Source organism: Physella acuta, unplaced genomic scaffold (genome assembly GCF_028476545.2).
Source record: "Physella acuta isolate Inbredline_101_S28 unplaced genomic scaffold, ASM2847654v3 ptg001473l, whole genome shotgun sequence".
Lineage (NCBI taxonomy): Eukaryota > Metazoa > Mollusca > Gastropoda > Physidae > Physella > Physella acuta.
In genome coordinates this window covers 39,523-111,611 of record NW_026732988.1, presented here as the reverse complement: position 1 = coordinate 111,611, position 72,089 = coordinate 39,523, and the positions used below count along the sequence as shown (strand labels likewise).

Here is a 72,089-nt window from a genome sequence, read left to right as displayed (position 1 = left end):
TAGTGACCAACCTAGTGACCAACTAAGTGACCAACTTAGTGACCAGCTTAGTGACCAACCCAGTGACCGACCTAGTGACCAGCTTAGTGACCAACCTAGTGACCAACCTAGTGACCAACCTAGTGAACAACCTAGTGACCAACCTAGTGACCAACCTAGTGACCAGCTTAGTGACCAACCTAGTGACCAGCTTAGTGACCAACCTAGTGACCAGCTTAGCGACCAACCTAGTGACCAACCTAGTGACCAACTTAGTGACCAACCTAGTGACCAACCTAGTGACCAACCTAATGACCAACCTAGTGACCAACCTAGTGACCAACCTAGTGACCAAACTAGTGACCAACCTAGTGACCAACCTAGTGACCAACCTAGTGACCAGCTTAGTGACCAGCTTAGTGACCAACCTAGTGACCAACCTAGTGACCAACCTAGTGACCAACCTAGAGACCAACCTAGTGACCAACCTAGTGAACAACCTAGTGACCAACCTAGTGACCAACCTAGTGACCAACCTAGTGACCAACCTAGTGGTCAACCTAGTGATCTCCAGAGTTATTGCAAAATAAAATATCGACCCAGTTAATCAAATGGAATGAACAATATTACCATAAATACATTAACTTTAATGCTACCTTTGTCTTGATGTTATTTCTGAATCTTTAAAAATAAAATTCTGTAATGATTTAAGGGGATATGCGCGGAAAAAAATCACAAAATTTCTTGTTTTTTGTCATGATGGGTTTCTTGCACTTTTTGATACTTTGTCCATTTGTGTATATAGAAAATAATAACTTTAAAGAGAAAAAAATATTTTATGTGTTTGAATTACGATTTTTATGACCCTATTAATTAAAAAATAATCAATTTTTCCCAATCTTACAAGCTCTCTATGAAAAGTTTTATATCCGTCATTATATTGTATTTGACATCATTGGAAAGCTGGATTTCTCATGTATTTAATAAACTTAATTTCCTACATCTCGGAAACACCCAAAGCTTACAATCGGCTTTGCAGTTTAAGAAGATATGGTAATTTCCTGACCTGATTTTCCTTACTTTTGGCTGTTTTTCTCAGTTCGCAGGTTTTTAACACTAAAAAGCCTACTACTTTTTTATTTATTAAACAATGCCAACCATATTTTCAGTAAATGTTCTTGATGCAAAAATACAACTTTTGTCACGAGGGAATTGTGATTGCTTTCATAGAAAAAAAGTATTTGGTAATTAATATGCACATTTTGAAACTTTTGAATACTAAAAAGGGTACGATTATTTAGACCTTGTAAAATTCTTACTTGGAATTATTTCAAAAAGTTGTCGTGACAAAAGTTTTAATATATACTGAAATATAAGCAGTTTAAATTTGATTGCTATAGATGCATAAATAAAAAAAGCCTTAGCATTTTTAAATGTACCGAAAAATTCAAAATGGCGGAGGTTTTTTGGTTTCCATGACAACCAAAATTGTTTTCGACCCTTTTCTTTTGCTGTTTAATACTTACTTTTATATGCCAAATATGATAAAAGTATTCAAAAGGCTTTAGATCTTAAACTGTAAAAAATAGAAAAAATCATAGCGTATCCCCTTAAACAAATAGATTCAAAAGAGTATCAACAGAAGTTGTTCTGTCCAGTTCGAGGTAATCGTTTGAATGAAAATGCTGCGGTAGCAGTGCTGACCAGTGCACGTTCATGTGAGTACTGGTCAAAGTATTATACATTGTATGAACATATTTAAATTTAATGTTCTTGTATATAAATGTCTGTACATTTATTTATTTTTAATCTATATAATGCGTCTTTTTTTTTCAAATTATTTTTGATAAATATATAGCCACTCTTATATTAAATTTACATACCCTGAGACAAATAATAAACGATAAAAGTCTACTTTGTACTACTTAAAAGTGATTATTTTGTATTTCATTTCTTATTCAAAAGTGAATCCAGGAACAACTAACCGTACAAACTCAAGCAGAACACAAAGACATCAACAGAAATACAGATTTTTTGCTGTGTAAGTGCATTCGTTTAATGTAAAAGACGTTGTTATTGTTAGGTCTATTAAGAATTTTCATATATATATATATATATAAATATATATATATATATATATATATATATATATATATATATATATATATATATATATATATATATATATATATATATATATTGTTATTTTTTAGAATCTAAATTTTTTGTTTTTAATTTAATCTAGTATTAATAATATGGAGAATGGTTATATTATGGTTATTTTTAAAGTTAAAAGATTGAATATGAATATGTCAACGTTCGCACCATTAGATGATAATGTAAAACGGTATATTGAAAGTATGTGAAATTCACACTATTAAGTTTCATCAGTAATTAAAATTGTGATGGCCATGTTTGTTTTAAACATTGCTTTTTACCGGACCCAAATTAAAAATAAAACAATTTAAAAAATTAAAGATTGAAAATCGGCATATGACATTTTTTAACAAACTACTTAAATGTTAGAATATTATGAATTCATACTTTGTTGGACTGCTGCCTTGTAGTTTGTTCCTGGTTGGACAAATGCTATGGAAGCAAATCCAAAAAGAAAAGCAGGCTGAAATCGGAGTCAATGGCATCAATGGCGCATAACTAGTTGACACGTAATCCTTAATTGTGTTGGATCCCTTCCAACAAAGAATAAGAAGAATACTTTGTTGGGTTTTAAAAATAACACTTTATAAATTATTTCATTGCTACAAACAGTTTTTTTTTTCAAAATCGTAGCTTTTTTCATAGTTACTAAGACCCCCCTGCCCCAACAATTGTATTTAATTTAAGCACATATGCTGGTGTATCTTATCAAATCTGTAAAGAAATAATTGTTTTTATTTCAAGTATTAAAACTACATAGTTTCCCTACAGACCACTCCCTTAAAAATAGAATCAACTAATGTATTCAATTGACGTCTTTTAGGCGTTCCAGATACAAGTACGGCATACGATGGCGATGTGTTAAAGTCCGCCGATTGAAGACAAAAAAAGGTCAGCTAAAAATTAAAACACTCTTTAATTAATTAAAATTCCTGTTAAATATATTCACAGTATTAATATATATATATTTAATTAGTTAAAATAAAATATTAGTTAGCAAAACGTATTTTAATAATTTGCCGACAACACATTTAAATCGTTTAAACAAGGACTAATAATTATTTTTCAGTTCGCCACAACAACGATCCTAATGGATTATATGTCAGCGTGACAACTGGCTAAGCGAAAATCCTGTAACTATCTGGTTAGGAGGAGAACACACGTGTTAAATTGATTTTTTACGCTTGATCATACCTAACCCACAATTATTAGTTGATAACTGAGACGTATTTAGACAAACTCCTCATATTACATGTTTACATTACTATATACATTACTAAAGCAGTTAATTAAAACATAAAAATAAATTGATTTTAATTTACCCGGGTAATAGAATAAGCATTGCATTATTGAGGTGAATGCAATTTACATGTGTTAATGTCAAAAGTGAAGTTTGATTGTTAATATTAAAAAAGTGAAGGTTGACTGGCTATTTAGAATGTAAAGAGGATTTTAAACATCAATAAGATTTGTTGTCTACTCTATAATAATTATTATTTCTGTTAGCTACCTTGGAATTCAAAGTGTTCGAAATAAGTTCTAAAACTGATCTTCTAACGACAATGTTTAAAGTTATGTTTAGATTAATATTCCATTCAGTCTTGATATGCTGACTATATAAATTCTTATTGTATTTGCCTTCTCGTAGGTCAATCACAAAACTCATTTACTCTCATCTGGGTTGTCCATAGCTCCATTATGAATGTGTGTTTTACTGCTGACCACCAGCTTTATAATATTCATACCTTTTACATAATTTTTTTTTCTCTAGAATATGATACAAAAAATTATATAAATTCTATGAAAGTTAAAACAATGCCATTCTTGACACACTTTTCTTTCCAAACCACATGACACCCAAAACATTACAACACATCACCAAATCCCAGATACCATTTAGACACCTCCAGGCACCAGCCTTCCATTTAGACACACCTAGTTATCTATGCACTGTATGAAAACGAATTATTTATTTTAGATTTTTTTTTATTTGGTCATTTTGGAAGTCTGCTTAGCAGCGTATATTTTAATTAGTCCTACTGATATGTTATTAATCTCTGAAATATATACGGTATATATTACATAACGGTTGTGTTTTATTACGTTTAATTGCTTTCTCTTAATTATGTTAAAAATTGTACTTTTTTTATACTGAAGCTTATCTATCTTTCCTTATTCTAAAATTATGTTATTGTTTAATCAAATATAAATCAATTAATTTAGTAGCAGTATAAATATAAGAGTGTACATTAATACTAAAATAGATTAGTTTTTATCACATTATTTATCTTTTGCAACACAAAAATAAAAATTATATACACAATTTTTGGCGTTAGATCATTTTTGCGTAAACTGCTCAAAAACTGCCTAAAAACTATACTTTTTTATATTGAAGCTATTCTATCTTTCTTTATTCTAAAATTATGTTATTTTTTATCAAATGTAAAACATAATTTTTTAATAATATAATTTAGTGGTAATATAATTATAATTGTGTGCATTAATAATAATTAATATTAACATAATTTAGTTTTCATTCTTTTTTAACTGATATCGTTTTATCACATTATTTATCTTTTGCAGCACAAAAATAAAAATTATATACACAATTTATGGCGTTAGATCATTTTTCTCTAAACTGCTCAATAGTGTTAGTGTTCAGCAAAAAGCAATGGTAATTTCATTTTATTTATTAAAAGATATATATATATATATTCTTGGTGCGCGGACCTTAGATCAAAGGGGTTTTGACCATAGGTGGTTTGACCACATAAGGGTTTTGACCACATGGGCTTTGACCATAGGGGCTTTGACCACAGAGGGGCTTTGACCACAGAGGGGCTTTAACCATAACGGAGATTTGACCATAGAGGTTTGACCACAGGTGTTTTCTCAGCAGGTGGTTTGTCAACGGGTGTTTGATCTTCAGCGATGTGTCCGGCTTTGACCGCAGGTCTCTGCCAACAGTTGACAACATCGACGAGGTGGTGTCGTACTCCAAACACACCTACATCCGAGGTCGTGGCGAAAAGTACAAAATGTCTTTGTTTCCTTTTGAAACTTTGAATCAAATGCACACGATTGTTGATGGTGTAGCACGAACAAAAAACATTTCTAAAGGATGGCATTACTGTGTTAAGTGTCTCCTCCAATGTAGTCACCCAACAATGTGGTGTTTCCTTTTGAAGGTCTACATATGGACTGTACACGACAAAAACAACTTTCTTGCAAGGTGTTGCAGGAGCAAGCTACCCTGCTGAGAAGCGATACAGAATGCTGCACGGAAAATTACAATGGGCTGTTCAGAAATACGGTCAAACAGATGTACTGACATATGGTCAAACAGATGTACTGACATTTGGTCAAACAGATGTACTGCCATATGGTCAAACAGATGTACTGACATATGGTCAAACAGATAAACTGACATGTGGTCAAACAAATGTACTGACATATTTGCGTGCTAAAGCACATCTGTCATTTAGTTAACCATACACGTATTACGTCTTTGACTATACTGTTGGCATGCTTTTTTTTAGCCTTTTTTATCCTTTATATATGCTATGTATTTTCAAGTAAATCTAAATTATTCATTTGTGAAACTTGTTATATGTCGCATTATTTTTGTTCCATTTATATTTAAAATAAATCTATGAAGCTTAGCACCAACTTTTATGTGGAAACTAAAATATCGTTATTGACTTTTTTTAGTACACGTTAATTTCAATAAATGGACTCCCAGGAAACATGTATAAAATCGTATTAATTGTATCAAAAATTTAAATCAAATAATTTATAATTTCTATTATAAAATCTATGTATTATGGTTAACCCCCCTCTGTGCTCAAAACCCCGCTGTGGTCGAACCCCCTATGGTTAAACCCCCTATGGATAAACCCTGTGGCGGAACTAGAAAAAAAGGGCCACCCCGCAAAAAAATATTTTTGGGCCCCATATATATATATATATATATATATATATATATATATATATATATATATATATATATATATATATATATATATATATATATATATATATATATATATATATATATATATATATATATATATATATATATATATATATATATATATATATATATATATATATATATATATATATATATATGAAAATACGTAGGCCTACATAGAATACTCAATTCGGGCTTGTTTGAAATTTGAATTTTTTATTTTTAAATTAAAACATGTTACAACAACACTTCATTTGTGTGAGTGCTATTAGTCTGTTTTGAAATGCTCTGTTTTAATGGCTGGCATAATGATTCTTAAACTTTAAGTTGGTCAAAAGAATATTAAGTGTTAAATTTTTATATTTGTAATTGTTTCTCTCCTTATGTTTATTTTTATGTTTTTTGTATTTATATTATTAGTTTTAAATACATTTCCTGTTTATGCTATACCATTCTTTATTATGTATTTTAAAAAATAATAATAATTAAGAAAAGTAATTGCTTTTTAATTTGTTTAGTGCAAATCTATTAAAAGTTTCTTAAGAACACACATATTTGGCAATTTAAAAAAGGGAAATAAGTCATGGAAGTGGTTTGGACTCATGTAGCATTTATATTTTTTTCCTTTACGAAACAGCGTGTGTTGGCTATTGTAGAACATCACTACTGTAGTAGATCTGTTTGTTTTTTTTTACAAGAAAATAATTTTTTTAATCTATAAAAAAATTTATTACGGTCGGCTTTGGGCCCCTAAACTAACTTTAGCTTTAAGAAGTATTATAAATAAGCTGGTCAAAAATATATAAAGACGTTAGCTTGATTCGTGAATGGTTTCTCGCGTTATGTTTATTTTTTTCATTTTTGGCTTTATAATATCAATTTTGAAAACATTGATTTTTATAGCTATACTATTATTTACTATTATTTACGTAACAATTCATAGAATCAATTGCTTTTTAATATAGATAGTACAAAACTATTTAAATGAGCTTCATGGGCATCCCTATTTTAAAGAAGGACAGTAAGTCATGGAAGTAGTGTGAATGTTTACCTACCTTTCAAACTATAGCTCTTGTAGATTTTAAAATATTTTTCTACGCAACAATCTCTGCTATAGTAGACCTGTTGTTTTTTTTTTTGTTTTTTTTTTACAAAACCAATTTCAAGATGCATGAAAAACATAATTTTTGAAAAAAATAATCATTGTTTTTTGGTCGGAACTGGGCCCCTAAACGTCCTGGCCCCCCCCCCCCCCGCATTGCGGGGTCTGGCGGTATGGTAGTTCCGCCCCTGGATAAACCCCTATGGTCAAACCCCCTATGGTCAAACCCTCAAAGGTCAAACCCCTATGGTAAAAAAATATGGTTAAACCCCCGATGGTCAAAGCAGCTAGAACCATATTCTTAAGTGTGCTTCCATTTATTTAGAATTGCAATCCCTCTCACAACACAAAACTTCACACACACACACACACACACACACACACATACACACACACACACACATACATCGATAATCCACAAGCGTAAACTCTTTGTCGATAGCACTCATTTAAAGGTTCACAATTTTTTTTTAATCTTAACGAATCAATACATTAATGACTGTTAAAATATCTCTACTGAGTACGTCATCTCTCCCCACCCGACATACACTGACGTTACGTCTCGCAATTCTTCCCGTCTGGCTTTACTTCTAAAGTGCCACGCCAATATCAAGAGATTAAAAGACATACGAGATACGAGACACACGCTTCAGTGAACAGTTAATACACGCTGTATCCGATGAACCGTGACTCGATCACGTGACAGATTTGTTACGTACGATCTGCCGGCACTGGTCGTGGCTGTGTGCCATAAATTTCATAACTCGAGGACACACATTTTCTCAATGCCAACCTTACGCTATGGTTTTTCGAGAAAATGTATAATACACTGGCTTCACCGGTCGATATCAAATATCAAGCACGCTTGCACTTTCCTGAACATACTAAATACTGCTGAGCTGGAAAAGTATATATATATATATATATATATATATATATATATATATATATATATATATATATATATATATATATATATATATATATATATATATATATATATATATATATATATATATATATATATATATATATATATATATGTGTGTGTGTGTGTGTGCGTGCATGTGTGTGTGTGTGCGTGCGTGCGTGCGTGCGTGTGTGTGTGTGTGTCTGTGTGTCTGTGTGTGCCCAATAGACAAAACTATCGTCCATAAGATGCTAGATAAAACAGTCGTCACGTAACTTACACGACTGTTAACTTTAACATTCGTATGTGCTTTAAATTTAATCACAAATTCTCCTCAGACACCCAACCCCCCCCCCCCCCACCACATCCCCATCAGAATTTCCATTGAAAATATTTACTTTTACAATTATCTGCCCCCCTTCCTGGAAATATTAGTCCGCCCCCCTCCCCCACCCCAGAAAATCTCAAGTGCCTCCCCCCCCCCCCTCCCGGAGTAAAATGTCTGGAAGAAACATAGCTTAGGCAACCTTCCATTCGAACATTAAAATAATTCTTTAAATTCGTTAACAACTCTAAATTGTGTTGATGTGTATACAACTATGTCTTGCTTCAGGTACCCTTTAATATCTAAATGATTTTACAATCAAGTCCTGTCAGAACCAGAGTGTTTATAGTTTGAACTATTTAATAACTTCACGACGCGCGGGAACTCGCATACACTTATTTACATGTTCGCTGCTACAGACTTACTTTCATTCAATGAACTAACACACATAACAAACCACGAGGCATGACATAAGGAAAATACGTATTGATCGTAACCTTCAATGTATGGTGATTTTAAGTTTCATTTTCGGCCGTCAAATGTAGTTTAGGTGTTGATATAAGAGTAATGGCGGTTTTAATGTAACGTAAGTAAAGTTTAGTTTTCCAATTGCAAATTTAAATGAGTTTTATCACAACTATATATATATATATATATATATATATATATATATATATATATATATATATATATATATATATATATATATTGCAGCAATGCTGAAATGAGTGTGAATCAAATTTCACCCGAGCAGATATACATTGGGTCTAAGAGATATGCAAATGGCAGTAAAACAAAGTTTTCTAAGGTATTTTTTATCTATTGTGTATTCTCTTCTAATAACGCTATTGTAATATTAAAATGCAAGATGTAAAATTTTAAAAACGTAATCAGTAATCAAATTCAGTTTTAAATTATAATTGTTAATTTTGTAAATCTTCTGTTAGCCTACCAGCTTTGACCTCATGCATCGAATGACTACGAAAGTTTGTTGCATTAATATGTTAAGAAAATATAACTACAACATGAATAGAACAGTGTAGTCAATATCCCAAAATATTCTCATTCCTAATTCATGCTTCACAATTAGCGTACACATAAATATGATGAGATTCAAAAAAAGAGTAGACCCCTATATAAGTGATGTATACAATGTCTAAATTGAAATTAAAAGGTCGATATATATATATATATATATATATATATATATATATATATATATATATATATATATATATATATATATATATATATATATATAATGTTGTTCTATAAGGTAGCGCTGTACTGATTCAGACTTCACGGTGTACGATTTTCCGAGGATTTCTTCAATGCCGTTTCATGTCACGTATTCATGAGTTCCAATGTTGTATATATTCACACTTGAATGAAAACCCAATCTATATATAGGCTAACACTTTACCTGAGCTGTATCGCCAATAGAGCTATGTTTGTTAACGTGATTTAACACGTTTTGACCTTCTCTATGAAAGTTAACATAGACATTTCGCACTGAGTTGGAATTTTACTTCATTGATTATTCTATGATAGTAGAGCAAGGTTTTTTTTTTATAAAAGTTTAAAACCAAAAGGAAGAATGATTACTTTTTATACATTTAAATCTTTTATGAATGCAAATATTTAAAATTCGCTTAGTTTAAATGTAACATTGTATTTGTTAGACTTATAACAAGGAATATGATAAAAGATAAGAAATATTTATTACACAGAATCGTAGTTGTGTGCTCTACCACTAGACTGCTCTACCAAAATTCTCGAGCTTGAATCCAGATTCAAGTCAGTAGAACTTCTCTGAGTCAAACCAACTCTAATGAGTACCCAACTTACGTAAGAGAAAGTAAAAGTCGCTGGGCATCGTGCTGGCCACACTATCTCTTCACATGCCGAGGTCACAGGAACTGGTGAACTACTTCACTTGCCCCATAGACCGTCGGTCTCAAAAAAGGAACTTCCCTTTATTTAATAGCGGATACAATTCTTTACAAAAAACAACTACAATTCATATCACAAATACATGAACACGAGCCGACCCGCGGCATATTATACGCCGCTATTTAGTTGTTTTATTTTCTACTTTTCATTAATTCATAATTTGTGAATTCGACAGTACCAATGCTTTTCCACTGAAAATATTTGCTTTAAAACACTAAAATCCTCCTTTCCCCAACCCCTACCCCCCCCCACCCCACCCACGTGAAAGCAGCCTCCACTTACTTACTTCCCCTAAGTATAAAATAGTTTTAAACTAAATTATCTGCCCCTAATAGCCGTCACTAAACCTGGGTCTACTATGTAAACATTTAGCGTGAACTACAGCTCATCAGACCATGTGGGTGTGGGGGTGGTTGAGATATGCCTAGAGAGGAAAAGAGGGGACTGCTCGGCGCGCTTACAGCTTGTTTTTTAACGTCTCCCAGAAGAGAATTATATATATAGATAATGAAGTATTATATCGTTTCCTACAGACATCCAGGTCCAGTTACTACATGACAAAAACTCCAAGAAACGAAAATGGCTTTACACACCTACAACTGGTACGTGACATAGATCACTATGTCCAAACTTAGATAAACAATTTTGCAATGGCATGCGTCATTTAATATAGGCGTTAATTAAAATTGCAGTTCAGTGATATTAAACTAAAATAGATATAATGTACTTTTAAGAGCAGTCACAACTTTACTAAACAATGATATGTGCTGAGAAATTGCATAGGCCTACATTTACTCCAGACTAATAATATAGCAATGGATAAATCTAAAACCAATTTGATGCTTTCGGTTGAAAAAATATTTGTTATAAGTTTCAGGAGAAAAAGGCACCGAAACAAACACCACCCATAAGTGCTAAAAAAACGGAGGAGATAACGATGCCGTGGGAGTTTCATAAAATTCCAAAGGTTGATTTATTTATTTGGTATATTTGTATAAATAAATAAATAAATAAATAAATAAATAAATAAATATATATATATATATATATATATATATATATATATATATATATATATATATATATATATATATAATATATATATATATATATATATATATATATATATATATATATATATATATATATATATATATATATATATAAGGCAGCAGTTGTTTGATTCTGGAGTTGTCTCTCCTAGAAGAGTGGCTATCCCCAAAATAACGAACCTCATCTGCCCGGTTTAGCAACAATAAGCTTTACTCGACCACGCCGAACCCTTCCTGTATTCTAATTTTTGTTTTAATTGTCTCTCTCCTATAGCTTGCAGTGTGGTTATTTGGGGAAATGGGAGACAGAAACAATCTAACGCTGAATCACAACGCAATTCTAAAACATCTGTTGAAGTTCATCGTTAACAACGGTAAAATGTATTATATTTTTGTTTTTCTCTAGTGGAAAATATTGAAAATAATAAATATAGGAATTTCTCATATATATGTATATATATGTGCAGCAAATGTTTAGGCAAAAATCTATTTGAGAGTTGCCGAGTATAAACGATTTTTTTAATTGTTACGTTAGAAACTAGTTTGTCGATTTTATTATAAAATATTAGCACGCAGTAACTTGTTCTCTTTTATTTAAGTATTTATCATTGGTGTAATCTATCAATGTGTTAAAGTGGAAGAAAATTAATAAATATTTGAATTGAAATTCAAATGTTAAAGTGAATTTTAAAAACATGTATGTTTTTTTATCTTTTGCTGTTAGACTTCTGGTTGATTGTAGAAAGTGAAAATGATAAATTTTTGAAAGAGGTCCACACAACAATGAAGCACACCATATTTGACATGAAAACGCACGATCCGGCCATTTTCGGACGCTGCACAGAAAACCAACACTTGAGTCTCCAACCTGAAAACACGGTAAACATTCTCTCATTTGCCAAAACAAAAGATGCTCTTGTAATCATTAGCTTTTCCACGCGTCACAAATCGTTCGCATTAACTAAACGCATGTTTAATTTTAGATTTCTTTCATGTGAATGCTAATTACTCATGATTGCAGTTCAGAAAAACGATTGAGAGCAATTATTTGCGATTAACATTTGAAGGGGATATGTGTAAAGTTGGTCCGCCACCAAGTTCCGAAAACGGAAGTACAACTTCAGGTACTTGTATAGACCTATCAAAACAATTAGGATAAGAATGATATCGATCAATGTGCATTGTAAATTAGTTACTAATGCCAACTAGTTTTCCGATAAGATACTAAGCACGATCAAAATAAACTAATGGCATGTAATACATATAAGCTTCGTTATGTTTAGACTTCTGAACTAATAAACTCAACTGTTTTGAATAACATGCGTTGTCGCTCATATGTCTCTCGACAGCTAATATAGTGGGGAAAGGTACAGAAAAACTTAACGCGCACACTAAAACTGGTAAGAGCATAGTAATTATAATAAATGTTAATTATGTACCACGTCAGAATACTCAGCACAATTTGTCACACAAAAAACTAATTTCCCTGTTGGAATGGGATTAACATTTGCTTTAACGATCAATTGCTTTAGTTGTTGTTTTTTTTAAATGTATTTAAACACAATGCAACTCTAAATTTGTTTTACGTCACAGACACCTTCGACAATCCGTACTTCCATTGTGTTTTTGTTGTCAACGGAAACCTGCGAACAAAAGAGTCCGTAAACAGGAAGTTGTTAGAGGGGACACCGGTCATTGTACTGAAGGTAACTCGGTGTTTGTCTAACATCGTATTCAGTTCATGTGTAATCAGTGTTCGTCTAACATCGTATTCAGTTCACGTGTAATCAGTGTTCGTCTAACATCGTATTCAGTTCACGTGTAATCAGTGTTCGTCTAACATCGTATTCAGTTCATGTGTAATCAGTGTTTGTCTAACATCGTATTCAGTTCACGTGTAATTAGTGTTCGTCTAACATCGTATCCGTTCATGTGTAATCAGTGTTCGTCTAACGTCGCATTCAGTTCATGTGTAATCAGTGTTCGTCTAACGTCGCATTCAGTTCATGTGTAATTAGTGTTCGTCTAACATCGTATCCGTTCATGTGTAATCAGTGTTCGTCTAACGTCGCATTCAGTTCATGTGTAATCAGTGTTCGTCTAACATCGCATTCAGTTCACGTGTAATCCCATACACCGTGCAGTGATACTTACTTAGTACATCAGACATGGGACCGTGTAGTCAGGGGGTACAGAGCTCGACTGCTAGCCTGAAGGTCTTGTGTTTGGATCACGTTGGGACTCGTGACTGCATAACTTTACTGAGTCGACCCAGCTCTATTTGGTACCTGTCTCACTTTAAAGCAACAATAGTCGGTTAGGCATAATGCTGATCACTCTATCTCTTCATATTTCGAAGTCAAAAACATGTGAATTGTACTTCATCTGCCCCTATGGATATTTAGGTCTGAAAGGAAACTTTAAAAAAAGGATCATGTGTTTTTTTTGTTATTCGTTAAACTCAATATAGTGATAGATTGTATTTATCTTGACGAATGTGTATTGATTAAGTAAATTTCAAGCGTTGTGTACTATTTATTTCAATCTACAGGGCACTGGAGGCATCGCCGATGAGTTAGCCGATGAAATGTAATTATAATACAACGTGGTTTCTTGTTTATAGAATAGTAGAATACCATCCAGTGTCTATCTAACTTTAAGATTACAGTTTAAATTTTTTGTTTTGTTAAATTTGTTGTCCTAAGTTAACAAAAGTTTTAGAAATCGGATGCGTAAATTTAACGTGTTCTTTAAAGAGCTAGGAAAGACTTGTCAAAGGATTCGACCAATGAGGACCCCAGCAAAAATTTGATATTCGTCATGAACTTTAGGGATTTATCACCAAACACGAAAGATGAGATTCCAGACATAATTTTGAATGCTATCAAAGGTTAGATGTTTATTTTAAACATTAATATTTAGCATAAATGCCTGAACGATTTTTTTTAAATTTAACAATCCGATAAACGTACATTTCGGTTGTTTATTGTGATTAAAACGACGATAATCAACTAAATGTATTCCCAATTCATTCTGTATTGATCTCTTGTTTTTATAGAAACTATTCCAGAATGGAACACTTCTGTTGCTGTGCCACCATCTCTTACAACATCAGTGACCAGCACTGGACAACCCAACGACTACACTTACAGATTTAAACAACCCAATGGTTACACACCTAGATCTAAACAACCCAATGGTTACACACCTAGATCTAAACAATCCAACGACTACACAGCTAGAACTACTGGGAGCCAGAATGGATACACACCCAGAAACGTCACAAGTAAAGGGTCCATGACGTCACTCAGGCCGACCAGCTCACACCTGTCTGACAGTTTGAGTGGAGAGAAAGGTCAAGGTCAAGCTGGACCTAAGAATCAAAAGACGGGGACGCCCAACGGAACACCAGAAAGTCAGACGAACCTCAATCAACAGAAACAAAGTTTGATAGATCAACTTGGATCAGACAGAGATAGATGGAAGTTTTACGTCTTGTGTCTGAAGCTGAACAGAATACATTTCGTCTATGATCTCTGTGAACACAGGCTACATGTAAGTCTACCGTGGATCTAGACTTGCTGAGTTTAGTCTTTTGCTTGTCTCAGCTTTCAGATTATATTTTAATCTATTGCATGGTTAAGGCTTCATGTTTACACATTTAAATTGTAGTGTATTTAATGCCTAAACCTTAAATTTATAGACTATTACATGTCCTCTTCTTCTTCTTCGTTCTTAATTTTAAAGTTGTAAGGGATTTCCTTAAATACAATTAAGTATTACATGTCAACTGATAATGCGCCATGTAGCCGTTAAATTAGCTTTCACCCCCTTTTTTTTGGATTTTTTCCATAGCATTTGCCAAACCAAGAACAAACTACAAAGCAGTTATTGAGCCTCATATTCCCAGCGGGGGGGGGGGGGGGGCGGGGAGAGGGTCGAACTCGACTCTCTTTAGCAACCATGAGCGTAACCGACTCGACCACGCCGACCCTTTATACATGTCTAATGCTGCATATTTTACTTCATAATCTATTGCATGACTCGACGTTGTCTAAGCCTTACATTTCTAAGCATTTAGATTTTACTTAATAACATGTCATAACGTTATGATTTTAGTCCAAATGATCATCGATAACAATCTATTGTACTTGTAATTTTTTATAAACATTTTTGTGTTTTGTATTATTGGTAATTTACTGTGCATATATTGTTTACTTCAATCTAACCAATTTAAATGAGTTAAACGTTGTAAACATATTGTTTTCGTTCACACATAGCATCCCATACTGACCAAGTTAGTGCTGGTAGAAGCTATCAAGCGCAACAGAGCGGAGCTGATCGCCTATATGTTAGACCAGGACATCGCGATATTGGAGGAAATAGATGAGACATTCATTGTTGAGGTAAAGTTTGGTAAATCTGATTAAAACAATAGAAATAGATGAGACATTCATTGTTGAGGTAAAGTTTGGTAAATCTGATTAAAACAATAGAAATAGATGAGACATTCATTGTTGAGGTAAAGTTTGGTAAATCTGATTAAAACAATAGAAATAGATGAGACATTCATTGTTGAGGTAAAGTTTGGTAAATCTGATTAAAACAATAGAAATAGATGAGACATTCATTGTTGAGGTAAAGTTTGGTAAATCTGATTAAAACAATAGAAATAGATGAGACATTCATTGTTGAGGTTAAGTTAGTTAACTGATTAAAACAATAGAAATAGATGAGACATTCATTGTTGAGGTAAAGTTTGGTAACTCTGACTAAAACATGGACGTAGTGAAGACGTAGATCAACTCTGTAATTGTAGAAGGTATGCATACAATAAACTTTCAATTTTGTTGACTTTTGTTAAAAGTATTGATTAATTATTTTTTTCAAAAACAGAACCAATGCATGTTTACTAATTTTTTGTTTTTGTTTTCATAACTTAAAAATATCCTCTATCCTATTTTTAAAAAAAATTATAATTGTGTGTCTTTTACAGAAAAACAAACACATATGTTGTGTCACTAATCCCAAAGAAATAGACACACCCTACCATTATACAACATGGAAGTGTGTTACCTGCTTCCTTCCCGTAAGTTGTTTTTTTTTTTAAATCTGAATTTAAATAATAAACGATAAGTGTACCAGAGGCGTAGCGACCCTTCCCGGCGCCCGGGGACAAACTTTTCGATTTGCACCCCCCCCCCCCTCCCTCAAGATTTCGATTTGCACCCCCCTCAAGATTTCGATTTGCACCCCCCTCAAGATTTCGATTTGCACCCCCCCCCCCTCAAACTTTCGATTTGCATCCCCCTCAACCTTTCAATTTATTTTTCCAACCGATTTTGGCGCCCCCTAAGGTCAGCGCCCGGGGACATATGTACCCCCCCCCGCCCCCCCCCCCCCCTCTCGCTACGCTACTGAAGCGTACACATACATTGTCTCAAATAACATTTTTATTGTATTTTAGAAAAACAACAAGTGTAAAGCTGAGCACAAAACTAGACACTGTAAACGACCATCCGGACTAAAAACCAAAGTGTACAGTTGGTTTACAAACGTAAGTTTTTTTTTATTTTAGCAAATTTCTCTTATGTAGAGCTTACTTTGTCTCATGTGGTGTTTTTTCTGTCTTATTGGAAATGCTTTATCCGAAATGGACAAGTTGTCTCGAACGCGTTATCCATGAACCAGAAGTCTCAACCCAATCCAAATATTTAGGAGATTACCAGACATTTTTAAAAGGAAAACTTTTAACAGCACTTATGCTAAGTGGTGCATACGGATCATCATCATCATCATCATTCCTTTATGGCCCCTAGGGAGCAAAGGGCTGCAACCACACATCTCCAGCGGACTCGGTTTTGGGCTGCTCCTCCAATCTGTGCCCATGAGAGCCCAGCTGTTTTTGCCTCTTCCTCAACTGTTCTCTTCCATGTTTTCTTTGGCCGGCCCACCCTCCTTTTCCCCTGGGGATTCCAGTCCAATGCATGTTTTGCGATGTTTTCTTTTTCTTTTCTTTTCCGTGCATACGGATACTTAAAGCAAATATCTTCTTATGACGTGATAATTTTGCTTAATTGGTCATAAAAAATTGGCCGAACAATATTGCATTTGGTAATTGATAAAAGTTAATAATAATATAATATTAAGAATTTCTTGGTCACCTTTGATGTTATGGTTAATACACGACTTTGTTTGCTATTTATTTGTTGCCCCTGTTCAAAACATATTATTATGAGCGTTAGTCCTTTGTTAATTATGTATCGGTTACTCCCCTTGCCAACAGGTACCTAGGTACAGGTGCAGCCAGGAGAATTTAAACCACAGGATACAGCGTGAGATAGACAAGTTTGACTTCTCGCAGGAATGTCCTCATCAAACTGACGGAAGCAGCTTCAGTTCTGATGAAAGCAATTTGGATTATTTGTGCCACCTAGGTAAGGGCTAAACCTTGTAGATATCTAAGATCAGAGTTTCTTTCAGGCATCTCTTCGGGGGTGGGAGAAGGAGCCCCTCCCCCCCCCACCCAAGAACGAAATGTAATTTATATGGAAATGTATATTTTAACAGTCCGCCACCCACCCACCAACCCCCGGAAATTTTAGTCCCCCCCCCCCCCCGGAGAAAAAAGTCCTGGAAGAAAATTTGTCTAGGATATTGGGATATTGATGTGCTGAGTAGGAACGGGTAGCTGGGGAAGGGGAAAACTATAGGGTTAAAGAAAAGCTAGAAGTTAAGTGAAAGGTTAGGCCTACACCTCGAGGTGAAATATCCAGGACGGTGCGGGCCTTGTTATGTAGTCGGAGATAGCTATAGTGTTGTGATAAGCAAACAAAACACCTTTAAAATCTGCTTTCATTTTTGATATATCTGTTAAAATTCTTCGCTGTTCGGGTAAACAATATATCGAATCCATAAAACTTACAAGAATTAAAAAGTTCCTCTTAGCTTATTTTTCATTACTATTATCGACTAAAAGATGTGAACGAAATATAAGCACGTGATTTGATTTAATAAATAATACGTGTATAAGTAAAATGAATTAATGACAAACGTCTGTCGTAATTAATTTTCAGCAGTCACAGCTCATTTTTTTAAAATCACGTGTAAAAAGTTGCAATTTATTTAATGTTGGAAAAAATGTAGCTACTGGTTTATAACTATTTTTTTCTATTCTCATCTAATTGATGCATTATATATATATATACGAGAAAAATGGCCCGTTGAGGAAGGATACAGCGGGCGCTAGGTTGATAGTGCTGTCTATTTTCTCGGTACTTTAATTTATACAAAATATAGTCATAGGCATATCCCTAAACCATGCACCTAATCTCATTCATGACAAAAGTCGCATTTAGAGTTTATCTCAGGCAACTCTACTTGGGAGGAGGGGGCTCCGCCCCCCCCCCCCCCCACACACACACCCCAAAACATGTCTACCGTCCCATTCAACGATATATAATTATATACTTTTTCCAGTGTCCGCCCCCTCCCAGAAAATTCTACTCCCGCCCCCCCCCCCCCCCAAAAAAAAAAATTTCAAGTACCCCCACCCCTAACGGGGGAGGAAAAAGTCTGAAAGAAACACTGGTCGCATTTGTAGATCATACAAACTAAAGGAAGAACCTGGCCGGGGAAGAGATGCATGAAAAAAAAACTGTGCACACTAAACTTTTTAGATTAGAAAAAATTTCCCCATCCGGGGAGGAAAAAGTCTGAAAGAAACACTGGTGTCGCGCTTAGCCACTACGCGAAGAATTGCATTAAAGAAATTGCGAGAAACCACTTTTTAGATTAGACACATTAATTAGGCGGTAATTTTATTATAGAGTATCGATGAAGAAATTTCTTTTGAGTTGTGGGGGGGGGGCGGCTTAGACGTTCTTTCTCGAGGGTGGGGCTTCGCCCCTACCCGAAGAATTGTATGACAGAAACTCTTCACGCAAACCACTTAGATTATACCAAATTGCCTTTTTATTCAATGTTTACTCGAGAATCAATGTCTTCACATTACTGTGTGCACTCTCCGGCTTGATATTATTTTCTACTATATGACGTCATACTTCGTTTTCGTTTCACTGTGAGAGTTTTTAAATTGCTTGTGTTTTCTCTATAGCGTTCTTGTCAGATAGATACATAGATAGATAGATACATAGATACATAGATACACAGACAGCGAAACTATTATATACGAGAAAAATGGCCCGTTGAGGAAGGATACACCGGGCGCTAGGTTGATAGTGCTGTCTCTTTTCTCTAAACTAAAACCAACCCACCCCCCCACACACACACACCACCCCCCACCCCCGCACCCCACACCCACCCCACACAACACCCCCCCCCCCACCCCCACCCACCCCCACCCCACCCCCACCCCCACCCCCCAAAAAAACATGTCTACCGTCCCATTCAACGAAATATAATTATATACTTTTTCCAGTGTCCGCCCCCTCCCCGAAAATTTTACCCCCGCCCCCGAAAATTTCAAGTACCCCCACCGCTCTCCGGGGAGGAAAAAGTCTGAAAGAAACACTGGTGTCGCGCTTAGCCACTACGCGAAGAATTGCATTAAAGAAATTGCGAGAAAACCACTTTTTAGATTAGACACATTAATTAGGCGGTAATTTTATTATAGAGTATCGATGAAGAAATTTCTTTTGAGTTGGGGAGGGGGGGGGGCTCAGACGTTCTTACGCGGGGGGTGGAGCTTCGCCCCTACACGAAGAACTGTATGCAAGAAACTCTTCACGCAAACCATTTAGATTAGACAACATTTCCTTTTTATTCAATGTTAGCGCGAAAATCAATGACGTCATCTAACTGTGAGCACTCTCTGGGTTTGAGATTATTTTCTACTCTATGCTAAATGTGTCGACGTCATACTTCGTTTTTCGAATTACTATGCATGTTTTTAAATTGCTTGTCTTTTTTCTAGAGCGTTCTTGTCAGACAGATAGATAGATAGATAGATAGATAGATAGACAGACAGCGAAACTATTATATAGAATATATATATATATATATATATATATATTTATATATATATATATATATATATATATATATATATATATATATATATATATATATATATATATATATATATATATATATATATATATATATATATAGATATAGTTACAAATATGTGTATGTGTGTATCGAAGCTATTTCAATCCTTTAACAAAAAATTTCAGCCAATCAACTGTTCAAACGAGCTGTGAGGCTGAGGAAAACCAAACTTGCTGAGGTCCTGTGGCGTCATGTTTCTGTGAGTCGAACCACAGCCAGGTGTCTCTACAAAATCTTCCGCACCTGGCTGATTTTACAGTTTTACCTAACGTGGGATGGACTGGGATCTCAATGACATATTCTGTCAAACCATGTTTTTAATATATATATATATATATATATATATATATATATATATATATATATATATATATATATATATATATATATATATATATATATATATATATATATATATATATATATATATATTGCAGTTTCAATATTCTGTATTTTAGTTATTATAATTCATTTGTCGTTTCAAATGTTAAAAAGAAATATTTAATTTAATATTTATAATTTTTAAAAGGCGGAAAGGTAGACTACTAATGTCAATTTTAGGGTCGCGCAGTTTAAATGTTATTCCACTTTGTTAATATCTCAAACGACACAACTGGTGTGCAATTAACTTTTCATGCGCTACTGAAACAATAGAACTTTGATAGAACGTTTTGAAATCTTTTTTGTGATACGTTTTAAATTAAAACAAATAATACTGTTGTTTCATTCTATTGGTTGCTTACTGTTTGCGATACTTCCCTAACATATTATTTACGTTTGACAATTAACGATTGTTGGAACCTCTTGTTTCAGTACCCCATATCAGCAGCTTTGTACGCTTGTGGTGTGTTGAAAGTGTTGAAAATGTTTGAAAACAACGCGGACAAGCAGAAAAAACTTCGGGACAGTATTACGTAAGTACTGTATATCTTACATTAAGTAGTGATTATATCTAGGTAAATGTATGTTTATATTCGATATCCGTGTTGTTGTGTAAGTTGTACGTCGATTCCAAAAGGATTTTTTTATCATTAATTTAATGCATATATATGAGAGCGTCTCTTAGTCAGTGTTTCTTCCAGACTTTTCTCTCCGGGGGGGCACTTGAAATCTTCGGGGGGGCGGTAAACTTTCTTCGGGGGGGCGGACACTGTTAAAAGTATATATTTTCTATATAAATGATATAAATTTCATTTCGTTCGGGGGGGGCGGTAAAAAATTCTCGGGGGGGCTTCGCCCCCCCGAAGAGATGCCTGGAAGAAACTCTGCTCTTAGTCATGTTTTCTATTATACATATTTGAATAAGTAATATATTTTAACGTTTTTAGGATATTTACTTTAGTAGAAGTCTGATAAAATATAGTAGACAAGAACTTATCTTGACATACATTTGTTGCTATCTTAAAACGTATTGTTGAACGATTTGTCATTACATCTGAGTACTTTGCCAATGTCTCATTTTATCACATTTAAGTGTCTAGTCTATGATCGCATCTATGATTAAAGTACATTTGAATATCCAGCTTGTGATCATCTTTCAGCATATTTGAGTACCTAGTCTATGGTTATCTTTTAGCCTTTAATTAACTTTCAACACATTTGAGTAACTAGCTAGCCTACCTATGAAAAATGCATCCTTCAGCCAATTTATGTACCTAGCCTATGATCATCTTTCAGCAGATTTGCGTGGCTAGCCTATGATAATATAATTTTTCAGTATATTTAAGTACCCAGCCTATGAACATCTTTCAGCATATATTAGTACCCAGCCTATGATCACCTTTCAGCAAATATTAGTACCCAGCCTATGATCATCTTTCAGCATAAATTAGTACCCAGCCTATAATCACCTTTCAGCATATATTAGTACCCAGCCTATAATCATCTTTCAGCATATTTAAGTATCCAGCCTATGATTATCTTTCAGCATATGCTAGTACCTAGCCTATGATAAACTTTCAGCACATTTTAGTACCCAGCCTATGATCATCTTTCAGCATATGTTAGTACCCAGCCTATGATCATCTTTCAGCATATTTAAGTACCCAGCCTATGATCACCTTTCAGCATATTTTAGTACCCAGCATATGATCATCTTTCAGCATATTTTAGTACCCAGCCTATGACCATCTTTCAGCACATTTGAGGGTCTAGCCTGCGACACTATCAACAGAACGTACACCGTTTACCCTGAGTACATCTTTGACCTGTTAATGGGGGTAGTACCAGAGTGGGGCCACACTAGCTGCATCTACCTGGCCATAACCAACTACAACCTGTCCTTCGTCAGCACGGAGCCGTGTCTGGAACTCAACAACAGGCTGTGGTACTGGGGGACCACGGACACTGACGAGTGTATGTGGCACATGGACGACGATACCGACACCCAGGGGACGAGCGAGGGTCAGGGGAGAATTGGTCAAGTGGAACCTGTCAAGAGATTCCATGAGGCTTCACATTGTCGGGTTAGCGTTAGTTTATGTTCAACTCTCAAATAATTGAATTATAAACTTTTAGTTAGAAAGCTTTCAAAAGCTTTTCAAAAAATTAAGATTAATTCACATTTAATAATGTCAAATTAAATAGAAATACAATGATTAAAAAAACCAACACTAATTTGTTTATTACTTTTTCGAGAGTAGCAAGCATTCGCCAGTTTTCATTCATAAAGCAATACAATTTAAAATCGTTGCACGTTAAGACTCTGATTAGCCTTTTTGGCCTATTATGTTAATTATGTTCGTGACTTAACTAACCCAATGTATCTAACACACGTAATGTGGTTTTACTTTCAAATAGGTTTGTGATGAATGCGATGAAGAAACGCCTCTTGTGAAAATCATGCTGTAAGTTCACCTTTATTATCCCGTTATTTCTAAAAATGACTTTCACGCCGAGAAAATATCTATATATATAATTCTCTTCTGTGAGACGCTAGAAAACAAGCTGTAAACGCGCTCCCTACCACCCCCACCCCTACATGGTCTTAGTGAGCTGTGTTCACTCTAAATGTTTACAAGCAGAGCTGGGTTTAGTGACGACTATTAGGGGCAGATAATTTAGTTTGAAACGATTTTAAACGTGGGGGGAGGGGATGAAAGGGGGGGGGAGGAAGGGGGGGGGGTTATTGTCCTTAACGTGCTACTTATAGTGTTTTAAATAAATATTTTCAGTGGCAGCGTTGGTACCGTCGAATTAACAAATTATGAATTACTGAAAAGTAGAAAAAACAACAACTAAATAGCGGCGTATGTTATGCCGCGGGCCGGCTCGTATTCATTATTTTTTAAACTTTTCAAATAAACGCTTAGCTCTAATACATGGTTAGTGCGAAAATACCAAACATAAAAATTACGATTATCATGGAACGAAGAGAAGAATTATGTCATTTTTTAACCTATTATAACCAAACTACAGATTGAGGAAAGATACGTTTGACATCCATCCTTTAAATTGATACAGGTCAACTGTGTTCTGTTTCTGCCACACGAAGAAATATGTCCCGATTTTGAGAAAACTGCTCGCTCCGTCAGTTATGGTACTCATTCATCTCGTAAGTGGATCGATAGGTTTTTTTATTTACAAGTTGGTACATAGACTATTTGGCAGTAAATTTAAAAACTAAATAAATATAAAAATTGTCTTACATTCTCAATAATTTGATATACATTATTAAAATGTGTATATATTGTTGAAAGGAGTGAATAATATCATTGTACTAGCTTATCAGCTTGAGAAAATTGTATTTAAATATTTTTTTTGTAATAATATCGAATAATAATAAATAATTTATGTTTAACACTGAAATAAGTATCTTGAAACGAATTGATTTGTCCAATGTAAGACAAAACGTTAAATACTAGGACAGTGAACAATAGTATGGGCTTAAACATATTTTAATACGTCGTAGATGTGTTTCTATTTAGTAAGTGAAAGTAAAATACATGATACTAATGTAACAAAACGAAAATTAATATGTGATTGTAAATTAAAGAATTTTCGATTCTCTTATGATTGTCTAAGATTTCAACAATATTTCTGATGTTTCGTGTTGACTATCAAATCTTTATCAAAACTCCTTCAGCTCGGGCAGGTAGTGTTTCTGATGCTCTATGCCATTTTACTGGCATCAGTACTGCAAGCAGGTGAATTTCATTGGCTCGAACTGCTGGTGCTGATATGGATAGTTACCTTTATTCTGGAGGACGGTAACCAGGTATGTGTGTAGATAGTTACCTTTATTCTAGAGGACGTTAATCAGGTATGTATGAAGATAGTTACCTTTATTCTGGAGGACGTTAACCAGGTATGTGTGTAGATATTTACCTTTATTTTGGAGGAATCAACAAGGTATGTATGTAGATAGTTACCTTTATTCTGGAGGACGTTAACCAGGTATGTATGTAGATAGTTACCTTTATTTTGGAGGAATCAACAAGGTATGTATGTATATAGTTACCTTTATTCTAAAGGCACTTAACCTGCAATATCTGGGCATAGTTACCTTTATTCTGGAGAACGTTAATCAGCTATATTAAAATTAACGGAAAACGGAGAAATCCAGCTTTCCAATCATGCCGGATGGCGGATGTCAAACATTTCGTATCGAACGTGTAATATTGGAAAATTATAATTATTTTTTCACATACAGGGTAATAAACAAATTTTAAACTTTAAATTTTTTTCTCATTTAAGTTTTCTTTTTTATCTGAATTAAGAAATGAACAAACAATCCAAGAGTGCAAGAAAAGTTGCATGAGTGTGCCCTTGCTCTCAGTTTTAAATGTTTACCATACTTTAATACAAATTAAGATGCAAATTTTTACCATACTTTAATTCAACTTAAAATACACGTTAAAAAAGTTTATTTTACCAATATGCATATGTACATACTTTACTAACTTTACTGTCGTATTTCGTTTCATGCTAGTGGTGGAACAATCCAGTCTTTAAATGGAATGAACTGTTTTTCGTCGTGGAACTGATATCCTTAGGCTTGTACTGTGTTGGGGCTGGACTCCGTATAGCTGCCTTCAACAACCCTACTAGTGAGACGCTGATCAACTACACCCACGTCGCTTTGGGCCTTTCTTACATCGGGTTCTCCATACAGCTACTGCAGATTTGTTACTCTAATGAATTTTTCGGACCACTCATGGCGATGTTTAAAAATATGGTTAGTCACATCCACATGCTCAACCCAATTTGTGATATATATATATATATATATATATATATATATATATATATATATATATATATATATATATATATATATATATATATATATATATATATAATATGTATACACGTATTTATTTTTTATTTATTTTTAGTGTGTGTAATGTATGTATGCTAATATCTTTACTGATGGAATGATCTTACCTAATAGACTATTTTTTTTATCCACCAACAGCTTCTAAAGCTCCTCAAGTTCCTTGTGATCATCTTCGTCTTTTTCATCTCCTACGCCGTGGCCTCCGAGTCGGTCCTCTACCCCCGGGCTCCCCTCAACCCCCAGCTTGCTTACTACCTCACACGCAGGGCATTCTGGGGAATGTTTGGTGAATTTCTGCTGGACGAGCTGGAAAGTCAGGAGGGGGACATTGGTAAATACGTCTATATGACTTGATTTTGTGTAAGGAAAATTGACATTTTAGCACGTCTCAACTGTGAGATTTTAATATTACTCTCAGATTAATTAAGTATTTAGTTGATTTAGTAAACGGGACGACGTGGCCTAGCTGTAGAGCGCTAGACTGCTAACCCGAAAATCTCGAGTTCGAATCTGGGTTTAAGTCAATATAATGTATCTGAGTTCACCCAGCTCTGATGGGTAAATCGGGAAAGGAAAGGCGGCTTAGCATAGTGCTGACCCCACTATCCCTTCATATGCACCGGTCACAGAAACAGGTGAACTCTACTTCTCTATCGCCATGGACCGTTTGGTAAAAAAAAAAAAGCAAAATTTAGTTTATCGTATACCATATATTATTATATTGGTTGAAATACTATTCCAATATTAAGAAATGGCACGAACATAGTTTAGTGTCACTGTATATTATTCAAAGGTATTTTCTTCTTCCCTCTGTCTCCTTAGCTCTCTCTGTGTGTCTCTCTGTCTCTCTGTAAGTATATATTGATACCTTCACTTTATACGTAAGACGCCGCACAGTCAATTAATTTTTGCGGAAACCTAACCATCACGTGTAGAGTATGCCGCCCACCTATGTTGTTAAATACTACGTCTCCCCACACAGACCCGCCCATCTATGTTGTTAAATCCTACATCTCCCCCACAGACCCGCCCACCTGCACCAACGACCCTACGGAGTATTCTGACTACTCACAGCTGAGATGCCCCACGGGGACGGGGAGGTTCTTCGGGCCTGTATTGCTGGGGCTCTACTTTCTTACTGTAAACGTTCTGCTCTTCAACCTGCTGATCGCTGTCTTCAAGTAATGTATTTTTTAAATGGTCTTGAGAGATGTGTGTAATTGTAAGATGTTGTTTATGTTTATGTAGCCATAGAATGTTTTTTCTTCCTTAGTGAGAACAAATTCTGCGACCCTTCAAACTCAATAATATTAAAGACAAAATGAAACTCACACACGCAAACAAACACACATACACATCAACTAAACACTCCAACAAAATCATGATTGTTTGTTGAATTATTATATATGTAAGTGTATGTATTTGTGTGTGGTATCAGATAAATCGTGTAATCATAGTGAGTTTGTGTATAAGTGCGTGTGAGTGTGTATGAATATATATGTTTATGAGTGTGTGTGTGTGTGTGTGTGTCTGTGTGTGACAGTGTGTGTGTGTGTGTGTCAGTAAAGACTTACCTAGAAAATATATAATCTGTCTGCTCTGCTCGCATGTGTGTGTGTGTTTGTATGTGTGCGTGTGTGAGAGAGTAAAGACTTACCTAGAAAATCTATAACCTGCTCTGCTCTGCTCTGACCTAGCAATGAAATCAAGCGTATCGAGCAGAAGGCTGACGGTGTCTGGAAGCGCCACGCCCTGATCACTACACTACGCTATCACAACACACTGTTCCCGCCCCCCATATTTTTTGGCCTGTTCTTCCCTCTGCTGAAGCTGCGGCTCAACCAGGAGCGTAGGGCGCCCTTTTGTAAGGAATTCTTTTAATAATTGTATGCTCTGTGTCGTAGGTTTGGTAGAATTTAACTAAAGGTATTATGGCGCCCTTTTGTAAGGTTTTCTTTTAATAGATGTATGCTCTGTGTCGTAGGTTTGGTAGAATTTTAACAAAAGGGTGTAACACTTTGTTTTTATGTTGTTTCTATTTTGATAAATAGAATTTAGACAAACAGTGTTAAGGCGCACTTTCTGTAAATAATTGATTTTTTATTTCTTATTTGTTATAAGAAGTAGAATTTAAGCAAACGCTGTGAGATTAGAAATATTTATGCACCGTTATATAAACCTTTGTTTTTATGGTTTCTTACTGGAGTTTTCAGAGAAATTTAAGCAAACGTTGTCATTTTATAAAAAAGATAATATGTGCCGCATTCTGTAATAATTTATTTTGATGTTTTGTTCCTAAATTTGTAGAAGAATGTAAGTGCACACAGTTAAATTCCGTAGGAATTTGTTTTGATGTCTTGTTCCTGAGATCAAAGCAGTGTTGTACCTAATAGCTTGAAATCAGTGTTTCTTGCAGACTTTTTTCTCCGGAAGGGAGGGGGTGGAAGCATTTGAAATTTCAGTAATTAAATGCATACATGTATTATTTTCTGTGTTATTGTAATTTGTAGTGAAGAAAATCGCATCGGATAAAAAACAGCAACTTTACAAAGTTCAAAATGAAATACAAGAGAAATACATGGCGGAGAGGATGAAAAATGAGTAAGTTCATTTTTGTCACAAAAATTCTTAAATAAATATTGCAATGCAATTACATTAATTATTAGAAATTATTATTTAAATTATTTAAATCTATAGTTTACTTTAAATCTACTTTGATTATAAAGTTTATTCCCCTGCTATCTTAATGTGTTTCCATTAAACAGAAATATGTATTAAGCCTACTACTGTTCTGGTTATCGTGTATTTAGTCATTTGTTTTGTATGTATTATATTACAACGTTACTGATATTCATACATATCTTTCAGCTTCCTTACAATAAACTGTCGGGTTAACTGTCCCCACATAGGTTAGTGTGCCATTTTTTAAAAATTACATTAGTGTTAGCAATAAGTTAGTCTTAAATACGTGTACTTTTGTTTGTTAAATAATGTAGTCAATTGTAATAATTATTATATATTTCGCCTGCATTAAGCCTATTGCCGACATATTATGCAAATATTATATGTCTACATTAAAAATATTTTAAATACCAAAACACTTCTACTTAATTCACGAAAGACGAAGACAATTTGATGTTAAAATTGAACTGTGAAAACTAAATTTCAAAAGAAGTTGCGATACAATTTTCGGCCAGTTCGAACACAACTAATCTCACACATGCACTTCTTAAATAATGTGTGTCCCATGTGAAGTTATCTCTTCCCAACAGACACTTCTTAAATAATGTGTGTCCCTTTTCTCAACAGACACACCTGAATTTGAACAGACATTTTCCAGGCCTGTGAAAGGTGACCCACTAACAGAGGAATCCGCCATCGCTGTCTTGACCACCACACGGCCAGGTGAGTGAAAACAAAAAAAAAACCAGACAGCATAGCTAAAACGGATACCAGAGTATTTTCCCAGGCATCTCTTCTCTTCGGGGGGGGGGGGGGGAAGGGTACCCCCCCCCCCCCCCCCGCTCCCCGAAGAACGTCTACAGCCCCTTTGAACGAAATGGTACTTATTAAGAAAACATAGTTTTATTTGTGTGCCCCCCCCCCGGAAAATGTAGTCCACCCCCGGAAATATCTAGTGCCCCCCCCCCCCCCTTCGGAGAAAAAAGTCTGTCTTGAAGCACACAGGTACCACGCGATAACAACGGCATAACGTTCTTATGTTATTAATGTATTAGCTCAAAGAATATTTCTCCCTAACACTAAACTCATGTAAGAAAAACATTAGTAACTAATTCATTGCATTTCGATGTAAACTTGCCGTTACTGTCCATTTTCAGTTTTCATTAACCAGAAGAACTCTAAAGGTGTTTTGGTACCTCAGAAGAACAGGCTGTTTGCTGTGTGAGTATAAAAACTTTAGTTGTTTAGAGAAATTTAATGCACTAGTTATTTGCTGTTTGAGAATAGGCGATTTAGCTGTTTAAAAATACTAAATGAATAGGCTGTTTTCTGTGTGAGTATAACATTTTTAGCTGTTTAAAAATATTTAATGAACAGGATTTTCGCTGCGTGGGTATAAAAATTTAGCTGTTTAGAAATATTAAATAAATAAACTGTGTAGTGTAAGCATCAAAAACTAACTTTGGACATTATATATATTTCGGTTTAAATTTTATTCATCAACTCGTCATTGTTCTAACATTGACAGGCGCACACGATACAAGTATGGCCTTAGATGGGACTGTGTCAAAGTTCGACCATTGTCTACCAAACGTCGTAAGTTGCTTCCAGTTACATTTTATTTCTTGTTTGCTAAGGTCATACTTTTCGTAAGTTTCTTCTCATTTAAGTTAAAGTTAATACTTTTCGTAAGTTTCTTCAAATTTGAAGTCAAAGTATAGTTCTTGTTTGCTAAGGTCATACTTTTCGTAAGCTTCTTCTCATTTAAGTTAAAGTTTATACTTTTCATAACTATCTTCCAATTTTACGTTGAAGCTTATTTATGGTTTGTTAACTTTGTACTTTTTATATAAATTGCATTCATTTAAAAAAAAATCCTTAATACATTCTAATACATGAAAATTGTCATATTAATCTTCAGGAAGATATGAACCTACCGCAGATGATTTTAGTGTTGATGTGGACGTTGGGAAAACATATAAGTCGAGTAGTCGTTAAATATATCATCTGTAGCGTTGCATGCCTTAATTAAATCTACCTGCTGATTGATATGTTAATTAGACAAACAATTGTATACACGTGAGGATCATTTTTAAAATGTTTAACCAAGTTTTTGCATTTGTTTAAACAGTGTTTGCAAAAGACTCGGAATTCAGTTTAGTAATGGGAAAAGGCTGAGTCCTAGTTTTCAATCTTTGTTTTACCTGGTGCTAGACAGCACCATATTTCCAACCCGAATTTCTCAAATTTAAACTACTAGCCAAAGTAGTCTAAAGTACCCTACCTCTTTGATTCTATTCAGCTGTATTGCGTACCTGTCTTGAATAGCGTAAACAACAAAAATCTAAGGGCTGTCACATGTCGTCAGGGAAACAGACGAACTTCCCATTCTGTACTCAAATGACCGCTAAAAATTCAAAACTGCCAATAATACTGCCCAAGCCTCGTAACGCCATTTATATTGTATTTATTTAAAGTTATTCTAATAGAAAGAATTGTATTTATATGTAGGCATATATATATATATATATATATATATATATATTTATTTATATATATATATATATATATATATACTAGCCGTCCCGGCCAGGCCCTGCTCTGGCTTCTGTGAAAAACCTTTCTGTTAAAGACCATTACCTGTGTGTTTAGTAATCATCATAAACCCGGCATTGCCCACCCAAACCACAACCAACCAAAACAACAAAACGCAAACATAACGCTAACACAATTACAAATACAAACGAAAACAAAAACCTAACAACAAACCCAACCACAACCACAAACACCAATACAAACACAAAGAAAAAACAAACAAAAAAGCAAACGAAAACAAAAACCTAACAACAAACCCAACCACAAACACCAATACCAACAAAAAAAAAAGAACGAAAAAGCAAACGAAAACAAACCAAATCGAAACGCAAAACCAACCAAAAACACAAATACAAACCCAAACAAAAAAACACAAACAAAAACGAAAAAAGAAAGAACAAAAACGAACCAAATCAAAACGCAACCACTAACGCAAACCCACCTAAACACAAAGAAAACACTAACGCGAACATAAACGCCTGGGGCGGAATCACCTGTTTTAGCTTAATGAACGACTATAGTACCCCAACTTATTCATAGTCTTTTGCACTCACTTAAACGAACGCGCCTGTTTCAATTTGATGAACAATTATAATACTCCAAGCTTATCCGTAAAATACCTACAACATTTGCACTTGATCAATCCCCGCTAATTATGTAATTATTTTTTTTTCCCAACACCAAAACAAAGTAATTAAAAAGTAAATTATTTTCGACTAATGCAATGGTTTTATAAAGGGAAGTAATTTTGTTTTCCCTAATTTATCAAAGGGAAGTAAGTGCTATAGGACTAAATAAAGACATAATTAGAATTTTTGTAAAAGATGATATTTTTTTTAAAACTTGTGTTTAATGAACATGCCGACAATTATTACTATAATTTGAAAAATGAAAATTATTTCCCAACACTTTCAATAGTAATTTTTTAGCTCATAAATTTAGACAAATGCGCACGATAATTTTCTAACTTTAAATTCATACAATTCCAACGACAAACATGCATTACATACAGAACTGAGCTTTATATATTAGATATAAATATATATATATATATATATATATATATATATATATATATATATATATATATATATATATATATATATATATATATATAAGTCTGTGTGTGTATAAATATAATTAGAAAATACTGCCAATGCTGCAACACTTTTACTTTTAATGTTTAAAAATCTGCCACTTGTATTTTTTTGCATTATGTTATTAATTATTTACTTTTTAAAAATGTATCAAATAATGTGTTTTTATAATGTTTTGAATAGTTTTATAAATTACAAAAAAACATTTACAAAAACTAATATAAATGAAGTAATTACATTATTCACATTTTATACGTTATATCACTTTTTTTAAACCGAAATTATGAAAATATATATTTATTTTCTATAGCTTCATTTTTTAAAAACATATTTAGTTTTATTTACAGGTGAGTGAACTAATATTTTTATCAATTGAAATTTTTTTAATAAAAATAATAATTACCCAAATATTATTATGTTTAAAAGTTGAATTTAACGTATCAAATTACCTTCTAGGGTCGACAAAAAACACGACAGGTTCGATTAAAATACTTTCTACCTCAGTTTCTTTGCAGAACGAACTTTTAGTAGGCTGTCGTTTGACCCACTTTTCTCTATTGTTGCCTTGGTAATCATGTCTTCCAATAAAGACAAGGCCTGGTTTTCGCTTTTTTTTTTTTACAAAGTTTCGTTGTCAAATATAGTTAAATTATTTTTATTTTGCTAAATATGCTTCGGTATAAATAAAGCAATGAATTATTTATGTTTATTGTGCACTTTTTATTTGTAATTTTTATTTGTCCGATACGCTGGTTTTAAGGTAAGAATTAAGAATTAAGAATTAGACGTTAAACATGATATAAAAATCTTTGATGCTTTCCACCATAGCATTGCTGCTTTTATGGGTAATCCAATGATTGTTCATACCAGAACAACAAGAAATTAATATGAGAACAAAAAAAAACTTGAAAAGAAAATAACTGACGAGACCGCGACCATCTAACGTCTAAGCTGCTCCCATGGCGCCTGTCATGTGTTTCAATGAGACAAACTCGAGCATTTAAAAAAAATGTACTGGGTCATGACAACACGTTAATAAAACGAAACAGCGTCAGGGGCGAAACTTCCATCGGGGTATAGGCCTTTTTGAGGTAAAAATCCGACAAAAAAATTAATGTATTTTTTTTTCAGAAAATGAGTTTTTATGTGACCTTGATTGTTTCTCTTAATTATATTTCAAATAAGACTTAATATAAATTGGCTAAGTTTATAATTAAAAGGAAATGTATTCAAAATTAATAATATACTCACAAAAAAATCATAAAAATAAACAACGAAGGAAACCATTTTAAAAAATCAAGCTTTCATGTTTATATACTTTTGGTTTGACAAATGCAATTTCTTGCATGGTTTGTTATCTCGGGATGGATATAATTTGCATATGGAAAAGGCTACTTACATTATATATATATATATATATATATATATATATATATATATATATATATATATATATATATATATATATATATATATATATATATATATATATATGCGCGTGTGTGTGTTTGTGTGTGATCGCATTAGCGGCTGGTAAAAATATAAATTGAAGGGGGTCAGCAGCTAACTAGGAAACCCGGTAGTATAATATATATTATTATATAACAAGCAAACAATGTTAAACTTTCAATAATTATATATAACTAATTCAGAAAACGCAAAATAAGTACTATAACACAATAGACAGATAAAAGTATCTTTAAATTACTACGCTACAAACGCAGTTCAAGTCTTTCTGGACGCTGGAATTACAATGTCTCTATGAATTTATATATCTATATATATAATTATCTTCTTAGAGACCATAGAAAACACCACGCAGCTTAGCCATCACCCTCATCCCCACCTGTCAGGTGAGCTGTTGTTCACCCCGAATGTTTACAATCGTAGAGCCGGGTTAGTGACGGCTATTAATAGGGGCAGATAATTTAGTATTAAACGATTTGAAACGAAGGGGAGGTAACAATTTCTGATTGATCTTTTCTTTGTCTGTAAACGGCTGCTTTTAATGGGCGGGTGGGGTGAGTGGAAAGGGAGGGCGGGAGGGGGGAGGGGGTAGTGTTGAATTCACAAATTGTGAATTGCTGATAAGCAGAAAATAAAACAACTACATGGCGTATACTACGTCGCGGGTCAGATCGTATATATATAATTTTTTGGATTTGCTCACAAGAACAAACTACAAGGTAGCATTTGTTTGATTTTCGAGTTTTCTCTCTTAGATGGATTACCAGAGTTTCTTCCAGGAAGAAAATGGAGAAAGTAATAGAGTAATTTAAGTCGGTGATTAAAAAATTACAGACTAGTGAGTACATTTCTCATGTACCTGCCGATGTGCCGTTAGCGAGACGAGGTGAGCTATATAGGCCTAACTAACCTATGGGTAACATATTCGACTGACTTTACTTTGTTGGCAAAACACCTTGGGCCAGTTCCCGAAACGTTTTTAAGTAACTAATTTGGTTACAACTATTGGAAAGTAAATTTTGAACTAAGTTTAAAAATACAATTATAACAATTTCATTATATAGGGTAAAAATTCATAAAAAGTGAACTAATGATTCATGTCAAGCTAAATAACAACATCAACATTCAAGTTTATTTGAAGTTAAATATATTTACGAATTGTATGGGTAAATAATTAGATAATATTGAGTTTTCAAAGTAAGCATTTTCTACAATAGGAATTTTTTTTAAAAAGGCATTACTGTATAAACAGCTTTAGTTTAAGATTTAAACATAGTTTATGATGATATATGCCTATTAAAATAAAAGTAAATACAATGTTTGTTAAAAAGTGGTGTACAAGGATTTTTAAAAATCTCAAGTGTTATTTTGTAACAATTCATAATAATTTTACGTTCAGCATTTTTGTTTGATCAGTAACAATATCAATTTTGTTTCCTAGTGAAAATTACTCAAATAAAAAACGGCATACAGTAAGATCTTTTTGTTTTCATTACTAGATATTGCTTTCAAGCTGATAAACCCAATCCTAAAACTCTTATAAAATTTTTTTTCTAAATCTATTATTGTTTGAACCTAATGTAACAGTTTCATTCTAATTTAAATTAGCATTTGTTCAAAGCATTCATTAATGATTACATTCCACATGTTTTAGATGTCAGTTAAAACAACATCTTGTGATGTTAAAGGTCTTGGAGACTTATCTAGATGTATTTCCTCTGATGGTCTTTTGACAAAGTAGGGAGGAGGTTGCTCTAGAAATGAGTATGGAGGAGGTTTGTCTGGAATGACCTGGGTTTGAAATTTGCTGAAAATATTTTTTTTTAAACTTGATAGTTGAAATAGTTAAAAATGGTAATTTTAAATGCATATTTAAGTAAATATATTTACAGCTTGGGTTTAGGGTTAGAAATTAAAAAAAAAAAAAACACTTCAGAAAATGTAAGTTCTTTATTGTTTGTCTTTATTCTTGTTTATAAAATAGGATTTTTTGTAGGCCTTTATAGCATAGGCAGTGGTGTCACTATGCTGGGTGTCTGTTAATAATATTGTTAGATATAGCATTGTTTTCTCTATACTTAGTTAGTTATGTCATGGTGTCACCCCTCCCCCTTGTAATTAATTATTAATTACCCAGGCGGTAATTTTCTCTAGAGTAGTGTTGTAGGTAATTAACAAGGGGATAATGACTTAGGCCAAAACAAATAACTATTACAACTGCTTTTTCTATCCCCAACTCAAGCAGGTATCTATCAGAGTTATGGACTCAACCGAGAATAGTTTCAAAATTATTCAAAAGCCCATTAAATACTTTAGAAAATCATGTACTATGTTAATAAAATAAATATGGTTATAACAATCTGGCTGTTTGATTTCTGTTGGACATTACTAAAGATTGAATATAATTGATATTTTTGGTAACTAAGCAAAAAAAATTTTTAAAAAGAGCTAAAACCAATTAAATGGTACACATTTATCCAAGATTGAAAACATAAATGGCTACACATTAAAAAATCTTTTAACCCTAACCCTAAGATCCACATTATTTTCTTTATATTAAATGTTGTAATATTACTTTTAGACCTACCTTAAAATTGCTTTACGGAACATAAATGCAAGGATTAAAAGTACTATTATTGCTGTTCCACCTAATGTTGAGCCAACAATTAACCCTATTAGAAAAAAAGGAAAGAATTTTTAAACTTAAATTTAAATCACAGCTAAATCAAATATTCACTTTGTCATAATAATTACAATGTAAATTAACATTGTATTGAACAAAACTTGCTAGATATTTCTTTTTACATTTAAGTATTTTAAAAAAAAAAGAATTACCTGAAATTTATTATACAAATTTTGAAACAAAATACTAGCCTAAGTTCTCATTTGGCAAGCCCTGTTTCTCTTTGCAAGGCCCATTCTCATCATCAGCCCAGTATCCTAAGGAACAATCATAGTAGATGGATGGATCATCAACGCAGTGAGTGATAGACTGAGACCCCAGACCAGCTGTTGATGTCCCTGAACATACACAATTTAAAAAAACAAATTATGTTTGCTGTGGTAGTAATTTTTTAAAATGTGCACAAAGCTGGTTACTTTTAAACTTACACAGTCATACTACACAACATGCTCTCTTAAAAATAAAGCAACATCAAATAAATCTTAAAATGTTTCTCGATAAACCATAATTATCTGATGGGACTACAATGTAATGCTAAAGTTAGATATAATATCATTGGCACTAAAGGTCTGTTTCTTGGGATTATTTAAAAACTTGCATATTAAAATGTTAATTGTTTCAGCTATTATTTTATCAGATAATTATAAGAAAGAATATCCAGTCTAGGGATCTACCTGCTGGGCAAGATTCACAGTAGGTCATCCCAAACTGCTCCTGGTATGTCCCAATAGGACACAACAGGCATTGGTCATTTTTCCAGTAACTCCCAGGGACACAGTATGCTGTGAGAAAATAAAAATATGTCATTTATTCTTAGCTCAATGAATAAAACACAGTAACAGGAAAATGGTGCAAGCTGTGAGAAAATAAAACTCATTTATTCTTAGCTCAATGATTAAAACACAGTTAGGGAAAACAGTGCACAAAAAAAGTGCACAAGGACATTTTTTTTCTTAAATTGAGTGACTACATGTAGGCTACACTGTAGAATAATGAAACATATATTCATGAAATAAGACAAAATTAAAGTGTATTAGTATCATTCATTTGTATTTGTGTATTTTTCTGTTGCACAGTTTTCTGATTGCACATTTTTCCTGGAACCATAAAACACATATATATAAATCAAATTGTAAAAGTCTTGCTGTTCCTTAAAATTAAAGTTTAAACCTAATTTATCACTAACCAAACCTTAAACTCTTTAGTCAGCATTTAACTAATTAGTTTTAAGAAGATGATATAATCAACATAACAATATGTCAGCATCTCAATAAATAAGGTCTTATAAAAATATTACTTTTAATTGGGCATGTCCCATTATTTAGTTAACTTACATGTAAACAATGATTGTCTTTCAGCTGACTTTAAAACATATTTATCATTATTATGAGAATTTAGCATATCAACCATTTCAATCACACTAATAGGTAGGATTTACAGAGCTATTAAAAATTCCACAATTTTTAATAAAATACTTATTTATTAACTTCATAATTGTAATCATTATTTTATCAACTGTTTCCATTAGTAAATTTGAAATAGAACTTTCCTTTGGTGTATTCTATATGGTGACTTCTGCTTATTAAGTAATTATCAACTGGTTTTTATGCTGCCTTTTAATCTAATATTTTTACCAAGAGATTAAATATACTATAGACCAGAAAATAATGCAAAACTCTGTCATCAAATGATCTAAATATTAAAAAATATTCTTTAGCTTACTACTTATTTATAAAGCTGTATATTGTATTAAAAAGACTAACCACACACTGCAAGAAGCAAAGTAGTGCCCTCTGGGCATTTTTCTGACACAGCAACTGTACTGTTTACTTTTCCTCTATATTCAATGCCATCTACCATAACAGTGAAGATGTTGGCAGAGTTATTGTAGATCAGCTGAGCAACTTGCTCAAATTCAAGAAGTTTCTGCCTGACTAGTTCGGTCTCGTCATCTGTGTTTGATTGTAAATTTATTTTTATTTATGTAAATCAGTTATTCTAGAAAATTATCAGTGACCATTTTTAATGCAATATTTTTTATAAGCCCATTTTTAAACCTGCCAAAGAATGTTGAAAAATATTTGGTCTCATAATAACATACAAAGATGATTCAAATGAATCGCATTATAGTATGCCATTATTTTATTTATTTTTTTTGTTTTTTTTTAGTTTAACTAAAATGGTAAATATCTATGAATTATAAGAGGATATAGAACTTTTAGTTAACATTACAAGGTTTAAATTTCAGTATTAAATTATTGGCCTACAATTTTATGTAATAACTAACCTGTTGCTGTTGTGGATTCTATTAAAGGTGATCGAACATACATAGTGTAGCTGATTATAAATTTACCTGCAGAAGAAAACAAATGTAATTATGCCTTTTTTATTTGAAAAATTGTAATTTCATGTTAAATGCTGAACACTTTAAATGAATGTATGAGAGGAAGGCTTGTAATGTTTCTGCGCTAAATGTTTATACACACTTTTTCTTAACTTTAATAATTAGAGATGGGGTATTGGAACAGAAGTATATGCATAATGATTTTTTTCATTCAGTAAAACAGGTTAAAACCTGAGTAAAAATATTCATCAATGCTACTCATGCTCTTCAATATTATATTTAAATGTATTTTTTAATCTAATCAAGTACATTAGTAAAGTTATTATTATAATATGATTTCAAGACAAAGATGAAAATTTGTCTTGATTTTTTAAATCTAGTCCTGATCTAACTATGTTCTACATTTTGATGTAGAACTACTACAAGATCATATTGTGTGTTAAATGATAGGATTCGTAAGCCAGTTGTGTTAACTATTTTTAAAAATCAGTTGACAGTTATAAAATTTATGAAAGTTTCTAAAATTTAGAAAAATGAAAATAAAGAAAATCCAAGGCAGTGATGTATAAGATAGCTTTTTACCACCTTTCTTTCCCCCACCTCAAACTCAAGCAAAGCTTTATAACAAAATAATAAACCACTTTTATCCACGATTGTTAAAATAAAAGTGCAACATCCTTAAGAAGAAGGATTACTGTAGCTGGTTGAAGTAATTATAAGTACCTGTTGTACTCTTCTTTTTCCTAGATATGGAAGTGTTAGATGTGTTAGAAGTTACAGATAATTCACAAGTTGTACAACTTGAATTGATGGTTTTGTTGATATTCTCTGCTACTTGGGTCTCAATTGTCCCAGAGCTTGTAGGTGCTGTAATTTCTGCATTTTGACTTATGCTCCGCTCAGTCACAGAAACCGCAGCTTAAATATTAGATGTGAATTTGTTGAAAATAAATAAAATAAATGTTTTTAATTAGTTAATTTTTTTTTAAAATTATTTCTCGAAGGAAGATATTTAAAGCATCATATTACATGATTAAATATTTTTTGTATTTTTAAATGTTTCAAATTAAAGGTAGAATTATTTTCAGCTTAAGACATCATGCACACTTTGTTAAGTTAAAATAAAGTGCTTTCAAAGTGATATACACAAACTTAAAAGAGTTAAATTATAGAGGCTATTTAAAAGGCTAAATGTTTGGTGTCTTTTCTTGACTATACCTAGCTATTGATCTTTTTATATCCAATTTTCATTTTGTTTTGTGTTTTCAAGTTATTTTTATTGTTACATAAATTTACATTTTTTTGGTTGAGGGGTTATTTTTTATAATTCTTATTTCACTTTAATCAACTTTAATTGTTAAGTGAAAAAATGTAATGTTCTGTTTTGAAATTTTCCTTAGTGAATTACTAGTGACTGTTGTATTAGGCTTATTCAACAAAACATTACTCATCAAAACGGCATTGAATTACCTGTGCAATCTGGCAGCAGACCTCTAGGGTTTTCAGGTGTGATGTGTGACCAGGTATAGTTAGAAAGCCGTCCACACTTGTACACAATGGATAAGTCTGTGATATAACCAGCTATGCATACAATCTTGCATTCTGTCATGTCTGTTGTTGTATTTGTTTTACATGCAATATCCTGCATGTGTGTCTGCCTGTACAGCTTTGAGCACACTGTGAAAGAACAAAACAAGTGGTAAAATGTAATAGGTGATAAAATTAGAAGCTACACAGGCTTTTATGTGTATATAATTTAAACTGACTTTCATAATGTAACATAAAACACTTTATCTAACAAGACTGTGTACTGCTTTATCTAGAATTCAAAAGATCATTAACCTTTCTGATATAGGTTACATTTATTTTTTTCTACCTTAGTATATATGTTAGTTTTTATAAAGAGGATCTCCCCTCCCCTATTACAAAATTTGCTTATATTATCAAAAATCAATATTTTTTTTTAAATGTAAACTTTAATCTTAGGTAAGGTAGGTAATAGAAATATACTCCAAAAACATTATCTAGTTAATAACTAGAAACTATCTTTTAACAGGTCTTTTTTTTTTCTTTAAATTACTAACTCTAAAAATAATATGAAAGCTTTAATTAATATTTACATACACATCTATTCTAACGTTTTGTAGAAAACGGATACCTTGATAACTAGTAAAGAAAATATTAACTTACCAGGGCATGTATTGTTATTGCACTGAGCGCTCTCAGTAAAACCTGTTTCACTGCAATTGTTGCCACCATATTGTGGCTCTGGACTGTCACAGTTCCTGTACCTTGTAGTGACACCTGTGCCACATGTCTTAGTGCAAGTTGACCAGTCTGACCATGGCCCAAATCCTCCATTTACTAAAATAAGACATAGATCATTATTTATTCTTTTCTTATAACATTAAGAATTTATCTATTCTTCTGAAAAATATAGTCTTTAATAATTCAATCAAAGTAGGTTTAAATTTCATTAATTTAAAAACTTTAATTTTAAATAGAAAACAAATAATTGGTTTATCTAGAGCTTTATTTACTTTAAAATGAATGATGTCTTTCATGTGCTTAAATCTACTTTTGAAAGGTGTTAGATTGTCAAACACATTAATACAAATTGATTAGATGTTATATTAGGGCAAACTGTTAAGTAAGCACCACATTATTTTTAAAACCAAATAGTTCTATTTACTTGGACAAGCTGTTATGTTGTCACAACTTTTTGTCTCATTAAGCTGGCCAGAACAATTGAGACCGCCGTACAACGGAGCAGGATTGTTGCAGCTGCGGGTTCTAGAGGCTGTTCCCTGGCCACACTCCACATCACATGACCAGCCGCTCCAAGCACTGAGTCCACCGTTAACTAAACAAAAACTAAATATTTACATCTGTAGGTTCACATTATAAGCTGTATTAGGAATTGTAAGGCAGTTTGATTTAGAAAATTAAAAACAGATTGTTAAGTTATTGTAAAACATTTCTAATGCTATCAAAATATCATAATTTAATTGTTGAATATATAACAAATAAAATTACAATTTTCAAATTCTTATTGTCATAACATTCTGTAATGTAATATATTTTTTTAAGTATAAAATCAGAAGTCTTCTTTTTCTTATTACACATACATATTTCCTAATAGTGCTTGTTTTTTTTTTTTTCTGTATTAAATAATGTTTTACATTAAATGAATTATTTATGTATATATTTCTAGCTTTAAGTTCTTGAATGTGAATCATTCTGTGGACAAGATTACAAGTACCTGGACAGTGATCCTCATAGCAAGCTTTTGTTTCACTAGCATTACCACTGCATGGCAGACCACTGGGATCAGGTGATGGGTTGTTGCAGGTGCGGTACCTTGATGTAACCCCTCCACCACAGGTAACTGGACATACACTCCACTGTGTCCAACTGGCCCATCCACCATTTACTAACGTAAAGTAGATTTTAGAAATTTTCCTTTATAATTGTGCTACACGTTTGATTACATTTTTAACTTACCTTTGATAAAAATTAAAATGGGAAGGACTATGGATATTGTTAAAAAAGTAATCTAATTCTCTACATTAGGTCAAAATATAGCCTTACGGGATGTTAAAGCTATGTTGGAATACAGTTAAAAAAAATATTAATAAAAAGCTAATATCACAGCCATTTGTAAATTACAAAAGGACAATTATTTTAACATAAATTCTCTTCACAGAAAACATTAAAATACAAAAACACAGGGTCTCAATGTAGGACCCAATAAACATTTCAGTATCTGAATTTTGCATTTTTTTTATAGCAATTTTTCTCCCATATTAAAATAGCTTTTTTACTAATTCAAAAACTAAATATTAACATTATTTTCTATGTTTTGAATATTACATTGTAAATCAGCAATTTTTAAAACAATACCTCAAAATTAAATTTACTTTTTTTATTACAATATTGCTTGCAAGCTTCAGAATACTTTTATCATGTGAAAAGTGGGATTGATGCATGCATAAAGGAGAAGGGGGGGGGGGGTGGAACTGTTTCTTATATTTCTGTAATGGCATTTGTAAATTAGAGATTACTAAAGAAATTTTACACCCCAAAAATTTTAGACATCAAATATTTTAAGCTATTTTTCTGAGAATCAGCAGAATGTTAAGAACAGACATTGAATGAAAATATTTGTGTTAATTTGCAATAAAATGTAGTTTATTTGTAGCTTAAAACTATAAAGATATTTGCCTACCTATTTTGTCTGTACAGAAAAGTCCCTTATAACCTTCCTGACAGCTGCATGTGTAGTTTTTACTTAATACTTGACTCACACACTCTGTTTTATTGCGACATAGATTTCCTACACAGAAATCTGGTGGAATCTAAACAACACAAAAATAAAATTTAAAAAATTTTCCATTTTACGCAAAGACTAAACTTGAAGCAAAGATTTTTAAAAAGCAATAGAAGCCCTAAATTATTTGTCGATTTCACATAGAATTTTAAAATGTGTGGAAAAAAGACATTTAAATTAAAAATTCATTTAAATAATGATTTCTGACATATAAGACCAAGGTAGCAAAAAAAAAAAAAAACTACAAACAAACTAAAAAATCTGTTTTGCTGCATTATATTTTCACATTTAATAATGTAAACTCAGAAATTGATCTGTATTACCTGGCAAGTGTTTCCAGTCCATAACTCATCACACTCACACTTAAACCCATTTGCTAAATCTGAGCACACGCCATGATCACCACAGGGCTTAGTGAGGCAGACATTGTTGTCTGGAAATTCAAGCCAAAATACATTTTTTATTATCTGTTGAACATAGGGCATAAAAGTGGCAAAATTTTGTAATTTGATAATCATCAATAATTTTAATTAAGATGGTTACCATCACAAAAAGAAGGAGTCAACAGTGGTGCTGTATTTTCTGGAGCCAGGAAAATATTCCCATCCAAAATTAATCCACAAGAGTGTGCAAATAAAGTTACACTGCTTTGAGACAACTCTGTTCTGGATAATTGCATTCCGCTAACAGTCAGTTCTGAAACAAATTATTAATTATTTTTTTTTAAAAACCCACAAGCTACTAAAATAGACTGTTAAGATATTAATAAAATGTGCACACAATTTAAAAAAAAAAAATTCACTGAAATATGCTAAAATACTGGCTAAATTATAAGAAAACCACATTAAGAATAAAAACATAAAAATCCATTGAAATATGCTAAACTACTGACTAAAAAGCCCATAATCGAAATAAAAACACAAAATGTTTTTGAAATATGCTAAAATACTGACTAAATTATAAAAAGCCCATATAAAGAATAAAAACATACTTCACACAAAGACAAACGGAGAAAATAAAATGGTATTACACAAACACACTGAATAAGAATAGACCTACTAACCAGGAATTCTGGCAGAACGAGTGAAGAGAAGCTTGAAGTCTGTGCAATTGACCAGACCAGCTGTAGTCTTCTGCTCAATCAACTGACCATCAACAAACAGAGATGTTTTGTTGCCAGAGTGGGTGACAGCTAGATGGTACCAGGACCTGTGGATACATGATTTACTTTGTGTTACAGACACAAGTTTATTTAAATTTCATAACAAATATAGGATTGGGGAGATATCATTTTTTTGTGACATGTTATAAGGGATTGTGTCTGGACATATCAGTGTTTTAGACTTGTTATTCTTATTTATGCTAAATACTAGCCATATAGAAATAGTTTTTCACAAATAAGTTCACAAAACGTGATTACAGAATTCATCCTTTTTTAATACAAAAAATGTAGATTTTACAAGTAGGTTTTACAACCACTTCATTACAAAATTCATTTTTTAATTTTTTTTTGTAATCCAAAGATTATTTTATCTACAGGAAATGGCATTAATATATTATCGGAAATATTTTTTAAAAATTCATCATTAACTTACTTTTTTATTCGTTTTATTGGAAGTTCTTCTGATGCGATTGAAATCAGAAAATCTTTACATCCTATCATAGCACCTCCCACATTTGACGCTAATGTAAAGGTTGAAGTGGTGTTGCCAACAAGGTCTTGGGGTATGTAAGCCCAAAACACCATGGTAAAGTTCTTTATTGGCCCATTGGTTTTGTCCATGTCCACTTCTAAGCTTGTGTTGCCCAGAACAACACTATAAACTGTTAATATTAAATGCAATAATGTTTTATCTAAAAATGTATTCTAGTATAAAAATGTTAATATAAAAAACTACACATTTGATCTGGCTAAATTATGTAATAATAAACTTTTTATAATTTTAAGAAAAGAATTATCTGCTTTTCAAGGTAAAATGTCTATAAATCAGCAAGAAATATGAATTTGAAAATAATTTAAATAACAATGGAAAAAAGGTAAAAGTAAAATACTAATAAACAAGGGTCAAGTAGTTAATGAATTCAGTAGGTTTATAGACTAATATAAGATCATTGCAGTAACATAAAGAAAAGAACCATGTATTTCATATATAATTTATAAATACATAACATCATGTAGTTGAACACATTTTGGATAACAAACAATTTTCAAACTAAAACAATTGATTTTTTAAAATTGATTTCAGAAAAGGGAATATTTTAATATTTAAACTTTGTATTAAATTTCAAACCAAATAAACAAAAAGTTCTTCTCTTAACCCATAAGGTGGTGAACAGTTTGCCACACACATCAGACACCAACAACAATAAACAAAAACAGGCCCTAACCTGGGTGGATAAAAACAAAGGCAGGCCAAGAAAACCAAAAGATTTGACTTGTAGGAATACACACTAAAATGAGATGTAGGAACTAGCTTAGGATTGATTTCTCTGAAGGTTTTTTCTTGTGGCCTATGTCTTAGTAGGATGGCAAGGTAACTACTAACACCCTATCATTTTAACCAGCAATTTTGAAAACTACCTCAAAATTAAATTTACATTTTTTATTGCAATATTGCTTGCAAGCTCCAGAATATTTTTATTTACTATACACAATGTAAGTTAGAAATTCAAAAAGATTCCCAATTAACCCAAGGGGGGGGGGGGGGGGTGTGATGTAGAGTTCATCTGATTCTCTGACAAAATATTAATTTTGGCACTACTTTTACAGGCATGCATCATAGATAAGTGAGCTCAAAGATAACCTTTACAGCAAAATCAAATCTTTAGGTTAGAAATTGTGATCTTTGCTACAAAACATTTCATCTCATCAATATTAAAGTGTTTCTTACACTTGCAATCAGCTTTAGAAGTTGATCCAGAGCCAAGGGTTGACATGCCAAAAGGGCAAGTGTCGCACCCTTTCCTGCCCACAAGAGGTTGATATGTACCTCTTGTACACACTTCACATGGTTTGAGCCCAGTGGATGAATAAGATCCTGCATCGCACACGTCTGTGTAGGGTTAACAAAAGTATGCTGTATTCAGGTTAAATATTCAATGCTATAGAAAATACTATACTACCACAATATATATATATATATATAAATATATATGTGTATGTTCATAAGCAGGATAGTTCATAATAACTGCTTTTGTGTACATTTATGGGTATTTATATTTATAAATAACCTACATTGACTAATAATTCCAAACATACCTAAGCAGTCATTAGCTGATGTTGAGTTACTTTTAGTTGTAGTTGCGCCTGCCGTACAGTTTAAGCATTCTGAGGCCGCATCATTAGGCTGGTAGGTACCAGCTGGACAAGCAGCGCAGGTTTTGGTAGTTCTGTTGTATATATTGCCTTTGCCGCAACCAGCTGAATGTTGTAAATTTAAATTTTTTTTATGACTTTGTAAATATGTTGTTAATTTAAATTTTCTTTATGGCTTTGTAAATATGCTGTAAATTTAAATTTTCTTTATGGCTTTGTAAACATGTTGTAAATTTTCTTTCTAGCTTGTAATTGAACATTTTTATGAAATTTTTCTTAATATCAATTTTATAAGAAGAGAAATTATAGTTTTATGTTTTTAATAAAAGGAGATGTAAAATGGTTAGCTTATTTAGAATATTTCCTTGTTAATTGTAACTAATAATCTATTGCAGTAAGGTATAAAATGTATCATGTGCTGAAGTATGGAACATTTTCTTCTAATTTAACTATATTTTATGTTTTAGTTTACTTAACTATGGTAAAAGAAGATTTTATGCTGGCTGCATTGACTTACCACAGAGTGCAGTCTGATAAATAAAAACTGTGTTTTCTGGGCAGACAAAGTTCATATCCCCAAAGCCATACGAGTAAGGGTTGGTTTCTCCAGCTTCAGGGATGTTGAAGGTCCCAGAAGCTGTCATTGTGTCAAGGTTGACGTTCAAGTCATAAATCAGGTTATCAAAGAACAATAAGGTCTTTGCTGCACTGCCTTGGTCTTTATATGCTATCTTTACTCTGAACATAACCTAGTTGCAACAAAAAATTGTTCTCTTTATTTTAAGGTATGCATTAAAAGAATATGAATTCTGTGGAGAATTTTTTTTATTTTTCAAAAAGAAAATTTTTTAGAATTGTAAACAATTCATGAACACATAGAACAAAAAAAAATACAATCTCAAAGATATCAAAGACAGTGGTCAGGGAATTAAATGATATAGAACAACATGTTCTGAGATTTTAAGAAAGAGTAATATCTTGTGATAGGGGTTGGAGTAGCCGAGCTGCAGAGTGCTAGACTGCTAACCCAAAAATCTCAAATTTGAACCTGAGTCAATTGAACATCTCTGAGCCCACCCAGCTCTGATGGGTACCTAACTCAAATTAGGGAAAAGTAAAGGCGGCTGGGCATAGGGCTGAACACATCATACCTTCATATACCAAATTGCAGAAATATGAACTACATGATCTGCCCAATGGATCAGTAGTACTGAAGAGGAATCTTTTTAAATGTGTCAAAAATTTAACCATTTGTTTGACTGATTTGCCATTATGGTACAATTTTGCTAAGTTACTGAGATTTTTTAAACTTAATTATTTCAGAAACCTAAATCAGTTATATAAATAATAATAGATAAATGTGTAAAGTTTAGCTATTGTCCAATAAAAATGATCAAAACAATGAAACATCATTGAAAGAACTTGTCAGATAGACTTGTCTAATCAACTCTAAAAGAGATTGCTTTTCATTTTATAATACACCTAACATTTTTAAATTTAAAGTCTTAAACATTGATAAGACCAAAAAAATCTAAACAAATTTATTATTATATTAGATAAATTAATAATTAATAATAAATTCCACAAAAAATCTAAAAAAATGTATTATTATATTAGATAAATGAATAATTAATAATAATTCTACCAAAATAATTAAAAAATGTATTTTTATTTTATCAGATAAATTAATAATAACTCAATTAACAATATGTTACCTTTGTCATGTGGGTTGCGGTGCTGGTATCCCTTATATCCCTGTCTAAGGCTGAAGTATTACTGGATGATGTGTATATCATTTGATCATCCACAGACCGCCTACTCCTTGAGCCACAGGTCACTGTGACATCAGTTATGTTACAGGTTACTGTTGTACACACATCTTTAAACACATCCGACCCTTGAATCAAGGTGAAAAATTTGGTCTTGATTTCTTCTGTTGATGTCGCACAGCTAGTTGAGTAATACTGGATGTTTGGTGTTGTCTCTATGTAAGGAGTTGATGAAGCTGAAAAATTAAATATTTTTATTGTATAAAAAAAAATGTTACTCTTGGTTTCTCAAAGTTCCACATTGTACCATTATTTTTAAAAACATAAAGAGTGTCTACTTAAATAAATTTAGCAGTATCATCAAACCATTAGATTGTTTAAATTAAAAACAGGATAGACCAAAAGCTATGAATACCATTATATAATTTTTAATGTTAATAATACGATTTAAAAAGTTAATTGAATGTAGCCTACTGATTTTTATAGTAACTTTATATAATATTTAATTATATCATTTTCATAATTTTGAATCTTTTATTCATTATTATTCACATTTTAAATTTTAAACTGATAATGAAGGATTTAAATGCAGGTAGCATTAGATTAATCACTTTAAAATTTTAATATTTTTTATAAAAATAAACTTTAGAAAAATAGAATCCACACTTAGATGATTAAACTTACCAATGCATGTACTTTTTAAAATAATACTTGGAAGCCACTCCCCAGTTTTTCTCCAGCAAACGTAAACACCATTTTGAGGAGAGCCAGCAGTAAGTGTGTAGTTCTGTTTACACTGTACTGCACACACTTCTTGTTGGTTGATGACATCACAAGCCACAGCTCCAAAGGTTGGAGCTTCTTGCTTGCTGCAGAATTTTGCTGGAATATTATAAACAACATTTATATTGAAAAAAAGGCATATCTTGTTAATTTTTAAACAAATTATAGTTCTAAGGCAGAACGAAAACAACTTTGAAAATAATATCCATGACAATAAAGACAAACTTACTCTCTGGTCAGAATATTAATTAATTATGTTTTAAACTGCTTTATGTAGTATGATTTCATATTTCATGCTTATTATTAAAAAAAATGTCTAAGTAAAATTCAGTTTACACAATGTCTAGAGTCTAGATCATTGTGGATCTTTTTTGATTGATAAATGATGATTGAAATTTCAATCGAACTTCCATTAAGCCTAAGTGTCAAGATTTGAAATGATAATAACATTAATAAGAGTGTTAATTTAATGACTTAAAAAAACTAACATGTACCATAAGACGTGTTATAGTGTAAGTTTAATCTATATGATACATATTTTCTCATGTCTTGTCCCAAAATTAAAACTGTTTCACAACAGTATAAATATGTTAATGTGTTAAGTAATAAATTTACACACAATCACAAACAGGTTTAGCATTTCCATAGTCCCAGTATCCTGTCCCAGGTAAAGTTTCATTTTTCCTGCAGAAAATGCTTGGGCTTCCAGTTACAGCATTGCCGTTGCTGCATGTTATGTTGCATGTGGCACCATACACATAACCTTGTGGGCAGTTGAAGACCATTAAAGATGTCCCATTTTCTTCCAGACCACTGTAAGCTGGATTCTGGCACAGTAGGGCTAAAAATAAGTAATTAACAGTTTATATTTTAATAAACACAGGTGAAGAACATAAATATATTGTATGCATGTATGCAGAGGCGTAACGAGGGGGCGGGGGTGAGAACCGCACCAGGTGACACTCTTTAGGGGGGTGACACCAAGGCAAAAAATAGTAAAAATATATAGAGAAAAATTTGAGGAGGGGTTGCAAATCGAAAGTTCGAGGGTCGAGGGGGGGGGGGTGCAAATCGAAAGTTCGAGGGAGGGGGGGTGCAAATCGTAGATTGAAAGTTTGTCCCCGAGAAGAGTCGCAACGCCTCTGGGTGGGTGACACCATTAAGTGCGGCACCGGGTGACACTCGACCTCGCTACGCCACTGCATGTATGTATGTATGTATGTATATATATACACACACATATATATATATATATATATATATATATATATATATATATATATATATATATATATATATATATATATATATATATATATATATATATATATATATATATATATATGTTTCATGTCAAATCAGAATATTGAAATGTACTTTCTTATTTTTACTTTGAGGGTATGCAACATTTACAGGAGGTTATCAACCCACTACATATGCCTAAATAAAGTCATAATTCAAATTTAGACAGTTGTTTATCTTTTTCTGGCTAGAAGTATAGGTATCTAAAAAAAAATATTTAAAAAATAAAATGTTATGAACTGTTAAACTACCTGTAACAGTTACTGTAAAATTACAGTATGCTCTATTCCCTGCAAGGTCAGATACTGTAGCCTTGACCTGTGTTGTTCCTATACTGAAGGCTGTATTTGAAGCAGGGAGGTAACTAATATCAATTGTTGTATTTGTGGTATCAGTTGCTTTAACCAGCCCAGTAAAAGACACATATGTTGAGTACCCTAACTGTTCAGCAAATACGGATACGTTGGTACAACTTATGATGGTCGGAGGTTCAATATCTGTAATTGAACGAAAAAAATGCTTCACTTTTTAAATTACTGTTTTAACTTTAGGTTTTATTGTTTTGGAATATAGTGTTTTATAAATGTATTATTATTTTTTATTGCCAATATCAGTCTTAAAAACAAATTATATTTTTATAATACAATTTAAAAGATTTTAATTTCTATTTATGTATAGTAAAAGAAAAACAATTATTATTTAAGGTCTACAGAATCAAAACCTATCTTCATAATTAATTATGGACTTTTCACCAAATAAATAATAGCTTTTTTTTTCTAATTATTATTTTTGCTGCATATATAGATCTAATTTTCTTTACTAGTTTATTCTGTAGAAAAATTATATTCTTGAATACATAAGTATACCTCGACATGAGCCAGGTGAAGTCCATGTTGTATTTGACAGACATACGACAGATGTACTACCCTGAATCTGGTATCCTCTGTAGCAAGTGACTGGACAAATGACCCCAAATGTGTACGTGTTGTTTGGGCAGTTGACCTCACCATTCAATACAGCTGGGGGCTTGCTACACAAAGCTCCTTGAAAATTGTTAATACATACTCTATAAATTATGTGAAGTTTAAGAATATTACAAAACCTAGCTTTGATTTCTTAGCAACAATAGATGTACTATAATCTATTGGACTGTCCATTATGAAATCACATACTGGAAATTTCCACAAAGGTACACCGAATTTTAGTATTCGAAGGGTTCTGCTCCAACACAATTAAGTATACTAGTCAACTGGTTATGCGTCATTGATGCCATTGACTCAAATTTCAGCCTGCTTTTCTTTTTGGATTTACTTTTATAGCCTTTGACCAACCAAGAACAAACTACAAGGCAACAGTTGTTTGATTTTGGAGTTGTCTGTCCTAGAAGAGTGGCTGTCCCCAGCTAATGAGCCTCATCTGCCCGAGGGTTTGAACTCGAGACTTTTTCGGTTTGGCAACCATGAGCTTTACCATTAATATTAGGCCTATTACTGCCCTATACTATCTATGCAACAAATATAGACCTTTATACTATACTAATAGACTAATAGTTCATGCCCAATTAAAACTACTTATTATTCAATATGATCTGTTGCTTTTAACTTTGTTTTAGAAAATGATGTTAAGAAATCGTGAATGCTAGTCGACAGTTTTAAAAAAAAAATTACTTTGGCAGCTTGTTGTCTTGTTCTCCCATTTCCCTGTCTCAAGACAGCTTAGAGCCGTCGCTCCAGTCAACTGAAAACCTTCGGCGCAGGAGAACACACAATCTGACCCGACAGCGTTGTCATGGCTACAACTGACCTTGGCCTGGTCGGGTACACTGACGGCTGGACAGGTGTTGACTGAAAACATTGAATAGGGGTTATAGGGGTCGTCCATAAATGACGTCACACTCGTATTGGTACGTAATTTTGTGACGGTGTGTGATGAGGGGGAGGGGAGGGGGGTTCAGATGGTTGGACGTCAGACTTTTGCATTATATAAAAGCAATTTTAGAAAACGAATTTTAGCCGTTATTTTGCGTTTTAGAAAACTGTTTTAATAAATTGTAATAGGAGTTGATCAAAATACTCTATGTTGACGGAGTTCTGACAAGATTTTGGAAAAATATTGATGTTTTAAGAAAAATGCATCAGCAATTTTGAGGGGATGGGGGTTGTAGGCTGAGGTGTGACGTCATTTTAGGGGGGGGGGGGGTCTGGCTTTTGTGACGACGTGTGACGGAGGGGAGGGGGGAGGTAAAAATCGTAAAAAAAGCGTGACGTCATTTACGGATGACCCCATAGGCCTTTTGGTTTGTTTTTTTAAATTCATTATGTGATGTTTTAAATTATTTACATAGCTGTTAAATGGTTATTTGCAATGGCAAATGAAAACATTTATTGTTATTCTGCCAGTAGATAGGCTTAAGTTATTAATATAAAGTGTTAGAGTATAAATTACTATTGGATAATATTAAATATTAGGGTTTTGATTATTGTAACACTAACACAACACGTGAAAAGTTCCTTAACAAATACATCAATTTATATTTAAAAAATAAATATGTACAAAACTTATTTTAGTTCAATAAGACAGGAACAGAAATTAAGTTTTTGTTTTCTACGAAAGTGGACAAACAATAATATTTTATAGTTTTAAAGCCTCAAAAATAAATGCATAAAATACAATTAAAAGTCCTATAGGAAATATTGTGAACGGAAAAAAAATTCACAGAAATAAAGTCAGAAATAAAGTCACAGAAAAAAGTTACAAAAATATTCAAAGAAATATTTTGATTTGATTGTTGATAATTATAAAATTTGGGTGTTTTTTAACGTGCATACTTGTAAACTTTGAAAGCATAATGGTTTATAACAATATCAGTTAAAATACTGTAAGATAATGTCCATAGCAGCCTCAACTTTTGTTAAATATTCAGTTAAATACACGGTGGGTAATTATTATTATTAAAACAATGTAGGCTCATCATTGTGTTTGCATATGTTTTTGCCGTAGGTTGTATCTTGGTCGGCTTCTCTTCAGTCGGCTTTGCCGTCCATATTGTGTGATGTTAATGTTTTGCGTCTATCACAGCCTTTGTACCGTGTCGGCTTTCTCTTCGAACGTTATATTTAACTCTATTATATTTTTGATGTAAAACGGAATTACAATTAAAACCTACAAACTTTATAGTAAAATATTTTATGTGTGTTATAAATATTACTATATGTATACATCCCACGCATATATATGTAAAATGATTACATTACATTTAATTAATCGTAAGTTGATTAGCATAATAGATAACAGTTGTAACAAATTCCATGCAAATACATATTTGCGACTTTTTTTCTTGAGACTTTTTTCCTGTGTTTTTTTTCTAAAATCAGATATTATATGCCTATACATTAAACAGGGTCCATCCCTCTCCCTCCTCCCCCCCCCCCCCCCAAAAAAAAAGAATTCTAAGTATGCCCCTGAAGGAACCCTTGACCCTTCATCATGCCTCACTACAAGAGTATTCCAACTGACTTACGAGTCACGTAAACAACAAAGGCACAGCTGGCAATGTTGCCGCTTCTATCCGTGGCTTGCACTGACACTACCGTCTGCCCAACCGGAAACAGCTGCCCTGAGACAGCGCTGCTGGAGACTGTAACAAACTCGTTGGAGTTGTCGGAGACAGTCCAGCTCCCCCATGACACAGAAACAGGCTGCTTCTTAGGCTTGGAGACGGCAGTAATGGTTGATGGGCACTTTAACACAGGAGGCTGAATATCTGAAACACGAAAACAACAGAACAAATTATCTTAAAGCTAATGTAAGAATTTAAAGGCTAAAAGATAGACTTGTACAATAATAGTCTATTTAAAAAGGAATAAGCAAGACACTTGCTCGAATGGTAGAGCTTATGACTGCGATATTGAAAGTCTTGAGTTCAGATCCCTGGCTCAAGTCTATAGTTTGTAGGACGTCACTGAGTCGATTCAGCTCTGATGAGTTGGCCTATCTGAGTCACATTAGGGAAACTAACGCGGCTGGGCATAGTTCTGACCACACTATCCCTTCGTAAACCGAGGTCATTCAAACATAAGAACTCTATTCTATCTGTCCCATGTGTCTTTAGCACGAATGGGAAAAGATGATGAAGCAAGAGACTTACCCCTACACGAACCAGCCACTGACCATACCCCATTTGAAAGACAAGTGACGTAGCTTGGGCCGTCAACTGTGTAGCCGTCTCGACAGTAAAGGTATGCCACAGAGCCAGATGTCATGCTGTATGCTGACCACTGTCCATTTGGAACAGCTTTCAGTGCTGGACATACAGGCCGTGCTAAAAAATTAAATAACAATTTACACTTCATAAACACATTTCAACAAATATAATATAAATATCTGTAATTGTTTGAGCTTCAGCCACAGTATTGTCTAAGTTTGTCAACTACAATTATTAGATCTAAAATCATCATCAGATTGTAATATTTTTGGAGAGGCATTAGAGAGATGGCATTGATTTGGCAGTTATTTTACTTTACATAACATCGGTCATAGAGTTCCAAGAAAGAGACTGTCGACATAGTCATCATTGTATGTGCGCCAGATTTAGAAAAGTGAAAACATATTTGAAAAATTATGGAGAAAAATCACATTTAACTTTTTTCTTTCCCACCCATGCTATATAAAATTCATAACTTTGCGACACAAAACAATATCACGTGAGTCAATTATTGTATCTTTTGCAATTAAGTGGACGGATCGATGATCATACACTGACAATAATTCTTCTTCTTCCTCGAGGTTAAATTTTAGTGTTGGAATGGACCAAGCCTTATCTGCCAGAGGGTTCGAACTCGAGACTTTTTCGAATTTAACAACCATGAGCTTTTCCGACTCAACCACGCCTCCAACACAATTAAGTATACGTGTCAACTGGTTGAGGCCATTGACTCCGATTTCAGCCTGCTTTTCTTTTTGGATTTGCTTCTATAGCCAACCAACAACAAACTACAAGGCAGTAGGCAGCAGTTGTTTGATTTTGGATTTGTCCCCAGCTTACGAGCCTCATCTGCCCGAGGGTTTGAACACGCCGACCCCCCCCCCCCCCACTGACAATTGATTTCTTTCAGCATATAACTCATTCATGTTTAGACCTACCTGTATACCTAAGGTCATTCCCATACCACATAATATATATATATATATATATATATATATATATATATATATATATATATATATATATATATATATATATATATATATATATATATATATATATATATATATATATATATATATATATATATGCCAATATACTTACGCACGCAGCTGGGCCTCAGAGCGCTCCAACGCCCATTCAGGGTACATGAAATTGAGCTTGAACCTTGTAGTATATAGCCAGGATAGCAGCTATACGTGCAGGATTCTCCGTAGATGTAGAAGAAAATAAAGCGAAGATACGGGTAGCTCGCACAGCTGACATATCCATTGGGGATGGAGTAGACACCCACTCCGTAAGAGTCGTAGTAGTAGCATCGGCGATCTGTAATAGACCTACAGCAATTAGTTGACATTTGTTAAAACTCTTTAAGGTAGAGGTTGTCGGACTCTTGTGATAACTGACGAGGGGCAAGGGGAGGCTCCGAAACTGTGGCGCCGCGAATTTCTTTTTAAAAACTAATTTTAGAAAATGAATTTTATTTAGCCGTTGTTTCTTAATATTATATTTGTAAATTGTTATACATATCGTTCAAAATGCTCAACGTTGACAGAGCACGGTAAATATTTTAAATATGAATCGTTGTTTGAAATTTGTTTAAAAAATACGATTTTGAGAGGGGGGGGTGGTAGACTGATGTATCACTCAACTTTAGGGGAAGGGGTCTGGTTGTTCGTGACTATATGTGAAGATGGTGAATGGGCTGGGGGGAGCGGAGGATAAAAATCGTTTTAAAAAGCAGGACGTGTTTAATGTATGACCTCCTAAGGTCGATATTATCTCACCTCAAGCTATCGTCATTTGAGTTGTTTTTTCCCCAGGTATTGCTTTTAATTTTATGTCTGGATTGGGGATTTGGTAGTCTTATGGTAGCGCTACTCGCAAAGTAAGCTTCGATCCGCACTTTCAAAATTTGTATGTGTCAACAATCAGGGGAAATTGAACATGTTTAACAACATTTACAACAAAGAAATGCATTACATCTACAATTAGGTACCAATGTTTAGTGGGTTTTTTTTTTTTTACAAAATTGTTTAATTTTTGTCTTAACAACTAAGATTACGGGATTGGGAACACATTACACAACACAAAGAGAAACTATTTTCAAAGATTTTTGAGGGTGCCGACAATGTTTTAAGAATTGAAGTTTATAATTCTCTATTCAATATATATTTTTTTTTTCTTTTTCGTGGGGGTGGGGGTTGGGGTGCTGGCAATGCTAAAAAAAAGTATATAAAATCTTTAATTTTAATAAAAAAAAATTATTTTCCTTTTTTCGGTAGGTGTAGAGCGATAGACTTAATCCGATATAACGCTATTTAACAAATTAAACAAAGCACCCCCCCCCCCCCCCGCCCCAGGTTTGAAGCATAATATGTGCACGGGCCCTAATTTGTAATACACATTGCCGTACATGAAACAGTGAAACGGGAAGTGCAATAGGCCGTGGCGCCGTATCGATCTTTGGCTTCATACGTGACAATGTAGGTGCCTAGGTAAAATAGTGACCCAGATCGTGGCCAACTGGTCAGTCGGGGTCTGTAATTAAACAAAACATTTTTCATTCAGAATTTGGTCTTGATCTAATCAAAAATAAAAGATAAAAACATTTTTCAAGTTGAAAACTATTAAGATTAAAGAAGTGATTTACTAATGTTAAAACGTAAACATACATTTGCATGAATCTGTTCCTATTTGAAAAGATATTCCCCTGTTTTTTTTGTATTTTGTGCGTCTGTCTGTACTTAACCTGTGTATTTATTTAACTGTACCTGACCCATTCATGTACCATTAGGCCTACTTGCAGGACCTACTTGTACATGTAACTGTACGCTGGACACATATCTAGAACATGTACACATATCTAGACCCTGTACACATATCTAGACCCTGTACACATATCTAGACACTGTACACATATCTAGACACTGTACACATATCTAGACACTGTACACATATCTAGACACTGTACACATATCTAGACCCTGTACACATATCTAGACACTGTACACATATCTAGACACTGTACACATATCTAGACCCTGTACACATATCTAGACCCTGTACACATATCTAGACACTGTACACATATCTATACCATGTACACTTGTCTAGACCCTGTACACATATCTAGACCCTGTACACATATCTAGACACTGTACACATATCTAGACACTGTACACATATCTAGACCCTGTACACATATCTAGACCCTGTACACATATCTAGACACTGTACACATATCTAGACCATGTACACTTGTCTAGACCCTGTACACATAACTAGACCCTGTACACATATCTAGACACTGTACACATATCAAGACCCTGTGCACTTATCTAGACCATGTACACTTGTCTAGACCCTGTACACATATCTAGACCGTGTTCACATATCTAGACCCTGTACATATATCTAGACCCTGTTCACATATCTAGACCATGTACACATATCTAGACCCTGTGCACTTATCTAGACCCTGTACACATATCTAGACACTGTACACATATCAAGACCCTGCGCACTTATCTAGACCATGTAGATATATCTAGACCCTGTACACATATCTAGACCCTGTAGATATATCTAGACCCTGTACACATATCTATACCCTGTACACATATCTAGACACTGTACACATATCAAGACCCTGTGCACTTATCTAGACCATGTACACTTGTCTAGACCCTGTACACATATCTAGACACTGTACACATATCAAGACCCTGTGCACTTATCTAGACCATGTACACTTGTCTAGACCCTGTACACATATCGAGACCCTGTACACATATCTAGACCCTGTACACATATCTCGACCCTGTACACATATCTAGACCATGTTTACATATCTAGACCATGTTTACATATCTAGACCTTGTACACATATCTAGACCTTGTTCACATATCTAGACATTGTACGCATATCTATACTATGTACACATATCTAGACCCTGTACACAAATCTAGACCCTGTACACATATCTAGACCCTGTACACATATCTAGACCCTGTACGCATATCTAGACCCTGTACGCATATCTCGACCCTGTTCACATATTTAGACCCATGCCTGTTCCCGTTCAAGCACATGTACTTGTAGTGCCTACTTGTTCCTGTACGTATGACTATCTACATGTAGGTGTACATGTAAGTATACCTGTACCCGCACCCGTGTGTACCAGTACCCAAAGTTAGGGCTTGTGTCACACTTAATATATATATATATATATATATATATATATATATATATATATATATATATATAAGAATATATAATAAGAATGTTTACCTTATATAACCATCCTCTATATCGTAAGCTGTGGCATCAGACCAATAAACTCTCTGTCATACAATATATATATATATATATATATATATATATATATATATATATATATATATATATATATATAAATGTATAGGCTAATGTGTGTAATATATAGGATTCTTGACAGAATACTGAAGATTGAATAGATAGCATTAAGATATGTAATTTTATTTTCCATATAACTTACAGCGTATACAGCGTTAGTTACAGTTACATCAGGAATTGAAGGACAATATATTGTAGGGTAGTTATTAATAAATCCTGAAAATAAAAATGTAATACATAAACATAATAGTCTTACTTATATTAAAAACAATTTAATTTTAAACAAACCGACTTTCTAATTGCTAAGTATACGTCTCAGACACGAACATTGTTTTGGTATTACATTCTGATTTAAATTAAGAGTTTATTGTACTTTATTTACATTTTTGAAATTTCTTTTTTTATTTTGGACCAAACTGCTATGCGCCATTTAACTAGTTATCTCTTAATCCAAACGAACACCTTAAATCAGGGGTTCCCAACCTTTTTTTACTCTAGAGCACATTCTAAAATATCGGTAGGATGGCGGGCACCCCCTTTTTTAAATCGACAAAATCCTTCCAGAGGCGTAGCGACCCTTCCCGTCACCCGGGGACAAAACTTTCGATTTGCACACCCCCCCCCCCCTCAAATTTTCAATTTGCACCCCCCCCCTCAAACTTTCGATTTGCACCCCTCCTCAAATTTTCGATTTGCACCCCCCTCCCCCCCCCCCCTCCTCAAACTTTCGATTTCCATCCCCTTCAACCTTTCGATAATGTTTATGAAAAAAATTCTGTCTCTGTCGAATAGTGAGAGGCGGGTACATATGAATTGTTCGGCGGGCGCCATGTCGCCCGCGGGCACGGTGTTGGGAACCCCTGCCTTAAATAATTTCTTTCAGACTTTTTTCGGGGGGGGGGGGGGCGGAGACTGTTAAAAATATATATTTTCTATATAAATTCCATTTCATCTTGTGGGGGGGGGGAGGCGGTATATTTTCATAGGGTCACATCCTGTAAGTAAATGTCCAAGGAGTGTTTAGTTACGTAACATTGAATCGTCATCCTACATACTGGAATGATTTTCTCCGCCTTTTAAAACTGGCAGTAAAGCATACGCCTTTAACCAGAGGCGTAGCGAGGGCGAGGCGGAGGGAGTTTTTTTTTTTTTAATTTACCCTTCGCCAGGTATCTTCGGGTCTTTCTTTGCTCATCCTTCCAGGTTCCATGATGTCTTGATGAGTCTTGGCGACCTCTCCCGGTCTCCTTTTGGAACAATCAATTTTTCGCCCCCACCCCTATTTATATAATTATTCAGGTGGGTGAAAAGCCCCCCCCCCCCTTAAATAGAAATTTGTGTAATTTGAACACGTTGAACCTAAATTATAAAAATCTTCTCGCAATATCACCCCACCACTCCCAAATAAACTGCACACAATTTGTTTTTTTACTAAAGGTTTAAACTTCTGATCAACCAGACGCAGTGGCGTAGCGAGGTCGGGTGTCACCCGCTGCGGCACTTAATGGTGTCATCCCCCAGAGGCGTAGTGACCCCTCTCGGGGACGAACTTTCAAATTTTCGATTTACAACCCCCCTCCTCAAACTTTTGATTTGCACCCCCCTCAAGTTTTTCTCTATATATTTTGCTATTTTTTGCCTTGGTGTCAACCCCTCTAATTGGTGTCACCCGGTGCGGTCGGCACCCCCCGCCCCCCCCCTCGCTACGCCTCTGACCAGACGACAACTTACGGTTGGTCCAGCAGTGTGTATGACAGCGGCGGTGCCACCAGCCACAGTCACATACAGTTCTACACGAGGTTTGATAGACATAGTACGAGGCCCGGGCTCTCCTTACAAGAGCTGTGGTGTTTGCCTCCCTCCGATTACGGATATCTGTTCAAAGGGGAGTAATGTTTCATTTAATACTAAAATTTGATTTGACTATGCATTTACACGTCTATTTTTTACTTGAAAAATTTAGTCAATGTTACGGGTTTATTTACATTTGGGTATAAGACAGTGAGATAATATTATACTTCATTACACAAAACAAATTGTTTTTCGTTTAAATGGTTAAACTGTTGTATTACTTTATCCTTAAGGAACCTCAAGGAGTCGTAATGATTAGTTTTTTTTAAACACTGTGTGTGAGTGTATTATAATCTACTTCTGTTTCTGTCAAGACACATGGGGCAAAAGAAGCTGAGTTCATCTGTTTTAATGAGCCTGGATAGTGTGGTCAGCGCTACGTCGAGTCGCCATGTTTTCACTAGCCTGAATCAGGTGCCCATCAGAGTTTGGTGGGTTCAGGAAATTTCTTCAGCCTCTAGGCCAGAATCGAAACTCAAGACTTCCAGGTGAGCAGGTGTATGCTCACGCCGAATACTAGCTGTAAACGACTACCTTGTGACAAAGTAATATTGCTGAATTTATTTTAAAAAAACATATTCCTAAAAGACAATTTAAACAACTCACGGTAGGACGTCCAGAGCCCGTTCAAGCACTTGTACATCTCAGAGGTTCCTGACTGTGGGTCAACCATACAAGCTGTACCGTGAGGGACGGATGTTCCATTCACATAGCCATCGACAACAGCCTTGTGGGCGTACGACTGACCCAGTCTTAATTTTATTAAAACATTTGAACTTGGTTAGGCAATTAAAATACATTTACAAGTATTACATTCTATATAATGTTTTTTTACATATATATATATATATATATATATATATATATATATATATATATATATATATATATATATATATATTAAAGAATCAAGTAACTTTGTTCTTCTTTGTTCTTAATTGTAACATTTGAGAGGATTAGCAGTGGCGTAGCGAGGTCGGGTGTCACCCGGTGCGGCACTTAATGGTGTCACCCCCCCCCCCCCCCCAGAGGCATAGAGACCCTTCCCAGGGACAAACTTTCAAATTTTCGATTTGCACCCCCCCCCCTTCAAACTTTCGATTTGCACCCCCCTCGAGTTTTTCTCTATATATTTTGCTATTTTTTGCCTTGGTGTCACCCCCCCTAAATGGTGTCACCCGGTGCGGTCCGCACCCCCCGCCCCCCCCCCCCTCGCTACGCCCCTGAGGATTAGTAATTATAATTGTCAGTCACAGCAATTTTTTGTTTAGAGTTTAGCTTCCTACAGTTCAAGAAAGAATATATTTATAGGTTTACATGTGTATTTGCTAGAAGGCAAAACATTTTTCACTGTATTTGTGTCAGTAAACTAGTGTGGTCGAGTCAAATAATCTCGAGTTCCAACCCTCGGCCAGTTGAGGCTCGACAGCGGGGTACAGCAACTCTTCGATGAGAGACAACTCCAAAATCAAACTACTGCTGCCTTGTTGTTCTTGGTTGGACAAAGGATATGAAAGCAAATCCAAAAAGAAAAGCAGGCTGAAATCGTAGCCAATGGCCTCAATGACGCATAACAATATGACATTTAATTCTCAATTGTGTTGAATGGAATCCCTTCCAGTACTAGAATTAAGAACAAAGATAAAAGAAGATCAATGAACCAGCTAATATGCCACTAAAAGTATTACCCATCTTCTTAAACCTGAACCATTCAATATAATACTAAAACTATTACCTATCTTCTTTATCTTCTGAAAAAGGCTCTAATTCAGCTGACTGATCCGATTCCAGCTCTTCTAAATAATTGTCTAACGCTGTCATGCCAATACAGTAGTCTTTCTCCATTCGTGACCGTAGCTCACATCGCTTGATATTGGAATAAAAACATATTTTTAGTGGCCTAGTTGTAGAGCACTCAAATTAGAGCTTTTAAAACTTTTACTTTTAAAACTTTAATATTAAAATCTGTAATAGTAAAAAGTAACAAAAAATAAATAAAGAAAAGTATTTAGCAAACCTTGTGTTGAAAAACCTGGTTAGTTGCTAAAGTCGAAACAATCAAGCAGCTAGTTGCAAACACGTAAAGCTTCGTCAAAGATTTGAATTCCATGATCAGCTTCATAAGTTAGAACCAGTTACTTGATTGTTACGACTTGTTTCGTTCGTTGTTAAGAATTTTTAGGCATTACTTTTTTTTTTATAGAGTGGGGATCAGGAAGTAAAATGCTATTGGTTGAGGAACCACCAAGGGAGTATCCAAGTTGTCAATACCGGGGGTGGCTGGTAGTTAAAAATGAGCCTGTTTCCGTTCTTATATATATATATATATATATATATATATATATATATATATATATATATATATATAAGCGGGGGGGGGGGGGGCGGTAGACTTTTTCTAATTCCCAACCCCCCTGAAGAGATGCCTGGAAGAAACACTGATTCTAATACTAACCAAAGCTCATGCAAATTATTAACCCCTTTTGTATTGTAGGTAGGAAAAATTTTTTTTTAAAAATAGTTTTATTTTCTGTTCTGGTAAGATGTGTTTTTTATAATTGATATTCACAAAAAAAAATTAATACTTTGTTGGGCATCCTGGTGTGCTTACAATTCTACTTGCTCCATCGCTTACTTTCTAATAAGACAGGCCTACTAAATGGATTAGGGGGTGTTGTCTGTCACTGTCACACAACAGCTACAACACACATTTGAAATTATGCCAGAAACTGAATTTTAGCCTTATGGTAAACTTTATTTATTATGTAAATTGTAATATTATTGATCTATATAGCCTACTCAATGTTGATCGAACTCAGTATATAATTTAGACTGGAAATAATCTTTTCAGTGACATTTTGAGAGAGATGGTAGACTGAGACAGTGGCGTAGCGAGGTCGGGTGTCACCCGGTGCGGCACTTAATAGTGTCACCCCCTCAGAGGCGTAGCGACTCTTCCCGGGGACAAACTTTCGATTTGCACCCCCCCCCCCACCCCCTCAAACTTTCGATTTGCACCCCCCTCAAGTTTTTCTCTATATATCTTGCTATTTTTTGCCTTGGTGTCACCCGCCTAAATGGTGTCACCCGGTGCGGTCCGCACCCCCCCCCCTCTGGACTGAGGTATGACGTCATTTTAAGTATGAGGTACCGCTTGGCCAAAGCGCTAGACTACTAACCTAAAAGTCTTAAGTTCAGTTCCGTGTTGATTTCACTGAAATGTACCACCCAGCTCTGATATGTACCTAACTCATGTCTAACGAGGATTCTTTACTTTACTTTTTACACAAAAGTTGATAACTTTTCCCCCCACCCCCACCCACGGAGTTGACCGCTCCACTACCCCACTAAGTAGGTACGCCTCTGGTGGGGGAAAAAATTCAGATTCAGGAATTAGCAATTAATACTTCAGCATTATAACAGCTATAAACAGTTTGAAAAACGTGAATGGCATAACGATTCGATGAAAGATTTATTACGTCACTTTCTCAGAAGAAAGACGGAAATAGTTCTACCGCGAAATGACGAAAGGAAAGTCCGTCTCGCAACCAACACTTTCGTCACGTGTTAGAAATATTAGCATTAACAACTAACTAACCATTTGTCCGTTTTCATTTAACAATGTCTTTTTATTTGTAATACTATAGTTAAATTTATTAGATTTTTATCTTATAACAATTAACCTAGGATTTATACCACAAGTAATCGACTAAAATCTATTACGTGTCGTTTTTGCGGCGTAATTGTATTTCATTATTAGTGCTGTCTTCGAAATGCATTATTTGAATTTAGATGTACTTAAAGTACTTACTATGTGTTACTGAGTGGTATTTTCATTAGGATAACTGGTTTAAGCCTGCCTGACAATTAAGGAGTCATCGATTGATGGAGTCAGCACAAAAGAAAATATATAATTTTAGACACCTTGTTCGCGAGCGACAAATTCGGATTAACACTTCCCCCGCACCCCAACCCACCCCCACCCCCACGACCGATGCGGACCGATTTTTTTAGCCCCTATCCCCCTCCCAAATGTTTTTTTTTTTACAGACCATGGTAAACTTCGCTTTACTGTGTAATTATTGGTTTTTACAATAAAAAAACAATGTTTTAAATATTTTAATGTTTGTAACATAACACAAGCTTATGTCCATTTGTTTTCAAAGTTTCAAACACGTGAACATACTTTATTATAAATACCAGCTGTTCACGTGTACACGTGTCTATAAATCAAATTTTACCCCCCCCCCCCCCACCTCCACCTGGGTGACTGCTGACATAACCAGTATCGCTAGCCTAATAACAGGCATACAAAAAATATTATTTGAATTTGTAAAGGCTATAAAAAAAAGTTACAACGTCGAGTAAATCCCAACTAAGTTTGTAGCCGATATAAAAAGGTGAATAGATTTATGTTAAAATATTCAGCTTGGTACATAACACGAGCGGATCAATACGTTTCTTTTATTATGATAAATGTTAAAGTTGGGGTGGACATGATATAAGACCTAAATTTATTAGGTGGATCTTTTATATTTTATTGTTCAATAGGCACGATTGATCCAGCCATACTATGATTCCGTGTGTGTGTGTCTGTGTGTGTGTGTATGCGTGTGTGTTTGCGTGCTTTCGTTCGTGTGTGTGTGTGTGTCTGAATGTATGTGTGTGTGTGGTAAAGTTTAAATAAAATTTTAAGATAAATATCAGTAGTGCTGAGGTCTCTCATTCATAAAAAAATGCAACTGGGTTAACTCTAAACTCATCGGGGCCCACTTCAAAGGTTTACAATCGCAGACTATAATTATAACAACAGAAGTTTTCACTTTAGAGAAACGCGCGCTGAAAAAGACAACAATATAATTTAGTCATAAATGTGGTACACCATTTTTAAATTAAAATGCAACGAACTGTAGCAAATGCATCGTAGAAATGTGTAATATATGACTACCATATATTTCTTATTACTTTTTGTATATCATGCACTCTATTTATTAGCTGTATTCTATATATTATATTTCAACTTTTCGAGCTGTTTTTATTTTATTGTTTTGTTCTTTTTTTTGCGAAGTGGATAGATCTTATCACACAGGCCAAAAACTAATGTGGAAAATGTAACTTATGTGTTGATTGGTCAAATCTGAGTTATTACATGGTCAACATTTACTCAAAGTATGAAGTTAACTTAGTAACATGACTGTTCAGATGAGAATTTCACAAAGGCCCTAGCGTTGATTGATATGTCCGTTAACTTCTACTCTATTTCCAATTTACCTCTATTATTTCTGAAATGAAAGACTTGAGTGGCACAAGGATTTGTTGTAATAAGACTTGAGGTAATCGAAAACTTATCTAGTTTAGCGATAGAGAATAATTGAGTAGGTATTAAATCGAACATGTCTACCTGGCATGGTCATTAAGAAACACCTGATGTGTTATCTCGTTTGCTTTTCTGGTGCATTGGCAAACATAAGCTGAATCACAATACACATACATACTTACGCTCACATACATATACACACATATTCATACACACATGCATACATACATATACCCACATAATCACATACACATACATACACCAATACATAAATACAGACATATATATACACATACATACACATACACGCACATACACATACAGACATACAGGTGCAAATACATATACACACATACATACATATAACCACATACATATACTCATAAATACAAAAATACATAAATACGAGCATGCATACATATATACATAAATACACACAAATACACGCACATACATCAACACCCATTTATTAACACACGTATACATTTGCAAATGTCTGTGAGCTGAATGTGTACATATGTAAATATGTATATGATGTCTATTGTTTATTATTATTGTAATTGCTACCAAGAATACACGCTTGCCTACAACCACTAGAAACGAGGTACTATAGCGACAGACATATCAAATGCGAGCTGACGTAGAGGCCCTCCAGAGAAAACGGAGACGGAATGGTCACACACACAGAAAGCCTGTATCCAGTGTAGAGTCTGTGGAAGGGTTGTACCACTTGATTCACTACCATGTGAGAATAGCACTAACATGTGAGGATACCACTACCATGTGAGAATACCACTACCATGTGAGAATACCACTACCATGTGAGAATACCACTACCATGTGAGAATACCACTACCATTTGAGAATACCACTACCATGTAAGGATACCACTACCGATTGAGAATACCACCACCATGTGAAAATACCACTACCATGTGAGAATACCACTACCATTTGAGAATACCACTACCATGTAAGGATACCACAACCATAGGCCGTCGTTATGCCTTTACATATATCAACGACACAGGCGACAATTAATCGATTTGATGCATATGTTTTTTTTTCGTTCCAATATTTATTAAACTACTGGCCTCATCGATTCTGCTTTTAATTACCGTCCAAATGTACGTCTCACGAATTCACCCTCCCATCTGAGTCACATAGGTCACACACATCCCTTCCACTAAGACGATCAAGACTAGAACTAACTCACACACAATACAAAGCAACCAGTTTGTACCCAAAATGTCATCATCTTTCCTCCGTGTCATCGTCCCATGCGTTCATTATATCTTTCCCCCCAACATTCGTTCGCACCAACATACCCTGATTAAACATACATCATAACATCCAGCATAACAAGACAGGGCAAAAGGAAAATGGGCAGATCAAGGAAGACCTGGAGACGTGACCTGGAAGAGGACACCAAGACGATTGGATACACCTGGGGACAGATGGAGAGACCAGTCTTGGTCAGAGTTGTTTGGAAAGCTTTTGCCATCGGTATATGTACTTAAATTCCCCGTCTCACACAATGGTTATGTTTTATTTTTTAATGAACTTTTTTCATTGACAAATAAAATAATATTACAAACAAATTCTGTGCACTTGAATCTTTTTAATGATAATCAAACGTAACAACAGAAATAGTACTAAATATTTTTACAATTTCTCTAGTCTGTGTGGATGCTGTAACTACCAGGTTGTTACATTCTAAATCATATCCAAAGTTTTTTTCATTCTGCTGTGGCCCAAGTACTGAAATAAGTTAGATTCTAATTAACATGTAAGTCAGGTACACTTATTTAACTGGTCAAATTAACAATTCATTAACATTCAAACAGTTAATTTGTGTTTTTGAATAAAAACCATACACATTTAAAGCCATCAATTTTCTATTTGAACTCACCTTTAAGGCCATTATACTTCTCTTTGAACTCACCTTCAAGGCCACCATTCTTCTATTTGAACTCACCTTTAAGGCCAGTATACTTCTAATTAAACTCACCTTTAAGGCCATTATTGTTCTATTTGAACTCACCTTTAAGGCCATCATACTTCTATTTGAACTCACCTTTAAGGCCACCAATCTTCTATTTGAACTCACCTTTAAGGCCACCAATCGTCTATTTAAACTCACCTTTAAGGCCACCAATCTTCTATTTGAACTCACCTTTAAGGCCACCAATCGTCTATTTAAACTCACCTTTAAGGCCACCAATCTTCTATTTGAACTCACCTTTAAGGCCACCAATCTTCTACTTGAACTCACCTTGTCAGCGTTGTTCTATTCCAACTCACCTTTATTCCTTTGGAACCTACATTTACGACACAAGTACGGGTTTGCAGGTGAGTGAATTTGGGTCGCAGACGAACCCATCAGGGCAGACGGCACAAGCTGGATCTTCCAGCACCAGAGGACTGCAGGCGTCACCTGGTTCTAAAGATAATTGATATTATTTCATTTTTCTGTATCGACTGCTAGTAGTTGAAAAGATGTTTTTTTCTTTTTTTTTTCTTGCAGATAATCTTTTGGAGTAGTTTAGCTGAGAAAATATATTTAAATACTTAATAGAGGCTAAGATCTGCCGACAATTAGATTTAGGGAAGGGTTCACAACGACTTTCAATGTATGATAAAACTCAGCACAGTATTTTGAACTAGCTAGAATTCCGAATCTTCATAAACGGATCGTGCAATACATTACATCAATAGTGTCTAAAGTGCTTTTAGAAACTTTTTAGAAAAAAATCCAGAAAGAAAAGCAGGCTGAATTCGGAGTCAACGGCCTAAGTGGCGTTTAACAAGTTGACACGTATACTTAATTTTGTTTGGGGAAATCTTTTCCAACAATAAAACTAAGAACGTGGAAGATAAAGAACTGTGTAGTTTTTTATGACCTCAATGAAAGCAAATCACAACAGTGTGTGTTTTGAAAATAAATGACAACAAAACGAAATTACCTGAAAGAAAAACTCAGACAGCATTGGGCTACGTTAAAACATATCGTGTATCGTATTTTATCGGATTAACTAGATTTAAAAAACCATAATTATAAATTATTTTCCCTTACTGAGAAGAGTCCTGCACACGTCACAACATCCACAGAAACCGCCCTTGGGTACTATTTTCCCGTTGCATACGTCCGCCGTCACATCGGTACAAGGCATTGTATTGCATATGCCTGGTGTACATACAATGGCATGACAGGCGCCGAAAAGGGCCAGGAATGATACCAGAACACACAGAAACATCTTGTTCATGCTTAAAATAAACCAATGTTGAAATAATTTAAGATAAGTTTTGCAATATATTTCGAAAAAATAGCATTATGGTTCAGCTAACAAAATCCAGCTTCATTAGCAATGCATGTTAGAACCCATCGTCATTTGTAATCAACTTTTGTGTTACTATAATAAATAAAAATACATCAAGAAGTGAAAAAACTCTTATCATGTTGTTTCAAGTGGCCCCCCTCCCCCCGAGAGAAAAATATCTGAAAGAAACACTGGTTACAAATCAACAATTACAGAATTAAATAATTAGATACATAACATCTGTTGTGTTTTAACTTGTGCAACGCATATTAGTGCAATCATACAAAGCTCAAAAATCTTATCGTAATTTCAAACAAACAGTAATATCGTAACTATAGTAAAATTTCAAGCAATGTATTTTTGTGTATTGATAAGGTAGTTTGATTTAAAAACCTTAAGACTTACTTGTTGGAAGATTATAACACAGCGTCTAAAATGGCACAGAAAATGACTGCTACTGAAGTTCCTCGTGGCAAAATGTTAAATGCAGCAAACGATTAGCTTAGTAATAGCCTTTTAGCAAAAACATTATCAGGGGCGTAGACTTATGTTTAAAGAGCATTAATACTTTTCTGTACGCATGAGAGACAGCTAAAATTAATTTTATCTTTTCAATTATTGTTTTTCCAAATTTGTTGTTAAAAATACTTTTTTTAATGTATTTCGACTCTCTGCTCATTTAAAACATATGACTTACATTATGAATTAATTTTTCAATTAATGAAACTGTGAAATACTTTACCCCCCACCCTCCCCCAACCACCCCGGAAGATCTATTCCGCCACTCCTTTCCCCCTCCCGATAACATCAAGAAACACTGCTAAAAAATAAGCTTTCCCCTTGTGGCCGAACTACTTTTTTTATAATCTGCTACATTAAAAAAAATTACTAGATATTTCACGTATTAATTAAATTATTTAATTTTCTTGAAAGATGTTTCTAATTTCGGCGTTTTCGATTTTTCTTTAGTAGTCACAACATTACTAACCCCACCTCCTGAATGAAACGTTATTTAAATAGAGAATATTTTATTTGTATCAGTGCCCATCCTCCCTTCTCGAAAATATAGTCCTCCCACCCCACGGGGAAAAAATACAGGGAAAAAGCACTGGCCTAAAGACAAAGTGTGTGAGGTGAGGGGGGGGGGGGGAGTTAGGGGGGGGAGGGTCAGATGAATCTCTGAATCTCACTTGAATATTTGCTACCTGAATGTCTGAACAAATAAAATGTGACGTACACGTTGGATAATGTCCTGATGTAATTAAAATCTACCTGTTATCGTCATTTAACCAACCACATATTTTTTAAACTCTAATTAAAAAATATTTAATTTACCGAATTCGTTCGGGTCTCATTTAAATGGAACTTTAACACAGGCACTTGTATCTTTGAATTTACAATGTACGGTAAAACAATTATTCCATGTCCATGTTATTTCAAGAAAAATGTGATCCGACTTTGCAGATAAGCTCCTAGCAAATTAAAATTTTTATTGCATTTGCAATTTATTTGACAACACAATTACTTACCACCTGCCCAGTAAATTGCATTTGCAGAAGCTAGATCGTTTTATAAATGTATAATATATATATATATATATATATATATATATATATATATATATATATATATATATATATATATATATATATATATATATATATATATATATATATATATATACACCAACGTATACATATGTGTTTACATGTGAAAGTATGACTTCGTGTCAGTATGTATATGTATGTAATTGTGGTATATCTGTGATAATAGTAACATATGACAATTTAGCCATAAAAAAGCCTATACAGTCTCTACTATGGCTAATTCAACTATACTGGAACGCAATCAATCACTAGTATCAGAGGCGTATCCAGGTTTTCGTTGTAGGGGGAGCGAAATGAGCAAAAAAAGGCGCCGAATTTTTAGCACGTTCTATATACATGTATTATATATATATATATATATATATATATATATATATATATATATATATATATATATATATATATAAGTTTCCAAAAAGGCGCCACTTGGCTGAAAATGGCCAGAGGGGGAGCGGCCGCTCCCCCTGCTCCCCCCCTGCGTACGCTACTGACTAGTATCATTAACAGGTTTTGTTGTATTTTTTGGTTAGGCCATTAAGATTTAGTCTCTCAATTTGTTAACTTTAGGTGTTTACTTTTGTGCCGTCAAACTGTTTCTATTGGAACTCATCTTGAAGCCCACCAATCTGTTTGAGCTCAACTTGAAGCCCACCAAACTGTTTGAGCTCAACTTGAAGCCCACCAAACTGTTTGAACTCAACTTGAAGCCTACCAATCTGTCTGAGCTCAACTTGAAGCCCACCAAACTGTTTGAACTCAAGCCCAACAAACTGTCTGAGCTCAACTTGAAGCCCACCAGTCTGTTTGAGCTCAACTTGAAGCCCACCAAACTGTTTGAGCTCAACTTGAAGCCCACCAAACTGTTTGAACTCAAGCCCAACAAACTGTCTGAGCTCAACTTGAAGCCCACCAAACTGTTTGAGCTCAACTTGAAGCCCACCAAACTGTTTGAACTCAAGCCCAACAAACTGTCTGAGCTCAACTTGAAGCCCACCAGTCTGTTTGAGCTCAACTTGAAGCCCACCAAACTGTTTGAGCTCAACTTGAAGCCCACCAAACTGTCTGAGCTCAACTTGAAGCCCACCAAACTGTCTGAGCTCAACTTGAAGCCCACCAAAATGTCTGAGCTCAACTTGAAGCCCACCAAACTGTCTGAGCTCAACTTGAAGCCCACCAAACTGTTTGAGCTCAACTTGAAGCCCACCAAACTGTCTGAGCTCAACTTGAAGCCCACCAAAATGTC

General features: G+C 34.0%; 4 protein-coding genes and 3 long non-coding RNA genes across 7 annotated transcripts in view; 5 read left to right on the top strand and 2 right to left on the bottom strand.

Annotated features, from left to right (window-relative positions):
- Window positions 1-586, top strand: part of LOC131928189 (transient receptor potential cation channel subfamily M member 1-like) — an 18,105-nt gene extending 17,519 nt beyond the window's left edge. Inside the window, exon 13 of the mRNA XM_059284133.1 lies at window positions 1-586. This exon is cut by the window's left edge and continues 21 nt beyond it. Within this exon, the coding sequence (XP_059140116.1) occupies window positions 1-586 (586 nt within the window).
- A 1,358-nt stretch (window positions 587-1,944) lies between these two features.
- On the top strand, window positions 1,945-3,265 carry LOC131928186 (uncharacterized). Its single transcript, XR_009383738.1, has 3 exons — window positions 1,945-2,020; window positions 2,960-3,027; window positions 3,206-3,265. It is a non-coding gene; the product is annotated as an uncharacterized LOC131928186 (long non-coding RNA).
- Window positions 3,266-12,471: 9,206 nt separating this feature from the next.
- Window positions 12,472-13,158, top strand: LOC131928192 (uncharacterized). Its single transcript, XR_009383740.1, has 3 exons — window positions 12,472-12,575; window positions 12,801-12,851; window positions 13,045-13,158. It is a non-coding gene; the product is annotated as an uncharacterized LOC131928192 (long non-coding RNA).
- Window positions 13,159-14,687: 1,529 nt separating this feature from the next.
- On the top strand, window positions 14,688-23,021 carry LOC131928188 (uncharacterized). The gene is made up of 8 exons (XM_059284132.1): window positions 14,688-15,006; window positions 15,732-15,857; window positions 16,448-16,540; window positions 16,919-17,008; window positions 17,738-17,888; window positions 20,649-20,722; window positions 21,337-21,437; window positions 22,661-23,021. The coding sequence occupies exons 1-8, from the start codon at window positions 14,749-14,751 to the stop codon at window positions 23,019-23,021; spliced, it is 1,254 nt and encodes a 417-aa protein (XP_059140115.1). The 5' UTR covers window positions 14,688-14,748.
- A 1,607-nt stretch (window positions 23,022-24,628) lies between these two features.
- LOC131928187 (transient receptor potential cation channel subfamily M member-like 2) lies at window positions 24,629-30,507 on the top strand. Its single transcript, XM_059284130.1, has 11 exons — window positions 24,629-24,739; window positions 25,454-25,699; window positions 25,940-26,132; window positions 26,826-26,982; window positions 27,499-27,665; window positions 28,312-28,402; window positions 28,670-28,710; window positions 29,111-29,206; window positions 29,641-29,704; window positions 30,012-30,079; window positions 30,405-30,507. The coding sequence occupies exons 1-11, from the start codon at window positions 24,629-24,631 to the stop codon at window positions 30,479-30,481; spliced, it is 1,311 nt and encodes a 436-aa protein (XP_059140113.1). The 3' UTR covers window positions 30,482-30,507.
- Window positions 30,508-34,228: 3,721 nt separating this feature from the next.
- Window positions 34,229-61,317, bottom strand: LOC131928191 (uncharacterized). Its single transcript, XM_059284134.1, has 33 exons — window positions 61,209-61,317; window positions 60,483-60,626; window positions 58,894-58,967; window positions 58,668-58,720; window positions 56,790-56,914; window positions 55,478-55,699; window positions 54,317-54,490; window positions 53,690-53,932; window positions 51,837-52,013; window positions 51,036-51,212; window positions 50,421-50,666; window positions 49,487-49,708; window positions 48,769-48,966; window positions 48,031-48,320; window positions 46,833-47,064; window positions 46,259-46,420; window positions 45,891-46,052; window positions 44,595-44,823; window positions 44,063-44,208; window positions 43,543-43,695; window positions 43,323-43,432; window positions 42,898-43,027; window positions 41,932-42,102; window positions 41,362-41,532; window positions 40,860-41,033; window positions 40,140-40,346; window positions 39,393-39,587; window positions 38,613-38,678; window positions 38,089-38,277; window positions 37,000-37,107; window positions 36,517-36,663; window positions 36,230-36,314; window positions 34,229-35,449 (listed from the first exon to the last, which is right to left on the bottom strand). The coding sequence occupies exons 1-33, from the start codon at window positions 61,273-61,275 to the stop codon at window positions 35,293-35,295; spliced, it is 5,406 nt and encodes a 1,801-aa protein (XP_059140117.1). The 5' UTR covers window positions 61,276-61,317; the 3' UTR covers window positions 34,229-35,292.
- Window positions 61,318-67,520: 6,203 nt separating this feature from the next.
- Window positions 67,521-69,745, bottom strand: LOC131928190 (uncharacterized). Its single transcript, XR_009383739.1, has 4 exons — window positions 69,645-69,745; window positions 68,996-69,186; window positions 68,224-68,362; window positions 67,521-67,680 (listed from the first exon to the last, which is right to left on the bottom strand). It is a non-coding gene; the product is annotated as an uncharacterized LOC131928190 (long non-coding RNA).
- Between the last annotated feature and the right edge of the window lie 2,344 nt (window positions 69,746-72,089).

Bases quoted from the DNA above. Each gene is read 5' to 3' on its own strand.
- LOC131928191 (XM_059284134.1), bottom strand. From the start codon at position 61,275: ATGGTTGACCCACAGTCAGGAACCTCTGAGATGTACAAGTGCTTGAAC. The intron at 55,700-56,789 runs GTACGGCAATGT...GGTCTATTACAG, and splicing joins TTCCCGTTTCACTGTTTCAT to ATCGCCGATGCTACTACTAC. The intron at 51,213-51,836 runs GTAATTTTTTTT...ACAATTTTCAAG, and splicing joins CAAGACAACAAGCTGCCAAA to GAGCTTTGTGTAGCAAGCCC.
- LOC131928188 (XM_059284132.1), top strand. From the start codon at position 14,749: ATGACGTCACTCAGGCCGACCAGCTCACACCTGTCTGACAGTTTGAGT. The intron at 17,009-17,737 runs GTAAGTTTTTTT...CCTTGCCAACAG, and splicing joins TGTACAGTTGGTTTACAAAC to GTACCTAGGTACAGGTGCAG. The intron at 17,889-20,648 runs GTAAGGGCTAAA...AAAAAATTTCAG, and splicing joins GGATTATTTGTGCCACCTAG to CCAATCAACTGTTCAAACGA.
- LOC131928187 (XM_059284130.1), top strand. From the start codon at position 24,629: ATGCTCTATGCCATTTTACTGGCATCAGTACTGCAAGCAGGTGAATTT. The intron at 24,740-25,453 runs GTATGTGTGTAG...GTTTCATGCTAG, and splicing joins TTCTGGAGGACGGTAACCAG to TGGTGGAACAATCCAGTCTT. The intron at 27,666-28,311 runs GTAAGGAATTCT...TGTAATTTGTAG, and splicing joins GGAGCGTAGGGCGCCCTTTT to TGAAGAAAATCGCATCGGAT.